We start from the raw sequence: 72089 nt of genomic DNA on the forward strand, positions 1-72089 counted from the left end.
TGCTTAATTATTCTCAATATTTTAACATTGTGTTCTATTTATAATATTTGAGTTTTATTGAGTAATTTATGAATTTTTGGTATTTTTTTATTGCAGGGCAACTATTGGAAGTTAAAACTTACACTACTTCGTAATCTGGGCGTAACTTTCTCATCCGAACTTCGACCGAGGTGATTCAAAATGCAGTCGAAACCGAGAGAGTGCTCTAAAATTTTTGTGTTTTGAGCTTCAAGAGATTCAGGTTGTAGGAAGGTCAAAATCGAGCTTGAAGTTGCTGTACCTGCACAAGTAAGGAAGTATGTGGGCCTAATATATTACATGTGAGCCATGAAATAAAAGCAAATTAAATGAATGGGCTTAAGAAGGGTCACTTGGAGAGGAGTATAAAGGAGTAGCCGTGAATGTTTGTGAAGAAAAGCAAGCCCAAAAGCAAACAAAATAAAAAAAAATGGAGTGTGGGCGTCCTTGATGTGACCCGGCTATGCAACTTAAAAGCAAAAGGGCTTGTGTGTGTGTGTGAAGGGCAGCCTTGTGCGCTGGGCTTGAAGAAAGAAAAGGATGTAGCATAAGGGCAGCCGGGTATGTGGTTTTTCGAGGGCAAGAAAGGAAAAGGAAGGGTTAGCAAAAGAAGGAAAAAAGTCAAAAAGTGGGGCTAGACTTGAAAAGGAGGAGGGCTAGAGTATAGGGTTTTAGCTAGGGTTTGGAGGAGCTCCTTGGGGGGTCGTGTGCTGCTGCAAAGAGAATACACAGTAGTGTAGTTGCTGTGTGAGAGGTCCCCTATGGCCACTCCACTCTACTCATTCTCTCTCTCTCTCTCTCTCTCTCTCTCTCTCTCTCTTCATGTTTAGTTATTTTAAATGTTTATTTTAATGGATTGTGGGAAGAAGTTCATATATTTTAATGGTAGTTTTTAATACTTTATTAAAGTGCTTTAATTCTAAGTTTCTTTATTTTATTGTTTGAGTATGGTCATTAGATTAATTAATTGCTTATATTTTACTTTGTTATTTTTAATGCTTTCAAGGTTGAGTTAATTTGTTGTTTTAGTTTAGTATACATTTAGTCTAATGATTGGAATGATTTTAGGTTAAATTAATTAGTTCTTTAGTTTTAGTATACATCTAGTTTATTGTTCTTTTAAGTTGTTTTTTTTTTTCTATTTTATTATTGCAATGATTTATTGTGGAGTTCGTTTGACCCGAAAATTGCGGATTGCAAGCATTAGTGGCTAGGTTTTATAACTTGGGTTGTGGGTCAATGTCGATTGCTTTCCATGGTTTACTAGTTTTCCTATGATATTATTGTTAAACTTTTATTTGACTAAAACCAAAAATTGAAGGCATTGTTGATAAATCATTGGCTCTTATTTCTTGTTTTGTTGTTGACATTAGGCACATCAAAACCTTGATTTAATCTAGGATTTTCGTCAATAAATTTTTACATGAAATTCGGTTGATGCTTAATGAGAGTAATTATTTTCTTCCGTTTGGATGTGGCCAAATGAAATCAAATTCTTTATCAACTCCAAGTTGTGCCTAACATCACATATCGTCCTCACCACACCATCATACATTTTGATTATGATGCTCCCCATTCCGACAATTTTTCATGAAGCATCATTCCCCATATGAATATAACTAGAATTTACCAATTTGTATGTGGTGAACCAATCTTTGTTGGGCATCATATGATAAAAGCATGCCGAATCTAAGATCCAAGAATCCAAGATACCATTTGAATCGAATGAGACCGAAAGCATATCACCATCACCGCTCCCCGAGTCTTCTTCTTCCACTAAATTTGCCAAGTTTGATGAACCTTCTTTATTTTATGCATTCCCCTTCTTCCTTTTTGGATAATCCGATTTTATGTGCACCTTTTTCATGCACTTAAAATACCATATGCCCTTCCTTTTCCTCGAATTGGACCGAGCCTTATTGTTACTTGGTCCACCCCAGAACTTGCTTGTCCTATGATCTTGATTTCCTTTCACTATAAGCCCTTCACCTTGAGAATTATCATCGCTAGCCTTCTTTCTCTTATGAAAACCCAACAAGGCACTCGTGATATCCTCCAACTCCAGAGTTTCCTTTCCCCATATCAGAGTCATAACTAGATTCTCATACGTAGGATATGTAGGTAGGGAATTCAGCAGTATCAACGCCTTGTCTTCGTCCTCAAACTTCACATCAACCTGCTTCACATCACTAATGATCTGATTGAATACGTTGATGTGTTGATTCAGATTTGAACCCTCTGCCATCTTAAGCCCATATATATTTTTGCTTAAGATACAATTTGCTCATCAATGACTTGGACATATACTGGTTCTCCAATTTCAGCCAAACTACCATCGACGATTCCTCATCCATGACGTGATACATCACATCATTAGCCAGACAAAGCGTGATAGTCGCCACAATCTTCACTTCAAACTCCTTCCAACTCATGTTGTTCATGCCTTCCCATTGCCTCCCATATAGTGTCTTCACCATACCTTGTTACACCAACAAGTCCTTCACCCTCTTTTTCCAAAGTCCTAAATTTCCTGATCCATCGAGCTTGACAATGTCACTTTGGAGAAGAAATCCCAGCCATTGCAACCTAGATTTGATACCAATTTTTTGTGCAAAGTATACACCAATGCGCAACGGAAACACAAATTGAATTGGAACGTACAATGCAGCAATCAACGATGAACAATACGAAACCAATCAATCAAAAAGAGAATAAATGAAAGCAATAAAAACACACGACACAAGAATTTACATGGTTCGGCAATGTGCCTACGTCCATGGGAGCAAGCGGCTGATTTCCATTATCAAAATATCAACAAGGGTTACAAAATATTGTTTTTGTACTAACCCTATGCATACAAAAGATTTAGAATGTATCTAAAGTATCCCTGTAGCAATCCCCAATCTATTGATATTTTTGATTCAAATCCCGTAATCAGCATCAAATAATAACGTCGACGGTTTCAGAAAACCGTCGACAATTTAATACTGAGAATGAATTATGTAGACTGAAACTGTCGATGGTTATCTCATGAGACCAAACCGTCAACCAAACTGTTGACAGTTTCTTCCTGCAGCTTAACTATCTTGTTCTTGCTTCACCATGCTTTTCCCCTGAGCATGTATTCTATTCAATATGAGCCACATACTCCAACACTCTTTTTTTGAAGTTGGGTAGCTTGTGTAAGTGTAATTTCTTTGTTGTTTCAGTTCTCTTGAAACTCGATTTGGTGTTAGTGGATTATGTATTATGCCTCGTCGTTTTTACCTTCGATTTTTTGAGGGTTTTTTCACATTAAATCTTGGTATCATTAATTGTTGTTCTTGATTGCTATTGTTGTAAGCTTGTTGGAGTTGCATTTTTGCTCATTTAAGAGTTGTAGGCTTATTTCTCCTACAACTTATTAGTCAATCATATAATTTTTACGTGTCTATATTTTTATATATGTTGCAAAAAGGTAAGAAACCTATATTAAGCACAAGGAAAAAAAAAATACACATAAATGGTTAGAGTAAGCAAATGCAAAACAAAAGGGCAGGAAAAGAAAACACTTATCAAAAATTGCCACACTTGCCTCTAATTAACATCAAAACAAGTTTTTCTTACTTTGGGATGAGTAGAAAAGATAGCTAGCCACGTTAAAAAAGAAATCATTTTTTCACCTTTCTAAATGTGCTTGTGAAAAACAACCAAATAAGCTAGCGAGTTGAGTTGCACATGGGATTTTTTAAAATAATTATTCAATATAGTTGTAAATACTTTCGAGTCATATAAAACGCCAAAAATTTATTTATATTATTACTATTTTTTTTATGAGCATTATAAGTTTAACTATATTTTCCACAAACATATATTTTATACAAAAAAATTTAAATAAATTGTAAACAACACCAAACTGAAGAAATTTCCTATATATAGATATAAACAATGGACAGCATCTTTGGAAATTACTATAAATTTTAATAATATTTTGTTGAAATAAGGCAAGTTGTCTTATGTTATTGATTGTATCTTGGATTTTTCTTGTCATGTTTCTTAACTTAATCGAAAGTTGTTCAAGTTTTGAGCTATCATCCTATTTTCCTTACATAAAGACAACTCTTATGTTCTAATCAAAGCGACGCAGATAACATTGCAAAAGCAGAAACTTTAGACTTCATTATACATTTTCCAAATTAATTACTATTTATGGATATTTTGTAAGCTACCATGTAGTCATAGTAGCTTACATTTTCATTTTTGCTCTTTTGAGGAAAAAATTCAAGTCTCTTGGTTTAAGTTTAGGTTCATGTGAATTTTGTTGAGATTGATCATTTTTTTTTCCTGAAAAAATGGTGAAAGCAAAAAAAAAAAAAAAAAAAGGAATTAAAGATATCATAAGGGCACAAAGAGCTATATTTTATTTTGTTGATCACTTTTTTCTTAAATAATTATGGATTTGAAGTCTAATATCTAAGGTGCTAGCTAGTTGCTACCATAAGGAAAAATTCTTTAATACCCATGTGGAATTTTGAATTATGATTTTATCTATTCGGTGGATATTTTTTAATCTTTTAAAATTTGTTTACGGGAAAACCTTTTTTGAAAACAACTAAGCACGTCAAGAATAAAGGAAGAATAAATGAAAATAAAGTGGGAATAAAGAATTGAAAAGGAAATATAAGAAGAAGAAGAATTATAAGGATGAGAAAGGAAATATGGTTCAACAGAACAAGATTAGGGGAGGGGGGAGAGAGAGAGAGAGAGAGAGAGAGAGAGAGAGAGTTAGAAATCAAGAATAATATTGTTGCAGAATAGAGATGTCAAATGACCTATGATGAATTTTTCGATCTCAACCACCTGAAAAAGGACGAAATAAGAGTGGCTTGGAGGACCCGAGGTGTACTCCGGGGGATCTCTCCAATACCTAAGTAAGGGATTGACTTGAGAGGTTGTAAGCAATAGTAGAATAAGTTAGGATGAGATGGCTTACCTCTTTGTAGTGCTCCCATTTTATATTGGTGAGGTTTGACCCTTAGGAGATTCACCATTTATGAGCATGTTTATGGCGCTTGGTGTGAATCCCTTTGGTTATTACAACACTGGCGTAGATCGCTCTGATCATCATGGTGCTGGTGTCAATTGCTTTGGTTGAGCAATTGACTTGGGTGGTAACTGCCTTCATCAGTGCTGGGCTCTAGTCTTCTCTTGACTTATGGTAGGTGATATATTTGGGGTATATTAGTGGCCCCCCCCCCCCCACCTTTAGTTTCGAATTTTTGGAGCTGGTTTCCTAAAGTTCGAAAGTTTTCATGTATATATATGTATATTTGGCAACTTGTAGGAGCTATCTTCCTATATACAGCTTTCAAGCCGAAGGATTTACGACTTGCCGAGCTGATGTTGGTGGGTAGTTGGCTTATTTGAGCCGGTGTCTTTGTCATTTTGGCTCAATTGAGCCGATCGCTTGCTTGTTACGTGGCTTGCTGAGCCGTTTATTGATGAGTACGCCGCTTCCTGAGCCTAGATTAAAGTAGTGTCAGCTTTAATCGAGTCGATTATTTCCAAGTAGAAGGCTTCCAAGCCGAGACCATTACAATGTTGGCTTATCCGAGCCGGATATTGATGAGTATGTGGCTTCCGATTCGAGATCGTTGCAATGTTGGATTTAACTGAATCGATTATTGATAAGTATGTAGCTTCCAAGCCGACACCATTGCAATGTCGGCTTATTCGAGCTGACTTTTCTGGGTATACGACTTCCCAAACCAAGATTGAAGTAGAGTCGACTTTTCTGAGCCAATTGTTGTTGGGTATTTTGTGTTGAATCATTTTTCGAGGGGGATTTTATACCGAGCAGCTCTTCGAGGGCATTTTGTGCCGACTAGCTTTTTGTGAGATTTTTTGTGTCGAGTAGCTCTTTAAGGGGCAATTTCGTGCCGAGCAACTCTTCAAGGGCATTGTATGCCAAGCAGCTCTTTGCGAGGATTTTTGTGCCGAGTAGCTCTTTAAGGTGCAATTTCGCGTCGTGCAGCTCTTTGAAGGCATTTTGTGTTGAGCAATTCTTTAAAGGGCAACTTCATACCGAGCAGCTCTTTGCGAGGCTTTTTGAGCCAACCAGCTCTTTAAAGGGCAACTTCATGCCAAACAACTCTTCGAGGGCATTTTTTGTCGAGCAATTCTTGAAGAGACATTTTATGCCGAGCAGCTCCTCAAGGGGCATTTCATGCCGAGCAGCTCTTTGCAAGGCTTTTACCTCACCTTCGTGAGTTTTGCTCATCACTTGGGCTATCTTCGAACCTTAGTTGGGTTGGTTCTTCTTGGCCTAATGAGTTATGCTCAACTTTTGGGTTGTCTTCAGGCCTCATGAACGTTGCTCATCAGTTGAGCTGATTTCTTTGCCTAATGAGCTATGCTCATATTTTGGGTTCTCTTCAAGCCTTATGAGCGTTGCTCATCAATTGGGCCGGTTTCTCTTTGCTTAATGAGCTATGCTTATCATTTGGGCTATCTTCGGGCCTCAGTTGTGCCGATTCTTCTTTGCCTAATGAGCAATGCTCATCACCAGGCCTTTTGAGCATTATTCATCAATTGGGCTGGTTTTTCTTTGCTTGATGAGCTGTGCTCATCATTTAGGCTATCTTTGGGCCTCAGTTGGGCCAGTTCTTCTTTGCCTAATGAGCTATGCTAATCTTTTGGACTGTATCTAGACCTCATAAGCGTTGCTCATCAGTTGGGCCGATTTTTCTTTACCGAATGAGCTGTGCTAATCTTTTGGGTTATTTCTGCCTAATTCGGAGATCTTTTTTTTTTTTTTTTTGTAATTTTGCTTTTAGCTCTTTTGTAATTTTCTTTTAAAGCATACAATCCTAATGAAATTGCAATTCATGAATAATACTTCTTTAACATATCAGAGTTCCATGTGTTTTTGATCTCCTTCCCTTCTAATTCTTTCATTGTGTACGCTTTCGGTTTGGTCTCTGATGCTATTTGGTATGGTCCTTCCCAATTGGGCTTCAGCTTGTTTGATTTGGGTTCTGCAAGGTTGTTTCGTACTTTCCTTAGGACCAAATCTCTTAAGTCCAACATTCGTGCCATTACCCGAGCGTTGTAATACCTGGCCACCTTCTACTGGTATGCTGTTGTTTTGATCTGTGCTTGGTCTTGTCTTTCCTCCAAAATATCTAATTCTGCCCTTAATTCTTCATTGTTTTTTTCTTCGTTAAAATACTGCCTTTTCCAGGAAGAGATGCCTACCTCTACAGGGATGACCGTTTTTGCTCCAAAGGCAAGCATGAAGGGGGTTTCCCTCGTAGCTGTCTGCCGTGTTGTATGGTAGACCCATATAATTGATGGGAGATCTTCAACCCAATTGCCATGTGAAGATTCGATATGTGTTCTTAAACTGTGCAAGATTGTCCTATTCATATTTTCTAGTGTCTGTTACTTTACGAGTGCGCAACAGATGAAACGGCAGCTTTTGCCTAGGTCGGCGCAAATTTTTTTGAAGCGGTCGTTATCAAACTGCCTCCCATGATCTGTCACTATGGCCCAGGCGATGCCGAATCTACAAACCATCGATGTCCATACGAACTTGGTGATGTTGTGTTCTGTTATGTGGGCTAAGGCTTCTACTTCTACCTACTTAATGAAGTAATCAATAGCCACCAATAGAAACTTTCGTTGCCCAGCTGCTTGAGGCAGCAGTCCTAGGATGTCAAGTCCCCGTTGGGCAAAGGGACAAGGACTTGTTAGGGGAGATAGCACACTGGCTGGCAAGTGTGGTATGCTAGCGCACCTTTGGCATCTGTCACACTGCTTCACCAGCTTGATTGCGTCCTTCCTCATAGGGGGCCAATAAAACCCTTGGCGTAGAGCCTTGTGAGCAAAGGCCCTACTGGCCAAGTGGTTTCCAAATACCCATTCGTGGATCTCCCTTAGCACATATTTTCCTTTGTTAGTGTCAAAGACCATGTTAGCTTTGGTGCAATCCTAAGAGGGGGGGGGGGTGAATTGGTATTTAAAAATTTTATCCCCTAGGTCAATTCACTAACATTAGTATTACACAAGCCTAGGGTCAATTTATGCAATCAATAAATAAACATACACGTACAGTAATAGAAAAGTGCGGAAAGGAAAATAATACACGTTATATGTTAACGAGGTTCAGCCAAATTGCCTACGTCCCCGCCTTGGCTACGCCAGCACAAGGATTCCACTACGGCTCACTTAAATGAGTGGAGCGGCACCGGTTAAAACCAGGTCAATTCAAGGGGCTGACCTCAACCAACAAGCCTTACCAGGATGACACACTTAGATTTCCTAACCAGGTCTAAGCCAGTCCGGGACTATTCAATAGGGCTAGTCTCTCTCTTCAGGCCCGCGCTTGGAATACAATAGATATGAAATTTTATGCACAAACAAATGCTTCTTCACAAGTAAATATGTACACTAGTATAGCTCAAGCAATATTGCAAGCATGTATGATATGTAAATATGCTCAATGCTCTAATGTGTGCTAAACACTCAATCAAGTATAGATTATTAGTCTAGATCTAGAATGTATATCAAAGCAAGATTTGAAACACAATATGTGAATAACGCAAGATTAGATCAGGGTTTCAAATATGCTAAGCAAGTTGATTCAAACAAACTTAATAAGATATTTCAATATATAAAGCACAATGGAGTGGTTGAAAACTAGCTTTTGAAAAAGATTTTATACACAAAAATATAGGCTTGGGTATTTTGCAATGACAATGCAAGAACCACAACTCTCCAAGTCTTCCCACACAAGATTTATCAAATGAAATCGGTGGAAGAACTTTAATGCTAACCTCCCAAAGAAAATCAATCAAGCAATAATGCAAGTGAGAGTTCTAGCTAGTAAGATTAAGCACAATAGCCTTAGAGACACTCATAACACTTAAAAAATCAAAGAGAGTGGAGTATGTGAGTGTTTGGAAGTAGTATTGGCTAATATAGGGTTTTGGATGTTGAGATAATTTTTCCCTCATCAAGTTTGCTAATCCTTACTAATTATGACAAATGAACAAGTGTTTATAGGCAAGGAGGATTTTTTGACCGTTGCTGACCTAATGAGAATAATTAGATTTGTTTTAAAAGCCATTAAGAAAATTAACCCAGTTTACCCCATTTTAAAATCAGTAAAAAATATTTTAACCTGAGAGGTTCGGGTGCCTGAACAAACTCAATCACAAAATTATTTTAAAAGGGTTCGAGTGCCTGAAATTATGTTCAAGTGGCTGAATCAAAGTCAGTAGCCAAATGTTCGTAGGTTTGGGTGCCCGGTTTCAAGTTCGGTTAACCGAACCAGCCAATTCAGTCGCATGAGCCCATTTTGAACGTGATCGTTCAGGCGCCCGAGTAGTTGAAAAGGAACTTGACATAGGTTCAGGTGCCCGAACACAAAGTCAACATGTTGACTTGTTCGGTTGCTCGAACCCTCTCAATTTTTTCAATTTGAGTCCATTTTTGCCTGAATTGATTCCCCTGATATAATAAGTGATGTTGGGGACTAGAAACACAATGTGTAGGTACCTAGGGTCTTTTCAAAAACGCCCAAAAACCTTGCATCAGTCGACCGAGTGCCCTAAGGTCATTCGGTCCCTAAGGTCAATCTACGACATTTTTGAGCATGCCTACGTATCATGCATGATGCAAATTATTACAAGCCATAGGAGTGTACAGTTTTTAATAATTACATCCCATAATGAAAAATGAAAGATAAATACAAATATAACACAAAGAACTTCATTCTTTGGCACAAATACTGCACACAGTCATAGTATGTCTTTTAGTCCGAATACATATGCATAGTGAACCTACATGCAAGCCTTAGTACAACCATCAGTACCAAGAATATTTGTCATGATCAAAACTAGTCGTGACCAATCAGGTCAATAGACCACTTGAAAAAGGACGAAATAAGAGTGGCTTGGAGGACCCGGGGTGTACTCCGGGGGATCTGTCCGATGCCTAAGTAAGGGATTGGCTTGAGAGGTTATAAGCAACAGTAGAATTAGTTAGGATGAGATGTCTTACCTATTTGCAGTGCTCCCCTTTTATATTGGCGAGGTTTGACCCTTAGGAGATTCGCCATTTATGAGTATGTTTATGGTGCTTGGTGTGAATCCCTATGATTATTACAATGCTGGCGTAGATCGCTCTAGTCATTATGGCACTAGTGTTAATTGCTCTAGTCGAGCAATTGACTTGGGTGGTAACTTCCTGAATCAATTCTAGGCTCTAATCTTCTCTTAACTTATGGTAGGTGATATATTTGAGGTATATCAAATATTAAGATTACTAAAAAAATAATTAAACATATAGAATAAGTTTGATAAAAGGTTTTTATGATTTTGCAGGTAGTTTATGTGTATAGACATCTATAATAGATTTCTACCTTAATAATACAACCTTTATAAATCTGTAGTTACTATAAATCACATTCATGCTATCTTGTATTGTCATACACTTAAAACCCTTTGTTTTACGACCTTTAATATTGTAGACAAAGTCTTATTTGATCTTATGCATTTTGGAATCTTTGGTCTTTATAACGTTATGGTGAAATCTATGTAACTTTATTAGATTCATTTGATACATTGACATTGTTAGCCTATATCATGTTATATTACCACTTTATCTAAAAGCTTAAGATGTTAGGTTGTGGACTAACGATGTATATCAAGCTTTAAAACTCCCCCATACGTGCAGCGTGATAGCACATGGAGAGATAGATAAACAAACAATAAATAACACTCATTATAGGTAACATAATAAATTTTCTAAACACCACAGAATAAATATGGGCAACAGGACTATATCTATGGACCACCTAGAAACCGACTCGGATACTATGTTAGATTACAACTTTACCTAAAAGATTAAGTTATCAAGTTGTGGGCTAACAATGTGTATCAAACTTTAACATATCATATTTCATGCCATTCTTGTCCTGTCATTTTGAGCAAGCCTTCATGCTTACCCTTGGTTAAGGACTATAGAATGCAAAGTGACTCCTCTTTGCTAGCTTTTCATGACATGCAACTTTAGTTTAGAATAAACTGTTAGAGTTGCACGGTATTAGAAAAATAAATATAGAAAATTTCTACAATTTTGAAACGTGAATAGTTCGCTATCTTTAGGTGATATTTGCTCCACTTGCATGAGTTTGTTATGATATGATAAACAAAAAATCATCTTAAATCTGTAGGCAGCCAAATTAAATATTTTTTTGTGTTCAATTTCTTTGGAAAATCGTATATTTGACTATGAAAAAAATAAGAGGGGGAAATGAATTTGATTTTGTAATTAAACATGCCATTACAATATCTCCATTCAAACAAGTTGTTTAAGGAGTTATTAATTATATATTTCCATATGATCATCACAATAGTTTTATAACAAAAAGTTATTTTCTAGAAACCATATTTTCAAAACTTAACTATTAAATTCAAAAAAATAATTTTGAATACAAAATCTTAATTGATTCCATATGGAACATGCCAAGTGTCAGTATTTATATTTAACTAATTGACATCACTTAATTTCATTCTAAATTTGATTTTAGCAAGTGGAAAGAAAAAAAAAATGCTTTATCATTTTACAAACCTATTTCAAAATTGTAATGACGAGATGTTGACCCTATGGGTCATGCCCTGTTTTGATTATGACAAATATTCTGGTATTTAATGTCTATCTAGTTTGTGTGCAGGTTTATATTAGCAAACCAATTGATGGCACATGAAAGCAAAGCATAAAGAGCCCGAGGATTCTCTTTCATTTTGTAAATTCAATTAATGTTATATTTGGGTCTGTAATAGTAATTAATATATCGGTCTATAATAATCTCTGCATATCATGCATATAGGTTTTGTAAGCTCAACATTGACCATAGAATGACCATAGGGACTGAATGACCTTAGGGTTTGGTCGACCGATGCTGGATTTTTGGGACTATCTCAAAACGGCCTCAGTAAGACCCTAGTATGGCTCTAGGTCCCAACACTCTCACATATATCATACAAAATACAAGAGTGTTAAAAATGTGCTTAAATTGAATATTTCTAAGGAATTTGAGAGAGTTCGGGTGACCGAACCCCAAGAGTTCAAAACTCTTGGGGCGCCTGAGCTATTAAAAAGTCAACAATTGACTTGGGCTCTTGGGTGATCGAACCATTTTGTGCGTACTGTCCATGGGCGCTCGAACCCTTCAAAAGGGACATTCCACCAACTCGAGCTACTGAGTAATTTAGTTCAAAAAGAGCCCCAGGCGACCAAACACACGAGTTCAGGCCACTGAATATATAACCGGGCACCCGAAGTCACGAAGCAATGCTACTGACTTTGATTTGAGCTGCCAAAGCACGACACGGGCGACCAAACTCATTTAAATAACTTTTAAAGATGTGTCTATTCGGGTGACCGAACCATAGTTCAGCCACCCAAACCTCGGTGGGTCAAAATTAATTTAACTGCGGTAAAAATGGGTTAAGTTGGGTTAATGGTGTTTTAACTGTTTGAAACTTTTTTAATAATACCCAATAGGTCCCAAACGGTTATATTTTTGACCTTGTCTATAAATATGGGTTCATTTGTGAGGATTAGTGTGAGATTAGCCAAAATAATTAGTAAAAATCCTCTCTATCTCAAAATCCCAATTTGCTCAAAATGCTCTCAAATATTTATTCCCTTGATATATCTTGATATTGTGAGAGTTTATTGAGTTGTCTTGTGGTTATTAGATAATGCTAATACTCCCATTTGATTGGTTGATTGTGATATTATTTTTGGAGAGTTTGGCTTAGTTTTATCTCACAAATTTCAATATTATAAACCTTGTGTTGGGATAAACTAGCAAGCTTAGGATATTTGCATTATTATTACAAGTGTCCAATAGCTTGGTTTTTTGTTGTGCAAAGATTTTTCAAACAAGCAAAATATTTTCAAACTAGTATTGTGCTTATTTCATTGAGGAAAATCTTCTTGAACTAGTTTTATTATCATATTTATATCTTTGGAATATTGATTTGCTACTGAATTGTGTTTTTTTTAGAATCCAAGATACTGTTTGTTTTGAACACTTTTGAGCATATCACCGATTATACCATATTGAGTGTTGCTAGCACAGCTATTTGCATCACTGAGCTTACATGACCTACATTGTTGATGTGTATGTGATTGCGTGTATTGGGTACATATCTGATTTACATGAAAACATAATTACTGTACCATTCTTATTGTGAAAAATACTATTGTATTTCCAGGCGTAGCCTGAGGGGGCGATAATCCAGTTCGGTAAGGATTGTGTAAAGGTTGGGGTTAGCGCTGTGAATTTGACCTAGGGTCTTCTCCGCTCCACAAGGTTTGTAAAGGTTGAGATCAACCCTGTGCTAATTGACCTGGTTGTATTAGGTGCTGCTCCACCCATTAAGTAAGCATTAGTAGAATCCTCCGGCTTGCGAGTTAGAGGCGGGGACGTAGGCACAGTTGGCCGAACCTCGATAACATATCGTGTCTATTTATATTTTCGCACTTTATATTTACCGCATGTGTATGTTATTATGTGAATGATGCGCATGATATAAATTTTGCATATTATACTTATCTACGCATTTGGGTAGATAGACCTAGGTTGTGAATGTACTGTGGCTGAACTAGTTTAACCTAGGAAAGAACTTTTAAAATTCCAATTCATCCCCCTCTTGGGAATACACCAAAGCTAACAATTGGTATCAGAGCCTCATTGCACTAGGCTTAACAGCTTTTGTAAAAAGATCGCAATGGCTCAATTTGGTGTATCCCCATTCGGAGAGGGACGATCACCTTCCAGTCCTCCATCATTTTGTGGTGTTGATTACACCGTCTGGAAAACTAGAATGAGCATATTTGTAAAATCTATGAATTGGAAGGCCTGACAGGTGATTGATAAGGGAATTTGTATGCCAGTAGAAAATGATATTAATTTTATGCATGCGAATTCATATGCCATGAACATGTTATATCTTGCATTAAATTCTTATATTTTTGTTGAGTTTGTCGCATGTCAGACTGCAAAGGATATCTGGGATGAACTCAAAAGGAAATATGGAGAGTCCCAGGAGAATGAGGCCACCACTCAGGAAGTGGTGAATAATAGGGTAATTGCTTTATCAGATGTTGAGGTATGTGATTCTATCTCTGCCTCAGTTGATGATTCTAACCTTGCATTCATCATTGAGACCTAAAAATATATCACTAAACAAAGCATGTTAAGATCTACTTGTTTGTTAGCATCAAAACAGGATGTTAAGCCTTGTAAGGCCAACAATCTCCCCTTTTTTAATGATGACAAACAAGAAGCAAAAATTGGAGTGAGCGTTAAAAAGACCCCCCCTTTCAATAAGCATCATCTTAACAATATTCACAAGATCAGTATTAATTTTAAAACTCTTTTACAATCATGCTCATCACTTTATTCAAGTTCAAGTTTATCAATCAATATCAAGTACTTCTCCTTATGTTCATGCTTAATTTTTGTAACACCATGCTCAATTTTTACTTAAAAGTTCTCCCCCTTTTTGACATCAATCAAAAAGAGAAAAAAAATGATTAAGTTCAAATAAGCATATCATCAAACATGCATATCAAACATATGTACACACTCAATTTATTATTTTTCAATACAACATTTGTAGTGTGTTTTAATAGTCATGTATATGAGTTGTAACATCTTTACTAACACCTTTTTTCCCTTTTTGACATTATTCAAGATACCAATTGTTGATTTTATGATACCAAATTGAAATTTAATTCATGATATCAATTTAAAATTTTATTAACTCATGATACCAATTGATTAATAGGGAGACGATCATAATATAAACAATAAGTCATAACACTCCCCCTGAATTCAATACATTCAGTTTTGTTACCAATTATGCTTTTATCATCCTATGTTTCAAAACATTGATTCACATCATGTATCAAATATAAATATTATGCTAATATCATCAATGTCATACCATGCTCATAGATATAATCATACTTGTCATGCTCAAAAACAAATTGAACTTTTAGATTGTGATACCAAGTGAGCTTTTTAAATTGTGATACCAATTAAATTTTTTTTTAAAATGTGATACCAAAAATATTCATGGATACCAAAGTACTTTATAGATACCAAAATCATTATCACATCATGCATAGCTCATGTATACCAATATAAATATTATATCTTTCATAACTCATAGATATCAATATAAAAAGCAGTAAGTTTGTCCATGTGATTCATCAATAGCATGCATGATTAAGAATTAATCTCATATCAAAATTCATGCTTATTGTAACGCCCTGAACCCTTAAACCCAAGTCTGATGCGTTAAACCTGATCATATCCTGATAAATCATAATTCATAACATACGCAGCGAAAAACATAATCATAATCTCCATATAACATAATACCAGAGTTTGCTAATTCTAACTACTAACCATAATAAATTAATCATCCACTAGTATTCAAATATATACATGTCTCCAAAACATTATCCACTAATACCAGTATGTTTCACAACTATCCATATCTTATAAAACTTAAAACATAAATTATAAAACATAAAATATACATATCAAAATTAACATAAAAATATATCATTTTCTCTTTCTATTTACCAAAAATGCTATAAAATCTCAAGCTCTCTAAGCTCGATCTCAAGGAACTCCTGAAAAAGATAATTTCATATTTGGGTGAGATACATCTCAGTAAAAGAAGAAACAATATATTAAAACAGTGTGTGGCCAACATGAGTTTATATATGACATATTATTTAACATTTGAAAATCGTTAACATAGTTTCTGAAATCATTCCCTAAACCTAATCAAACACATGCAAATGTTTAACCAACGAGATTACCTAAGGATAGGGATGATTACCCGCCCATACAAGTAGAATCCATTTACTCTAATATTTAGGCAACCCAAAGGTCGCAACTAAAGCATACCAAGGCACTCACCTTACTCAGTAAGCCCTCAAGTGATAAATTGATCTCGTACTCACACAGTTCATACAAAATTTTACCAGCGAAGGCCCTAAGGATAGGGAAATCTACTCGCCCATACAAGTAGGTTCCCTCTGCCCTAGTACGTTATGCAGCTACTGCCACATCTATAACTACTAGTGCACTCACCTTACTCAACAAGCCCTCAAGCGAAAGGTACGCATTGCCCAATCATAACATGTTCTACGTACATACATACTTCTAATATCATAATACATCATTCTTTCTATCATTATTCAATCATACACATTTGTTCATATTCATGGCTTAACATTGCATTGCATTTCACTTTAAGTGAATCTTTTTCCATTTTACATTGTTCACATTTCACATTTCATTTCCATTTCATTTATTTCCCTTTTCATTTCATTTCATTTCATTTCATACCCAGCATCTTTCAGCTGTTTTACCCAACATTTTTCAGCTGTCATACATTTACCCAGCCACTTTTAGCTGTTTCACATTTACCCAGCCACTTTCAGTTGTAACACATTTACCCAGCCACTTTTAGCTGTGACACGTTTACCCAGCCACTTTCAGCTGTGACAAATTTACCCAGCCACTTTTAGTTATAACACATTTACCCAACCACTTTTAGCTGTGACACATTTATCCAGCCACTTTCAGCTGTGACACATTTACCCAACTACTTTCAGCTGTGACACATTTACCCAATCACTTTCAGCTATGACACATTTACTCAGCCACTTTTAGCTGTGACACTTTTACCCAGCCACTTTCAGCTGTGACACATTTACTCAGCCACTTTCAATTGTGACACATTTACCCAACCACTTTCAGCCGTGACACTTTTACCCAACCACTTTTAGCTGTGACACATTTACCCAGCCACTTTCAGTTGTTACACATTTACCCAGCCACTTTTAGTTGTTTTACCCTGCATATTTTAGCTGTTTACCCAGCATATTTCAGTTGTTTACATGGTTGCATTTAACATACACAGGCAACATTGTCCATATCATATTTTATTTTCATTGCTTTACTTATTTAGCCTGCATCTCATACATTTAACATATAATTTACACAGATTTTCATGCCACACAATTTAATAGTAAAATTCATACATATTTCTCATAAAATAAGTCAACCCACATTTAACATTTATATGCTCAAAATACATTTCATTTCTTATTTAATTCATCAGAAAATTCTTTTCACTTTCATTTATTCACTTTCACATGTACATATCTAATAAACAGTCCTAAACTTAAAAAATTTATAATTTAAACAGTTAGCATTTTACCCATACTGAAAAATTACACATAGATATAACACAATTTATTTTTCCATTAAATTCATAAAAATTTTGATTTAATATATATTTTTCCCCTTACCTGGTTTTTTGAACTACGCTAATAGGGACTCCGAAAAATACCTGCGGCGCTCACCCGGACCCTAAAATTAAATTCCTAGTTCCAATAAATTATTCTTGAATAAAATATTATTTAAATATTTCCTAGGGCCATAATTCCTAAATAAATAATAATATCCTTAAATTTAGCCAAATTGCCAAATTTCTCAAATCTCACTCTCGCTTTGGAGTAGGGCCTAGAAAATCCCAATTAAAAAATTACCTACGCCAAAATGACGACAACGACGATTAGGACCCCGTGGTGGTGCCTGATCGTCGATTCAACAGTAGATTTAAAGCAAAATTGAGAAAATAAAAAAAAATTATTTTTCCTCAGGAGCAGTGCCTAAGCTGTTTTCACAACAAATCTGCTCCAGTAGAAATGTCGGTGGCGGAGTTACGAATCCAACGACATCTTTCGTTTTCCGATCCGCCATAAACTTGTCGAGAAATAAGGGAAGAGAGAGAGGAGACGCAGACGGAGACGAAGACAGTGAGAGAGAGATGAAACCTAAAAGATGAATGTAGAGTCTGCGTAGGAGCTTCAGGCTTCCTTAAGCATTTTTTTTTTCTTTTTTTCTTTTTTAAACTTACTTTTACTTTAACTTAACTTACATATACTTATATAAATATATATATATATATATATATATATATATATATATATATAATCATCATTTTAATTACATTAATTATTTCAAGTTAATAATGTTTAACTAATTAATTACTAATAAATAATTTTAATTAGATATAATTTTTTTTCTATTTTCTTTATTTGTTTATTTAATACATTAATTTAATAATATTTAACTAATTAGCTAATCAATAATTACTTTTAATTTTAATTTTTTATTTTTTGGTTATTATACTTATGCTCAATAATTTTATACTCAAATTTTCAACATAGTGAGCCATAAATTATCAATATAAGTCAAGTCAAGTCAAGTCAAGTCATACATGTAACATTTAGCATATCATATAAGCATGTAAGCATGTAGCATATAGGCTATCATTCTCAAATATTTTTTTCTTAATCAAGGCACTTATGTAATAAACTCAATTTGATATTTCTTAATATTTTCTTAAGTTAAGCCTTGTACGAAAAACATCCTATGATTTTTGGCCACAATGCCATTTTGAATTTTGTTATAATAAGCTCTTAAACTCATCTTTAAGTTTTTCTATTTCAACTAGTTCTTTTGATGATCATGAATTAAGTTACTTTCTCAATTTTTAAAGGGGAATGACTTAATCCATAGAGTTTTTTGTTTAAGAACTAGTCTTTCATATAGGTACCCATACTTTCTTGGGTCCGGTTGGTTTAATAAATGATGTTTCTTTTACTCTTCATACTTGTTTAGTTTTCACACCCTTTCTCTTAAATGGACATTCAAACTTTATATGCCCATTTTTCTTACATTGATAGCATATGGTGTTAATGTAGGCATTAGAAGATGTGCTAACATAATCTTTGGATTCTTTTGAAAAATAACCCAAGTAAAGATTTTTTTTCTCCTTATTTTCAATCCCATTAAATCCAATACCTTCTCTGTTTAAGGTCATCCTTTGTGAGCCTATCATTTTATCAAAGTTTGTTTTTCCTTTTATAAAGTTATAAATGATCTTTTCTTTATCTTCAATTTGATTTTTGAGATCATTTATCTCTATATCTTTCTTGTTATCAATCTTCTTTAGTGATTTCTCTAATTTTTGAGATAATTTTTTTATTTTATCCTCTAATTTAGAAATATATATGTCTTTCTTATATTCCATAGAAGATAGAGATCGTATGTCTTCTATCTTCTTTTCATTATTGTTTTCTAATTCTTTAATTTTCAAGTATTTTTCTTTTTCAACAAGATTTTTATATTCTAACTCCTTTGTCATAACTTCATTCTTACTTTCTATTTTCTTGATTCTTGAATCCTTCTCTTTTAGTAGTTTTAAGGGATTCTAACTCTTTCATCATTCCTTCATTCTTGTTTTTCAATGATGTGTTTTGTTTGATTACTTTGATTAGCATTTTATATACTTTGAATAAGTCACTTTGAAGTTCTTCATAAGATGGCATACACTCATCATTGGATTCATCGCTACAAGAATTATTTGAAGATTTAGATGAGGAGCTTTCCTCATCATCCCAAGCCATAAAGCACGTATAAGCAACCTCTTGGTCACTTGATTCATTTTCCGAACTACTTTTACTCAGGTTGTCCCAAGTAGTGGCTTTCATGACCTTTTTGTTTTTCTTTTTAGACTCTTTCTTTATTAGTGGACATTTCGGTTTAATATGTCCAACTTTGTTGCAATTATAACATGTAGGGGTTTTATTTTTAGATTTCTTTTTGCTGATTTCTTCTTCTTCTTCATCTGATTCAGATTTGGATTTTATTTTGAATTTATTTTTCCTTCTTAGAATTTTTGCTAACTTTTTAGATATGAAGGCTATTTCATCTTCATCTATCTCTTCTTCACTATTAGATTTTTCTTTTGAAACTTTAAAGGCTATAGATTCTTGGGCTTTAATTTTTCCACTTCTATCATTCATTGCCATTTCATATGTAAGGAGGGAACCTATAAGTTCATCTAAGGAAGTAATTTTAGATTTCTTCCTTTCATTATGGCAGTGGCTTTTGGTTCCCATATAGGTAGTAGCCCTCTAAGAATTTTCCTTATCATCTCATAAGTAGTGTAGGTTTTTCCTAGTGCATTTAGGGAATTTATTATGTGAGTGAACCTAGTAAACATATTAGTTATGGATTCATCTAGGTTCATTCTAAAAGCTTCATATTCACTTGTAAGCATAACAATCCTATTATCCCTAACATCTATAGTGCCTTCGTAAGTAACTTCTAGCTTGTCCCATATTTCCTTAGTCGTTTTGCAAGCCATTACTCGATTAAATTCATTAGCATCTAAAGCATAATATAAAACATTCATAGCACTAGAATTAACTTGCAACATCTTATGATCTAAGTCTGTTATATCATTTTTCTCCTTGGGAACTTGTTTTCCTTCTACTAGTTTAAAAGGAATTTGGTCACCATCCATAACAACCTCCCACGCTTTCCAATTCATAGTTTGAAGATATATTTGCATTCTTTTTTTTCCAAAAGGTATAGTTGTGTCCACAAAAGATTGGTGGCCTAGTTGAAGATTGTCCCTCTCCAAAGGGAGCTACGCCTAAGTGAGCCATTTGGATCTTTTTATAGCTACTAATTAAGATTTTCTATAACCCCGCTCTGATGCAAATTGAAAAGTAAGGTGTAGTCCCAAGAGGGGGGTTGAATTGGGTTTTAAAAATTTTCTTTTAAATCTTTTTAGGAATTCTTAACTTATCGTTGATTCTTCAAACTTTCAGCAAAAGCTTATTTCTTAATTCAATCCACAACCACACAATCATTCAATCATCCAAGTAATCAATCAACCAAACCAATCAACCATAATTTGAAAGCAAACAACCAAACCAAGATTAAAATATACAACACTTTGGTAATATAAGAACTTGAGATGGTTTGTTTGTTTATATAAGCCCTGTGGATATGAATTTGAACCAGTCCCTGTAGTGAATGTGAAATCGTTCCTTCAATGCAATCCTCAACTTAATTTCCAAACAATTCAAAATTTAAATAAACTCTTTAGTTAATTTGTCTTTGGGTGTTTAACTAAGTAACGTACTCCCGTATGGTTTTCGCAAAGTATAGTTTAACCAACATACTCCCTTTCAATTTCCGCAATCCTAAATCAAAAATTAAACCTTAAGTTTATTTAACTTTCAAATTACATAGTTTTTATGATTACTAATTAAACCATCTACGCAATTTAAATTTGCTGAAAATAAAGAGTAAGAGAAAGAAAAAATGAGACCGAGATTTTTACAAGGTTTGACTTATATCCAGCCTACGTCCTTGTCTTTGGCAAACCACCAAAGGATTCACTAAACCTGTTCCTTTACCGGGTGGAACAAATCTTTACACACTCCTTCAGTAGGCTAGAGCCCGCCTCTCCAAACAATGTACCCTCGTTCGGTCACTCCTTCAAATAGGCTAGAGCCCGCCTCTCTAAGCAATATCCCTTTGCTTAGCCAATGATCCAAACAATCCTTGGAATCGTCAATCTACAAAATACAAGTCAAGTAGATGTAAAGAATTGTTCCTCAAAGAGCTGATTAGTACAGTTCAAAAACTATATACTTTAATAAAATTCACAATACGAAATTCAGTTTGAAGCTCTAGAAATTTTTCACCGTATGATTCTTTCAATGGATGAAAGAATTGATAGTTGAAGCACAATATTAGTGAGAAAACTAGCAAGACTTCTGTATATTTCATGCAAGATTTGAGCAGTAGAGAGCCTTTACAATTTAAGAATGCTTGAGAGAAATTTGATTGCTGAATTGAATTCTTAGTGTACAAATCAATGTATCTTGAGGGTATTTATAGATGTAGAAAGATATCTAACTTGTTCCCCAAGTTTACTTGGAGTAGGGTCTAAGTTTTATATTGATTTGGGCCTCAAGTAATTGAAATTTCAAAAATATATCCGTTAAGTATTTTAAAATCTACCTTGAGCCAGACGATTGTGCGATCTCTACCAGTCGGCTGTCCAAGTATTTCAAATACAAATTTCACAAACAGTAAGGTGGCAGTCGCCTGTCATTAGGGTAGCAGTCGTCTGTCACTAAACAACTCAGTTTTTTAAAATATTTAGAATGGTGCCAGATGACTGACAAAACACACCCAGTCGTCTCAGTTGTCACTGACAGTCGTCTGTCAAGTACTTGGCGGTCGTCTGTCAAGATTCTGTCTTACTTAGTTTAAGTCCTTTAATATGCCAGATGACTATCCATTGATAGGCAGTCGTCTTTCAATCAGATTATCCTTCTTTAAATAAAATTTTAATCTCTCTCATCTTTGCTTAATTTATCTTGTAATATTAACTTGTTTAACTTTGAAAAATATGTTCAAAGACTTTAAACTAAGCTCTCTAAGTCTCTTTGCCTAATGAGCTTCAAAATGAAAAATCATACTTGAATCATATTTGAAGTACTTACAAAGACTTGTCCTAAGAACTGAGGTGACTCCTTTTTGCTTTAAGTTCTCTTTATTGCTGAGCTTCAGTGATCCTGAATTTGATATGAGCTTTCAATTTTTTATCTCTCTTTATCTTTCATCACTAATTCAAACTTTAAGCTTCATTGATCTTTGAGTTTTTCATGTTGATCACTTGAGCTTTTATTCTTGAAGCTTTTTCTTAAATATCAATGCTCTCATGATCTTCAAGTTTTAATCCATGCCTTAAGTTTGATATAATCCTCCTTATTTGAAGTACAAGCTTTCATGAATTCTTTAACCTAGCATTCGTCATTGAGACTTGAAAAGATATCACTAAACAAAGCATGCTAAGATCTACTTGTTTGTTAGCATCAAAATAGGATGTTAAGCCTTGTAAGGCCAACAGCTACATTTGATGCTCATTAGGGCACTTACCTTACTCAGTATGCTCTCAAGTGGATAGTTTGCCTCGTATGCACACACATTCACACAGTATGCTCTCAAGTGAATTCTTTAACCTAGCATTCGTCATTGAGACTTGAAAAGATATCACTAAACAAAGCATGCTAAGATCTACTTGTTTGTTAGCATCAAAACAGGATGTTAAGCCTTGTAAGGCCAACAGCTACATTTGATACTCATTAGGGCACTTACCTTACTCAGTATGCTCTCAAGTGGATAGTTTGCCTCGTATGCACACACATTCACATATTTATTTATCATTAAAGGTTCCCGATGATAGGGAAGATTACCCGCCTATACAAGTAGCTTCCCTCTGACCTAATGCGTTATGCAGCCTATTATAGCTACATATGATACCTATTAGGGCACTCGCCTTTCTCAGCAAGCCCTCGGGCGGAGAGTTTACCTCGCCCCAAATACATATAATACTACAATACGTAATATAATTATTACCTTATTACTTTACTATGTATGTTGTTATCTTTGTAAAACTTATCTCTTCATAATCTCTGGTTTCACATTTCTCAATATTTTGCTTCACATAATATTTCTCATCACATAATACATTGCATCACATAATATCTCGCATCGCAAAATTTGTTCCCACATTTTACATCACATAATATGCTTTCACATACACAGTTCTTGTAACGTCCTCAAAATTTCTCCATTTTTTTTATTAAATATCTATATAACCATACCTAAGCAGCGGAAACATAAGTCATACAACCACACATACTATACAATACCAGAATTCTGTACATACAGACTATAGCCATAAAACATTTCCCTTTGGTATCATCTACCTAAAAAATACATCTTAGTGCAAAACTTACCCTACAACTAGGGCAACAAAGTAGTCACTTTATCTGCGAGCCTACTTTGTTCGCCTAGCTGGCTCACCTGAAAAATGGTAAAGTGATAGGGTGAGACGACGCTTAGTAAGTAGAAATATACTATTACTAGTGTGTGGTGACCGAGTCATAAAACTATAACATTAATATATAAGACTGCATGATTAGGCAAATCTGTAAAACACATGTATAATAGCTTAAAGCATTTGTATCATCTGAACTTTCTATCATTTATACTACTATATCATACTATATATGACAAAAGCTATAAAATTGTATACATATACATAACTGTACTCTTTCCCTAGGACTCCGTATGTTTTGATTTGACCCCTCATGACAGGGTTGTGCGGCCTATAGGCGGGGCTTAACCTGGTCGGCCCTCCAGGAAAGTCACTATACTCTACACTACCTCAGCCCGGCCAAACTGCATACTCTCCTAGGCGCGGGACTGGCTGCTACCTCGTCAAACTGGCCCCCTCAACCCAGCGAACTGGGGAGCTGCATACTCTCTGAGCACAGTTGACAGTACCCACACACTATCTGAGATATATGGCTGCACTCTATCTGTATTAGCAACGGTATCGTGCTCTATAAACTGTATCTGTCTGTAATCTTTTCACAGGGATATGATACTATATAAATATATATATATATATATATATAAATACATATATATATATATATATATATCTTTACTGTTTTCATCATATTTCCAAAATAACCATAACACCATAATTTTGTACTATAAATACTGTGACATCTGAATAACTGTAACATCTTGATGTTATAACTGTATAATCTGTCTTTATAAACTGTCTGTATAAACTATTTGTATACTCTGAGTGTTATGGCATTTAGGAAAAAACATGGCATTCTGTAAATACTATTCATACTGTTCTGAATAAACATCTTTATACATTTATACATACATTTATCTATGTAATCATCCGACTAAAATTGTGAATATATATATATCCGTGTCATATCTAACTATATCTATATATGTTGTATAACTCTATATTGGAAAACTGCATAAAACTCTATATCAGGTAGTATGTACTCGGGCCACACATACTTTAAAAATACATATTCTGTAAAATTTACATAATAACTGGTATACATGCATGTTTGTAAAATTTCTATCAACATATTCAAATCTCCTAGCATAGTATATTTCCCTTACCTTAAATCTGAAAAGCCTCTCACTAAACTCTAGCCCTACACCGGCAGGGTTCTCCACTTAACACCCTGAAAACAACATCCTCCAGAACAAAACATCAGTATTTTCTTACTTACAACATTTCTTATAACTACAAAGAAGACATAATCTGAATAAAATACCTTACCCTGGATTTGGGATGAATTCCAAACCAACTTCTCCCACGATCAGCTCTAGCATACTTGCAGAGAACTTTGCCAGGAGCGTCAGGATGGCCTCAGATCTTCAATCCGATAAGAAATAGAGAAATCGAAGAGAGAATGGGAGAGGGGCGTTTTAGAGAGAGAGAGAGAGAGAAATAGAGAGAGTTTGCGCTGAATTTTCATCAAAAAATCCAAGTTTCAACAATTTATAGGGCCAGATTCATTGACGAGACACGTCATCTCATCAAAGAGTCCTTAAGTAATTTCATCGACGAACCCTACCTCCTCGTTGACGAAATTTAGACTGTCTAAAAACCACTCTCGGTATCTTCTTGTCGATGAGGCCTACGTATGCGCTCGTCGACGAACTCCCTGTGTTCGTCGACGAGGCCCTAAGTAAAAATCTTCTGGGTTATTACATTCAAAGTGCAATGTCGTCGACGAAGCCTGCTGCCTCATTCTGTTTCTATTTCCATTTCCCTCCCTCTTTATTATTTAAATCCCATTATTCTTCGAGTGGTTATAGTTCTTATGTTATATGTTGGTTAAATTTATAATTATGCATTTAGAACTCTCTGTCAGATGGATAAACACTGTCATGCTTACCCCATGACGGGTTGTGCGGCCCGTAGGCTGGACTTAACACTGGTAAGCCCACCAGAGTTAAATCAATAACGACCTCTTTAGTCTGTAAGTCAGATTGGTTGTTCCCATACTGGTCTAGACTTAAGGGGACTCTACCCTTCTTAGCACAATCGACCATCCCGTCTCCACACTTTCTCTAAGACGTGTGGGTGCACTAGCTCTTCAAAAATCACGCGCAATAGTACTGTGCATACTATGGTCCACCAGAGTTCTCAAACCATAACTTGCAATTTTACATTCACATTTAGCTCTCTTTTAAGCAATCACACACAATGTATATTCTCAATGCATTTTAGTATTTCCAACATCTCATAAATATATCATAATTCAACACAGTATATTCACTTTACTCATGCCACACGATTTGAATAATACGCATACTTATATCATCTGAAATAATAAGCCAACCCATGTTCATCATCTGTTTTACTGAAAAATAAACGTTAAATTATCTCCACAATTTATCCAGAAAATCCATTACTTTAATCATTCCATTTCCACAAATAATAACTAATAACACAACCCTATGCTCGAAATCACAATTTAAACGGTTGGCTTTTCAAAACCCACATGATAATCATACACACACACACACACACACACACACACACATAATTCCCATTTTAACTGGTTGAATTACAAAATTACTGGTTTAATCTATTCCCCTTACCTGGTTTCGAGAAATTACGTCATTAGGGATCTCGAAATTATACCTGCGGCGCTCACCCAAACCTTGAATTCATGAACCCTAGTTTATCAAAACCACCCCAAATAAAATACCATTCTTCTCCACAATTCCTAAACCCATAAACTTCAAACAAATAATTAAATTCCCAAAAACTACAAATTTTCTTAATTTCCTAAATCTTACCCTAACCTTGGATTGGTGTCTAGAAAACTAAGTTCAAAAATCCGCTCTGCTAGACTTTTAGAGAAACGCTCCTAAAACCACGTGGTGGTTTTAGATCGTCAGTTAGGCTGAAGATTTGAGAGAAATTGAGGAGAGAGTGTGGGTTTATCTTACCCTAGAAGTGGTGCCTACAACTCTCTTATGATAAATCTACTCCGGTTAAATTGACGATGGTGCAGAATGGAACCTAACGGTATTTTCCGTTTTTCAATTAGCCGAGTATTTGCCAAAAAAATGAGGAGAAAGAGAAAGAAGACAAGGAGAGAGACGGAGAATGAGAGTTGGCATAGGAACTGCTTCTGTAAATCCAACTTGATTGAAATCAGGAAGTTGAGAAGCTTCCTAATGATTTTCATTCCTTTTTTTTTTTTACTTTATTATATATTATATATTATAATATTACTATATTATATACCTTTATATATATATATATATATATATATATATATATAACCATCATATTACTTAACTTAATTAATTCAATTTAATAATATTTAATTTAAAAATTAATTAATAATTAATCTTAATTATTATTTTTTTTCGAGTTACTACATAATAAGATAGAAATTTAATTTTGAATGCTCCTCCTATTGTTTTGAATCCAGGCTTAGATGACATAAGCTGCTCTTACTAGTTAAAGACTAATTTCAATATGCCTAGGAGTATAAGCCATTCAATTTAAATCCTTTAAACCAACCATATGATGATTTATTCAACTATATTCTTATTAGTATGGTCGTCCCTATTGGCCAAAAATGCATCGGAGAATATACATTAAGGCATTTCAATAGTGCTCATAACCTATAACAATTTATATACATTTATAGATCTTTAAGCACTGGATATGATGTTCAAAGTTTTTCAGAAGAGCCTCAAATATTCAAAAAGCGAAGTGATGCATGTGAGTTCTTTAAGCTTTTTCTATAAGGATGGAGCTGAGCTCCTCTAAATATTCGATGATTATGTTAAGATAAAATTTAATATTTAATTAGTTTTCACTCATCCTTTCAAAATATTAGAACATTTATTTTATTATAATCATCCTTAGTACATGTTTTTATTTTCGGCAGCATGTCGTCTGTAAATAGAACATTTCATATAAAACTTGTACCTGATAGCTAGTTGTTTTCAAGAAAATATTCATATAAATCATGCAACAACCTAAATTATTTACCAACACGCAATTCTCATCATTGCATCCGTCATGTAGGAGGCATTCAACATAAGCATGTATTTCAATAGTTCAATCAACAGTTCATAAAAAATAAACTATCTATCAAGATAATATGAACAATAAATAATAATGGATAGTTATGAGTTCGGTGCAGTTCTCACAAAGGCATATAGGTAAAAACAGAATCATGAGAGCATTAAATTTATAGCCATGAAAGACATATGCTCCCCCTGAATTATGCCCTAATCCATTTTATGCGTTTTCCAATTTTCCAAAATTTTAAGCCAAGTACTCTAAGATTTTTCAGTGATTTAAACTTGGCGTTGTAAACATAGGCTTATTGGACCAAAAAGTCACAATCAATATTTTTTAGGATCATAAGCCTACTTTGACTCTTTTCTTATAAATCTTAATTCGTGAGAGACACAAGTTAAGAATGACTTTGGAGTTTTACTGTTCGTGCATAGGTTTCTATGAATTTTGTTCCATCATCTAGATTGAAACCTGGACAATCATATCAGCCATTTGATACCAATCAAAAGCTCCAATTGATTTGACTTAAAGTTTGAGAGCTAATGAAAGGAATTTTGGATTAATACTCTTGAAAGATATATCATTATAAAGTTCAGAAGAGTATCTATGAGATGCTGAACATTTTCCAAAATATTTTCGTGCTAGTAATCAAGTTCAAGCTTGGGCAAAGAGCATATAGAAGAATATGAATATTGTGAACAATGCTCTTTGGAGAATGGAAAGTATCCTTCAAATATGATCAACAAGTAGAGCAAGGATACGACTCACTGAAAGGATGAAACTCTACTAGATATGATCGTGAAGTGGTAAAGTTTTCTTATGGAGGAGGAAGGTATTAGCATGAATCAAAACCAGAGAATTTTATATTTAAACCATAAGGAATTATTTCGATTGAATAGTAAGGCTTGAATTCCTTAGTTGATGACTCTAATTTTGATTACGAGAAGGATGTCTATTAATAAAAACCTGATGAACAAGGGGTTATGATCAACAATACTTAAGCCTAGAGAGATGACTAAAAATTTATTAGCCTTTTAAGGCTCCAAGATGAGTTTAAGATTAGACAATGCTTAATATATAATTCATTCCCTAAAGCTCAGTCTTACGCAATGGATAGAGTATGCTTAACATTAAATTTTCATATTTAAGTATGAGTTAAGAATTTAAAATTAAATACAAGGCAAACATGCCATGTCCATTTGGAAGTGGATTTTTATTCAAACAACCAATTATTTCATATTTCAACCAATGAGTATATGCATTAAGTTCAAATTGGTTATATACTTGGATTTGCAGATTGGCTTGATTCTCAAATGATCTTAGTATACCAAAGGTGGAATGAATATGCTAAGATTTGACATTTTAGGGACAGACCACTTTGTAGCCTTTTGGTCATCACATTCTCTACACCTAATCCTAAGATCTAAGGAAGAATTTAAATGATTAGGTAATTTCAATTTGAATCCATTTTTCCTTAGATCCTAAGAAATTTTGTGACAACCTGTTTAATTTCCCCATATATATATATATATATATATATATATATATTATATTACAAAATCACAAATCTCAACTCAGCAGATCATAATCCACCTGGACCTGTGGGTACCAGGGATACATCAGAACACATAACGGAAGCCTAAGTAGCAGGAAACATACAATCACAATATTATAAATACGAAAACATCCATCACATTACCATAAATACTAGAGTCACTAAGTCCACTATATTTCAGTATATACATCCCAAAAACAAGATCTAGGGACATTTCCCACAAAATCCAACTATCCCTACTAAAACACACCCTTCAAAGAGGGCAGACAAACAATACTAGATCAACGAGGCTTTTCCCGCTCTCCTATCAGGGGCTCTTGAAAAGTTATATAAAATTTTTGGGGTGAGACACCTCTCAGTAAGAGAAATAAACTAATACCAGTGTGTGGCAACATGAGTATTCCGTGTTATACATATACCATACAAAACATATTCAGTAACTGTTTTGTTAAATCTGGGAAAGCATATATATATATATATCATCAAACATGGCAGAACATACTGCATTATCATAAACATATTTCATCTCATATAATAATAATACAAAAACATTCCTGGTAGGTTAGCTAGCTGTTGTCATGTATTACCCCCACATGACTGGGTTGTGTGGCTCGAAGGCAGGACCTGACAATGGTTGGCTGACCACTACCGAGTAAGTTTGATGGGTCTGCCAGACCTGGTCCATACACCAGGGACGCTCACACACTTCTTAAAAATCACATGAATCATCCAATCTCACACCACTCCGTATAGCGGCGTTAACACAAATATCATGATCATGATGACCATGGACACATAGCAATGGTACCATGCAAGTGCTAGCCTAGACCAAGCTAACCAGGTTCTGATATCATATAACATATACTGAAACTATGATACATTGATATCTCATATCATTAATTATCAGATCAATCATATCATTTTGCATATATACGTATATCATGAAAAATCATCAGCCCATACGTTGGTATTTCACATTTTACCATAGCTCGGCTCGTACGCCGGCAAATCATAGCACAACCCGTACGCTGGCAAATCACATCCATAGCTTGGCCTGTATACCAAAAAATATATCAAAATCTTGGCCCATACACCGGTTTTCCATTATAAAAATCTGTATCATTAACACATTTCTAGAAAACAGTATTTCATAACAATTTCTACTCATGCCACACTAACAAGTTTTTCGCATATTCAACATACCATCATTTTCAACAATATTTTCTCAAATATAAATCATATATAAATAATTTATTTCTTGAAATCAAATGCTATAACAATATACATATTTTCATAAAATACTAACTTAGTTTATCCCTTTATCTGATTCCTGAAAAGGCTCTAAGAAAATGTTTCCCACACCCGCAGGGTTCCCAACTCAACACCCTGGAAACAACATTCCCGATAACTAAAGTTCAGTATTTCTACACGTATAACACTTCCTACAACTATCAAATAACCAAATACTGAGTAGAAAGTCTTACCCTGAATTTGGGATGGTTTCCAACTCAGCCCCATCGACGATCCGCTCCGGTAGACTTGCAGAGAACTTTTCCAAGAGCATCGTGCTGGCTTCAGATCGTTGAACCGGCAGAAATTTAGCCCAAAATCTTAGTAAGAAGGAGGAGGAATCGTATGATGAGAGAGAGAGAGAGAGAGAGAGAGAGAGAGAGAGAGAGAGAGAGAGAAAGAGAGAGAGAGCGAGAGAGAGAGAGAGATTTGGCGTAGGAAAATGAAGTGAAAATCAAGTTTAACCCTATTTATACTACGGGATTCATCGACGAGCCACGTCACCTCGTCGACGAGTCCTGTAGAAAGTTCGTCGATGAGCTTCAACCCTCATCGACGAATTTCAGGCTTCCAAAAATCCTTTCTCGGTATCTTCTCGTCAACGAATCCTAGCCTCGTCAACGAGTCTCCTATATTCGTTGACGAGGATCTGAAAATATTCGAGATTATTCTTCCCAAAATGCAACGTTGTTGACTGCCTCCTTCTGTTTCCGGTTTCTATTTCCCTTTCTTTTTATTATTTAAATACCATTAATCTTCGGGTCATTACAGATTTGCCTTCATAATTACCCACATCATTTCTTTGTCTAAGCCTCTAACACTTCTAGATGGATAACTGTATATGATGTGCCTTTTTCTTTCACCGTATAAACATACTTTATGTGCATGTGAAAAATTTTGCTTACTTACTCTAAATAAGGCATGCAGAAGAATATGAGTTTTAAAAGATGAACCCTTTTTTAAAGAAATAATTCTTTTTACTGCAAAGGGTTTAACAAGATTATTCTTTTCATTTTTAACTTTGGGTGTAACTTTAGAATAATCATCTATTTCTTCTTCTAATCAGATAATTTTCAATATCTTCTTAATATTTCTCTTTTCTAATGTGGCATGATAATCTTTTAAATTTTCTAATTGTGCTGCCAACTTTTTTACTTTTGTTTTTCAGAAAGATTTTCTATTTAGACATCCTAACTGTAATCTTATGAGCATTAAGAAATTTCTTTTTCGGTTTCTCATAAGATGTCATGCTTCCAAAATTAGATGCACATGATTCAACATATGATTTAATACATGAATTATCACCTAAATTAGTGCGTACATTATCATCACAAGAAACATAAGATGATTCATAGCATGATGTATTGCAAGTTATAATACAAGAATTATCAAATACATCATTAACTAAAATAGAAGGTGAATCGTATACCTCTTCATTAATAAACGTTATTGGCGCATGATTTACCTCCTCTTGATCTTTTGAAGTTAAAATGTTAAGAGTAGTAGACTCCTCCTCTTTGCTTTCTCCATATTTCCTGAAATGAAGAATAGCTTCCCAAGAGGGGGGGTGAATTGGATTCTTTTTGATAGTTTAATGATTTTTAGACTTTTGATTTTAACAACCTAGAAAACAAGATATATATGAATGATAACCACACTTAAGAATATTGAAATTTAAATTTACAAGTCAATCAATGAAATCATGATAATTCAATCACTCAATCAAAATGTAAAAGCTTTTGTTGATTTCCCTGTAAACTCTTAGTATACACTTTACTTGATCAAGATTTCCGTAGATTAATCAACGTACTCCCTTCTTGGGTTTCCGCAAACGATTAATCAAAACGTACCTTATAAATATCAAGTACTTTTGTTTCTTTCTCAATTTAGAACTTGCAATCTGCACTTATAAATCATACAACAATAGCAAGTAAAGAATGTAAAGTAAATCAGAGAGAAAGAGACAAGAATTTTTACGAGGTTCGGCTTCAACACAGCCTACGTCCTCGCCTTTGGAAAAACACCAAAGGATTTCACTATATCAGTTCTTTTACCTGGTGGAACAACACCTACTTACAACACACTTCTTCTATTAGACTAGAGCTCGCCTCTCCAAACAATAACCCCTTGTTTGGTCCAACGATTCAACAGCTCTGAATCGTTTAAAAATGATGATAAAGAAATTTGTGTACAAAAGAGAACTCTCACAATAGAGTAAATTAGTACAATGATCAACTCACTAATACTCCAAGGTAATTCAAATATAAGAAATTTAAAGCTAAATTCTTAGTATGAATTACCAAATGATTTTTCAAAGAAAATTAAAGATTCTGGTTTTTGAAAGCTTTGCTTCAAAGTATGAATCAATATTAGATAAAAAATTTAAACTCAAGAAAGTTTTAGATCCTTTGAGAATTTTGAAAACTTGAAGATCGGTTGATCTAGAAACTTTTGAAAACTTTGCTTGATCTAAAAACATTTGAAGGTTGCTTGCTCTAAAACTTTGAAGGTTGCTTGGATCTGAAAACTTTGAAGCTAGCTTGATTTCAAAAACCTTTGAATATTGTTTCAATAATAATAATCAATTTTCTTGTTACAAACCTTTGAAGATTTTGACTATTTATAGATGTTTTTAGAAGCCATCCATTACTCCCAAAGATTCCTATAATTCATTTCCAAATATTTTGAAATAAAAATGTTTAAAAACATGGTTTAAAAAATCTTCCTATGGAGAGAATTAATGCCAAAGTTCGAAGTCGCCTGCCACGACTTGGCAGTCGCCTGTCACAAGGCAACTCTCAACACAGAATGCTGGCAGTCGCCTGTCTTGTTCACGCAGGCGCTTGACTGGTTAGGCAGTCGCCTGTCTAGCTATTGACTTTTTGAAAAATCATTTTCTTAATATGGCAGTCGCTTGCCTCATCATGGCAGTCGCCTGGCCTTTCATAAAAAAAATCTTCTTTTCTTAAGCCCTTTTTATTTAAAAAATATTCTTCAAAAAAAAAATATTTTTGATTTTCTATGAGTTTCAAACCACTTTATATTTGAGTTTGATCTTGAAGTACTTACAATTAGAATATCCTTAATATAACTCTTTTAGTCTTCAAACTTATTCTTCCATCAGCTTTGTGGTTGCAATCTTTCCTTTGAGCTTTTCACAGTATACCTTTGTTCTTCATGCTCTTTATAGTCCATAGGCTTTACTTTGTATTCTTCAAGAATTCTTTGTAATTCATAATCTTCCTTTTGCACTTGTGCTTTACTGTTTTCCTGGAAAACTCTTGCTTGAAACATATTAAACATATCATTTGATTTGTTATCATCAAAATAAGAATTGTAAGCCTTATTAAGCCAACATTTCCTTTTCAGCTCTTCCCAAATTTCTTGTGCACTTTTACATGCCATGATCTCAAGAAAAACATTAGTCTCTAAAGCACAGTATAATAAATCTATGGCATATGAATTCGCATGCAATAACTTTATATCATTTTCGTTAGCTGGCATAAAAATTCCTTTGAAAATCACCTGCCAGACCCTCCAATCAATTGATTTCATAAATACGTTCATTCTAATTTTCTAGTGGGTGTAATTTACACCAAAAAATACAGGAGGCCTAGAAGGGGACTATCCCTCACCACCCAATAGGGGGTGAATTGGGTATTTAAAAAATTTTCTCCTATGTTTAATTCAAATCCACATTCAGTATAACTCAACTTAGGGTCTTTATAATCATTAACCAATTCAACAGAAATCAAACTGAGCAAAAATGTAAAGCAATTGAAGCAATCTCAGTATTTTTGAAACATTCATAGTAATTAAAATAACAACATTCAAGTGCGTAAATTTAAGTGCAAAAATTAAAGTCGATACAAGAAATGTTATCAGGGTTCGGCCAAACTAGCCTACGTGCCCGCTTCAACTCGCAAGCCCAAGGATTCCACTAATGCTCGCTTACTGGGTGGAGAGACATCGTTTATAACACCAGGTCAAATTACCAAGACTAACCTCAACCTTTACAAACTCTCTTTATAGGGCAGAGAATACCCACCTGAGGCCATGCCTGGAATACAACAGATAATCAATGCAATTTCGTGTACAATTTCAATGCTACTAGCAAAAACATATATGTACTACAATTCAGCACAGTAAACAATGCACTCATGTATGATAGAGAATTAAAGCTCAAGTGAGATTTGTTCTAAACAGTGTATCTACTCACAACAAGATATATATCAAAGTACACATATGAGTGAGCAAGGTCGCTGATTCTAGAAATATGTATTCACAATGTAAGCAAACACAGAATCTAAACAACCTTAAGCAAATACCTTAATAATATTTTTCAACAATAAAATCAAGAGGTAGTCAAGATTAGCTTTTCAAAAATATTTTGCAATAAGTACAAAATCTAGCCTTTGAATCTTACAACAAAGATGCAAAGATCCTTAAGCTGAAAAGAGTTATCCCAAGATAATATTTATCAAAGAAATAATTTGGAATTAACTTAAGTTAACTCTCTAAAAATAATTTCAACAATAATGAATGAGAGTATACTAGCTTTAAGATAATGTATGAAGCACACAAATATATTTACTCTTCAAGTTGCAACAATAATGCAAATGAAGAGAATGCAATAAACACTCTCTTATCAAAGATGATTTTTGCAAAAAGAGTTTGAGAGAGTATGAACAATATTTTCTTGAAAAATTATGAAGTATGAGCAAATAGGAATGTAAAAATTTAAGAGAACTTTTTGTTAATCTATTTGCTCATCTATTGCTAATCAAAGCAAATGAATGAATATTTACAGGTACTCCATAAATTATAGCCGTTGGGGATTGGTATTTTCAAAATGTTTAATCAAGTTTTAACCGCAATTATCGCAGTAAAAATGTGGCAACCCAAGAGTTTTGGTCGCCCGATCCTTAGGACCGGTCACCCAAACAGACACACAAAGAAAAGTACTTTTTCAAGTTCGGGTGCCCGAGGGTAAGCTCAGTTGGTTGAAGTCAAGACGATTTTTCAAACGCTTGAGGTTCAGTCGACCGATGAACGGTTCAGTCTGCCGAACTTCACAATTCGGTCGGCTGAGCTTATTTTGATCTAAATGTTCGGTAGGCTAGGGACAGTGGAAAAGTATCTTTTAAACATTTGGTCAATCTGGGACAGTTAGTTCAATTTCAGTTCGGTTGCTTGGGCTTCAGTCAACTATGTTGACTTTTACCTATTCGGTTGATCGAGGTATTATTGACGCCCTAAGTTCGGTCATTCGAAGCCCTTTCAAAAGTAAAGATAGGTTCTATTTTTGATTTAAAATTCACCCCTGATTGCATAGATATGACTTGTGAGTTTAAGGGGATTTTTCAAGTGATGTTTAGGAACCTAAGGTTGTTCTATGGTCATTTAAGCTAACCCACAAAATCCGGCGTCAGTCGACTAAATCCCTAAGGTCAATCTATGGTCTTGAGCATTAAACCCAAATCATGCATGAGATGCAAATATTACAGACCATTATTATAGACCCACAAGATAAAACTTAAATGTATTACAATTGAAAATAAATATGTCTGCTTCCTCTACTCTTTGCTCTTCTTGTCTTTATGGAATGCGTTAGATTATCTAGCTTTAAGCGTCTTGACTTCCATCTTCCCTTTCCCTTATGTGTGTTTTAAAATAGAATCCTTCTCAATCACTTAATGACACACATAAGATGATTGTGCTTTGTCAACATCAAAATAGGGATTGGACTCAAAAAGTCAACAATGTGTTTGGTTCGTGAATGTGGGATGAGATTCTTTGATATATTGATTGCACTAGTGTTATCACATTTGATTGGAACCATGTCATAGTGCAACCCAAAGTCCATAAGTTGTTGCTTCATATAAAGAGTTTGAGCACAACAACTTCCAACTGCAATATATTCAGCTTCGGTTATGGATAAGGCAATAAAATTTTGTTTCTTGGAGAACCAAGAAACTAGAGATTGTCCTATGTAATGACAAGTGCCACTAGTGCTCTTACGATCTACTTTACTACCGGCAAAGTTAGCATCTATATAACTAACAATCTCAAATGAGGTATTCTTAGGGTACCACAAACCTAACTCAATAGTCCCAATAAGGTACCTAAGTATCCTCTTAACTGCTAACAAGTGAGACTCCTTAGGTGCAGCCTAAAATCTAGTACACATACAAACACTAAACATAATGTCAAGCTTGCTAGCAGTAAGATACAAGAGACTACCAATCATACCACGATAAAGTTTGACATCAACAGGGATTTCTTGCTCATCTTTCTCAAGTTTAGTGGAAGTGCTCATAGGAGTTCATAGAATTTTACCGTTTTCCATATTAAATTTCTTGAGCAAGTCCTTAACATATTTTGATTGGCATATGAAAGTCCCATGTTTGGCTTGTTTGATCTAGAGTCCTAGGAAGAAGCTTAATTCACTAATCATGCTTATTTGAAATTCATTTTGCATGCATTTGGCGAACTCATTACACAGTTCATCATCTGTAATTCCAAAGATAATATCTTCAACATATATTTGTACAAGGAGCATATGATCATTTTTAGATTTAATGAAAAGTGAAGTATCAATTTTGCCTCTAGTAAAACCATTTTCTAGAAAAAAATCCATTAAACCTCTCATACCAAGCTCTAGGAGCTTGTTTCAATCCATACAGGGCTTTAGACAACCTATACACATGATTAGGATATTTATGATTTTCAAATCCTGGTGGTTGTTCTACATAGACTTCCTCATTTATATAATCATTCAAAAAGGAGCTTTTGACATCCATTTGATACAATTTAAAATCCTTAAAAGCAGCATATGCAAGTAGCATGCAAATGGCTTCCATCCTAGCCACGAGAGCATAGGTTTCCTTAAAGTCTATTCCTTCCTCCTGATTATACCCCCAGGCTACTAGCCTAACTTTGTTTCTACTCACTACACCATTTTCATCCTTTTTGTTTCTATAAACCCATTTGGTTCCAATAATAGTGTGATCATTAGGTCTAGGAACCAAGGTCCAAACTTTACTTCTTTCAAATTGATTTAACTCTTCCTGCATAGACATTACCCAAGATTTATCCTCTATGGCTTCCTTAATATTTTTGGGTTCTTCCTAAGATAAGAATGTAAAATGACTAACCAGGTTCCTTAAGGAAGCATGCGTGGTAACACGACGTGAGGGTTCACCTATGATTTGATCTAAAGGATGACTCCTAATAAATTTTTAGTCTCTAGGAAGTTCTTGAACCTCATTTTCAATTTTATTATCTTCAGTTGATTTATCATTAATCTCTGAATCTTTATCTACATTATTTTCAATGGAGAGCTTCTCTAATGCTTTTCTAATGTCAATATCATCTTCATCATCTCTTTGAAAAAGGATGGACTCAATAACAGTTAATGTTCTTTTATTAAATACTCTCTAAGTCTTACTGTTAAGTGAATAACCTAGAAAAATTCCTTCATCAGATTTTGAGTCAAACTTTCCTAGGTGCTTATTATCCCTAAGTACAAAGCACTTACAACCAAAGACATGAAAGTAAGATATGTTTGATCTATGGCCATTCCATAATTCATAAGGAGTCTTATTAAGAGAGGGTCAAATTAATACTTTGTTCATTACATAACAAGCAGTGCTCACTACTTCAGTCCAGAAATATTTGGGTAATTTATGTTCATTAAGCATTGTTCTACCCATTTCTTGCAAGGACTTATTCTTTCTTTCTACAACACTATTTTGTTGTAGGGCCCTAGGTGCAGAGAAATTATGAGATATACCCTCTAGGTCACAGTAGTTCTCTATGCCATCATTTTTGAATTCAGTTCCCCTATCACTTCTAATGTGCGTTATTTTGTAGCCTTGTTCATTTTGCATTCTTCTACAAAGTCTAGCAAATTGATCACATGATTCATCTTTATGTGTAAGGAATAGTACCCATGTGAACCTAGAAAAATCATCTACAATTACAAATGCATACAATTTTCCTCCTACACTCTGAACTTGATTAGGACCAAACAAGTCTAAGTGCAACATTTCAAGCGGTCTAGTGGTGGATATGATTTTCTTTTTCTTAAAACTTGATCTTGTTTGCTTACCCATTTGACATGCATCACAAATTTTATTTTTCACAAAAGGTGTTTTTGGTAAGCGTTTAACTAAGTCCCTTTTCACAAGTTTTGACAAAAGATCCATGCTAGCATGCCCTAGATGTCTATGCCACAACCAACTTGCTTTATTTATAGCAAAAAAACATGTTACATTTTGAGAAGTTAAGTTATCAAAACGTGGTGTAAACATTTTTTTGACGATCAGCAGTAAAAAAGATTTTGTTATCAGACTTATTTTCAACAATGCATTTATCATTTTAAAAGGACACCCTATAACCTTTATCGCTCAATTGACTTATACTCAGAAGGTTATGCTTTAAACCTTCAACTAATAAAACATTATCAATAACGAGGGAATGTTCCTTACCAACCTTACCTACTCCAATGATTCTGCCCTTTGCGTTGTCCCTGAATGTCATGAACCCTCCTTCTTTGGGAGTAATGGACAAGAACTTGGCCTTATCACCAGTCATATAACGTGAGCACCCACTATCCATATATCACTTATACTTAGATGAGGACGACCTTAAGCATACCTCATCATTGTGTGCCATCAAGCACAGGTTAGCAACCTCTAAGTCACTGCCATTAGTGTCTAAATCACTGCTATTTTGTTTGTACCACGTTGTGCCGAATTTTATTGTTTTTTTCTTTTTCTTTGATTTCTTTTTCAGCAATGGGTAGTTTGGTTTGATATGCCCAACTTTGTTGCAGTTGTAGCATGTGGGAGCATTTGATTTTTATTTTCTTTTGCTTTAATCTCCCTTTTTAGATACTGAATCTCTAAACCTTCTATATGGCCTGCTATTCTTTCTGAAGAACCTATTGAATTTTCTAGTAAGCATAGCCATGTCATCTCTTGATTTTGGTTCACTACAATCACTGGACATGTTAGAAGATGTTTTCAAAGCAGTCACCTTCTTTATTCTATTTTGCTCATTTACTCTCACATTAATGGCCAATTCGTATGTAATGAGTGACCCTATTAGTTCATCTAAGAACATTGTTTTTAAGTCTCTACTCTTAGCAATAACAGCAGCCTTTGCCTCCCAAATAGGAGGCAAACCCCTAAGAATTTTCCTAATCATCTCATATATGGGATAAGTCTTGCCTAATGCATGTAGTGAGTTAATGATATGAGTGAAACGAGTGTACATGCTCTAAATAGATTCACTAGTGTTCATCCTAAATGCTTCATATTCACTATTCAACATATCAATTCTACTATCCTTCACATCTCTAGTGCCTTCATAAGTAACCTCTAACTTTTCCCAAATTTCCTTGGTAGTAGAGCATGTCATAACCCTGTTAAATTCATTCACGTCAAGTCCATAGTATAAAATATTCATTGCAGTTGCATTTATACTTACAGCTTTCATATCATCATTAGTGTATTCTTCCTCAGTCTTAGGTACTCTAACCTCATCTTCAGTTTTCATGGGAACAAAATTTCCTTTGGAGACAACTCTCCACACCTTCCAATCAACAGTTTGAAGGTAAATATGCATCATTTGTTTCTAGAAGGTGTAATTCACATTGCTGAAAATAGGAGGATGTGTGGATGAGGGTCCCTCAGGAAAAGGGGTTACAGTATTACGAGTCATTTTGATTTTTTGTAGAAAAATGATTAAGTCTAAGCAACTAAACTTTGATACCAATTGTTGACTTTACTGTAATCCCAAGAGGAGGTGAATTGGATTTTTAAAGCTTTTCTTTCCTAGGTCAAATAGCCAACAGCAGTATTTCACAAGCCTAGGGTCAATCTAGAGCATATATAAAATAAACTAATAAATACAATTGAATTAAATTTGCACAAGTAAATCAACCAAGCATGCACAGTGTAGTAAAGCAAGTAAAGTAGAGATAACACTAGATATATTTTCTAGATTCAAAAAATGTGCTTATGTCCCCACCTCGGCTCGCAAGCCTGAAGATTCCACTACGATTCACTTAACTAGTGGAGCGGCGCCGGTTACAATCAGGTCAAATTAGCAGAGCTGACCACAACCTTTACACATAATCCTTCCGTGTAATGACCCAGCCCTTTACACAGACTCAGGTGTCACTCACATACATCAAATACCTATACCTGTTCAAGATATGGAAACAACCCGCCCTAAATAGGGACATACGGGTGTAAATCATACATAATCATGATGTAAATGTTGCGGAAAAACATAAACATCCATTGGGATTACTACTAGCCTTATACTAGAGTTCACTAATACATCCATAATTTACATACATTTGGACTTAGAGTAATTGTCATATTACAACCCTCCAAAAAGGACTTTCATCAAGTTTAGTACAAAATTTATATGCTTACGTAAGCTAACCAAAATAACCTCCCCAATCCCTTCATCTACTAGGACCGACACATGGACGGACCTGAAAACAAAGGTTGTAAGATAGGGTGAGACACCTCTCAGTAAGGAAGAAGGAGTTACAACAGTGTGTGACTGCATACATGCATATTTTCATTCAACATCTAGAATATAAATCAAATATTTTCAATACAGTAATGCATCGGGTATATCATTATTCATATTACAAAATTCCCACATCTGCCTTTCGACCATTTAATGATTTATCAGATGACCAACAGAAAAATATCCCTATAACCAGTTTTACCCCGTGGCTCGGGTTGTGCACTGGTACTCGTCCAATGCCCTGTTCGTGCAGACACTGCCGAGTACCTACATACGATCCTACTGCCCCCATTGGCCCAATATCAGCCAATGGTTTCACCCTGCTAGCCAACCATCTTGGTACCCACATCGTTTAATACGTGTGGTTGCACGTGTACATCTAGCTACAATATCATGCCGTATCATATAACAGTGGTTTCATTCCACCCTGCAAAGAAAGTATTTTTCAACCCTCCCGGGACTCTCAAGCTGTGGTTCTGTGTATCATAAATTCAATTTATACAAATATGATAACCTGCACATTTCCAATATTTTTCACAAATTCACATAATAGCATTGGGTTCAAACCGGTGTCTTTCCACTCAGTTTACCCTTCTTTGGTTACTGATGCCGCTCGGTGCATCACTAGCCTATGTTTATTCACATTATCAGTATAACAAATTTGGAACTTCGTTCCCATATTCTATATCAATAGTATAGAAAATCCATTCATTCCCATATCAACACATATCACACAAGTTTAATACAAAAACCCGCTAAATGATAGAAATTCAATATACATAGTTTAACTGAATAAATAAAGGATTCGAGCCTCTTCTACTATAGTATAAACACAAATAAACGATGTTTGTAAAAATTTTGGAGATTACACGTCGAAAACCTCGTTTTTACGAAAAACTGTAAAATCGTCAAACCGACATCTCTGCTCAGTAGAATTTCACAAATAAGCAGTTAAATCATAGATAATAACATAAACTAGCTTTTTAGCGGTTTAGTTTTCCAAAATAGTAGTTGTAATCAAATTCCCCTTACCTTATACTCGAAATGAAAGATCGTATGAAAACGATCCAAATCGACAACCCGAGATCCCGAAAATCTAAAACCACAGAACATAACCTTACTATGTTTTCTACTGCTATCCAAATATCCAATCAAAATTAGGATCAGATTCCTACCTCGATTCTTGGGAAAACCTGAAACTCTCCGAAACGACGATCCTATCCACTAAAAGTGTAGAGTTTCCTCTTCTGATCCACGCAGTATCCTCCGTTTTTGGAAACGGACGACGAACGACGAAGGATCTTAGCGAGAGAGAGATAGAGAAAATGAGAGAGAGAGAGAGAGAGAGAGAGAGAGAGAGAGAGAGAGAGAGAGAGAGAGAGAGAGAGAGAGAATGAGAGAATAAGAGAGAATAAGAGAATTTATAAAATAAATCCTAACTTAGCCCTTAAGTAATCTAAATAAATATCTCCTCCAAGATATTTATATATAAATATCTCAAAATATCTTCTCCAAAATATCTTTTTATTTATTTATTTATTTATTTATTTTTATTATTTATAATTATTATTATTTTTTCGGGTCGGGTTACTACATTCCAGGCTAGATTATCACCCCTTCAGGCCACGCCTAGAATATAACAAATAATCAATACAAATTTTGTGTACAAAAATAAGTGCTTCTCCAATAAGTAGATTTGTACCAGTATAACCAATGCACTTCAAAATGATAAGATCTATAAGCTCAGTGAAGGCAATATTACATCTCTCAAGATAATATCAATGTGACAATCAAAGTGTGAGAGTATGCTATAATAATATCTTTAAAACAATATATATATAAATATATCAACCACAAATAGGGTTTCAAAGATTTCAAAAGTATAATCAAATATCTCAAAAATATTTCCAAAAAATCAAGCACAAGAAATATTTAGAACACAAGCTTGTCAAAAAATATTTTCTTCAAAGAAAACACAAGACAAGCTCAAGAGTCTTGCAATAAAAATGCAAAAACTCACAAGCTAATAAAAGTTTCCCCACAAAATGAATTTATGAATTAAATCTATAGGGAAAAACTTTTGGGCTTTGACTCTTAACAAAATCAACAAGCAATCACAACAATGAGAGTATAAGCTTGCATAGGAAGTGTAGGTCTCACAATACTCTCACTGAATATGATTTTTCAAGGGAATGAGCAAAGGATGAGTATTTGGGCTCATATGTGAAGGAAAAGCACTAGAAATTTTAGAGAGAAATTTTCTTAATCAAAGCTCTAAATTAATTGTTAATCTTTGCAAAAGGGAGCATATATATAGCTTTCACCCAAAAAGTAGTCGTTTGGACACATAAGGGATAATTAAAATTGTTTTAAAACATTTTAACCTTAATTAACCCGAGTTACTACAGTTAAAAATATGGCAACCCGAGAGTTTCGGTCGCCCGAACCTTAGGGTTGGTCGCCCGAACACTCACAATTGGAAAAGTTGAATTTTCAACTTCGGGTGCTCGAGAACAGGTTCGGGTGGCTAAACCAAGGCGATTTTCCAAACGCTCGAGGTTCGGTCCCCTAGTTCATAGTTCAGTTTGCCGAACTTCTCATTTTGGTCGCCCGAGGTATATTTGAATGTAAGGTTCGGGTGCCCGGGGAAGGTGAAAAAGTCAGTATTTATGGTTCAGTCGACCGTGAACAGTGTGTTCATTTTGGGCTGGTCACCCGAGCCAAGTTAACCTTTTGAATTTTCACCCATTTGGTCGAATGAGGTGTTTTCAATGCACAAAGTTTGGTCGCCCAAAGTCCTTTCAAACTTAACAACCAAGTCCTAATTTTGAGAAAAATTTCCCCCATTTGCATGGTTATGATCTGTAGAATAGAGGAAATTTTTCCAAGTGATTATGTAGGGACCTAGAGTTGATCTAAGGTCTTTGAGCTTATAGTTCCTACCATGCATGTCATGCATTAATTATTACAGAATTTTGATTATTATTACAGACCCGAATGATTAAAAAGATAAAATATAGATGTAAACAATTTTGTCTTCATTTTCCTTGCATCACTATACGCCACCATATGATATAAGACTTTGTCCAATCATGCAAGACTGATCCTCACACAAATTCAGGGCATAGATTAGATACACATATATTTTTCATTATCAAAATGGGATATGACCTATAAGGTCAACAATCCTTACTGAGAAGTGTCTCACCCCAGTGATTTATTAACTTTTCAGGTCCTTCTGGAGATTGAACTTGAAAGCCGGGGCAGAGTTTAGTTTTTGTGACTATGAGTGAATGTAAGATACAAGAACATATAAGTTTTTGTTTTAAATGTTGGTTATGTAATAATGGACAGATGGAAACTCTTTTTGATTGTATGGTACTCTAAGTATTTTATTTAAGGCAGTTTAATAATTTTTTGTTACATGAATGATATTTATGGTATCAGAGATAAGTGAATGGAACATATAACACTCCGGGCCCCACTTGGTGAGTTCAGGGTGTTAAAATAGCCTAGTATTCTACCTCAGTGTTGGATTGTGCGACGGTGATTTGTGTTGACTTTTTAAGTCTGATCCCTATTTTGATGATGACAAAGCACTTGCAACTAATGTGTGTGCTTAGTACTTGAACAGGTTAATAATTCAGAACACACACATGGAAAAGGAAAATGGAAGCCGGAAAGGCCTTAGTGCTCACATTCACTTGGCAGATTCCATAAAGAACAAGAAGAGCAAAAGAAGATTGAAGACATTTTTTGTTTTCTAAATTGTATATGTGTGTAGTTTATGGTTTGTAATAATTGCATGGCATGCATGATGTGAATGACAAGCTCAAAGACCATAGATTGACCTTAGGTCCCCAAACACCTCATGAAAAATTCTCTTAGCTAAAATTTCATACTTATACAAACAGGGATTAACTTATTAGGTCAAAGTTGGGCTTACCTTGATTTTTCAGGGGACTCGGTAGACCGACCTATGGCATTATAAATGTGATGACCTGCTTAATTTACCATTCTTTTTCCTTCCATAACAACAAAACCAATATAATAAACCCAGCAGATCATAATCAACCTGAACCCGTGGGTACCAAGGATATATCAGAGATATAGTACGAAAGCCTAAGCAGCAGGAAACATAAAATCATAAACATCTCATAATACAATATACACAACACCATTCATCACAATACTAGAGTTACTACATTCATCATATACAATGCAAAACAGTCAAAAACTAGTCCTAGGGTCGTCGCCTAAAATCCATCTGACCCTAGAAAATACCTACCCTTCAGATAGGGTAGAACTAACGAACTCTAGCACTGCAGAGCTTTATCCGGGCTCCTATCTGAGGCTCTTGAAATGTTGATATAATTTGGGGTGAGAAACCTCTCAATAAGCGAAAATAAACTAGTACCAGTGTGTGGCAACATGAGTTTTTCCGTGTTATACATAAATCATACATAAACATATTTAGTAACTGTCTGTATCATATTTGGGAAAACATACATAATCATCACATGGTAGAACATACTGGATTTCTACAAACATAATTCATATCATATATCAATAATACAAAAATAACTTAGAAGGTTAGCTGGCTAGTGTCATGTAGTACCCCCACATGACTAGGTTGTGTGGCCCAAAGGTGGGACCTGACAATGGCTGGCCGACCATTGCCAAGTCAAAAGTACATTTTGTAAGTACGATGGGTCTGCTAGACCTGGTCCATACACCAGGGGTGCCAAAACTTCAATAAACCACATTAACTATCCTTCCTCACGCTACCCCGTACGACAACAATAACATAATATCATGTTAATCATGAACACATGGCTACGGTACCGTGCAAGTGCAAGCCTAAACCAAGCCAATTAGGTTTTGATAACATATAACATATTTCAAATTGTGATACATTGCTATTCCATAATAATAATTGTCAGTTCAATATCATCATATCACATTTCATATATAACGTGAAAATCATCGGCCTGTACACCAGCATTTCATATTTTATCAATCACAGCCCGTACGTCGTATCACATATCAATAAGAGGCCCGACCCGTACGCCGACATATCATATAAATGGCTAGGCCCGTACGCCAACATATCATGTAACAAGCTCGGCCCATACGCTGGCTTATCATGTAATAAGCTCGGCCTGCACGCCAACATATCATATAAGAACATTCTCGGCCCGGACGCCGGTATATCATATAAAACTCTCGACTCGTACGCTGATTTTTCATATTAAAACTCTCGGCCCGTACGCTGGTTTATCATTGTAAAACTCTGTATCATTTAGCATTTCTCAGAAAATAGTAATGCATCATAAATTCTCCTCATGCCTCACAGAATGGGTATTATGTATATTCAGAACATATTGTCATTTATAGCAATATTTCCCAACATCATGCATATATATATACATATATTTTCCTGAAATCAAATGCTATAAGATTATACATATATTTTCATAAAACAACCAGCTTAGTTTATCCCCTTACCTGATTCTTGAAAAGCCCCTAAGATAATTTGTCCTGCACCCGTAGGGTTCCCCGTTCAACACCCTGAAAATGATATTTCTCAGAACAAAAATTCAGTATTTCTATGCGTACTACGTTTTATACAACTATAAGAAAGTCAAATACTGAATAAAAGTCTTATCTTGAATTTGGGATGAAATCTAAACTAGCCCCACCGACGATCCACTCCAACAGATTTGTAGAGAACTTCCCCAGGAGTGTCATGGTGGCTTCGGATCATCAATCTGAAAAAGAACGGACCTAGAAATTAAGAAAGATGAGTAGGGAACTAAAGAGGAGAGAAAGAGAGAGAGAGAGAGAGAGAGAGAGAGAGAGAGAGAGAGAGAGAGAGAGAGAGAGAGAGAGAGAGAGAGAGAGAAGGGTTGGTGAGTCGAATTTCAGCTAAAAAATGAAGTTTTGGCTATTTATACACTAGCCTTCATCAACGAGCCACGTCACTTCGTTGACGAGGTCAACAAGGAAATTCGTCGATGAATTCACACCCCTCGTCGACGAATTTCAGGATCGCCTAAAACCCCTTTTGGTATCTTCTCGTCGATGAGACACGTCTCCATCAATGAGCCCCTCCTGTTCCCTCGTCGACGAATCCTCTGTGTTCGTCGACGAGGCTTTATTTCAATATTAAGATACAATTTCCTTCTCTCCTTCTTCTATTATTTAAATACTATAATTCCATTGGGTCACTACATTCTCCCTTCCTTATAAAAATTTCGTCCTCGAAATTTGCTATTCATGTGATTCATCACTCTTTAAAAGCAAAACAATTTACTTATTTTGTTACTTACCCTCACTTATGGTAGAGGAATACCATGGTTACATTTCAAGTCTTAGGAGATTACATATACAAAATAAAATTCTCCCAAAACTAAAATACTACTCACTAACTAAACTATTACATGTACCTGTAAAAGAAACATTACCTACTATTACACTTCCCTCAATAATTGTGGATATCTCTGCCTTATCTGCTCTTCGAGCTCCCAAGAAGCTTCTTCTATTGCGTGATTTCTCCACAAAACTTTTACCAGGGGAATATTCTTATTACGTAACTCTTGTACTTTCCTATCTAGAATCTGTATTGGTACCTCCTCATAAACCAATGAATCGCTAAGCTCTAATTCACCATAACTGATAATATGAGAAGGGTCTGTGACGTATTTCCTCAACATAGAAATGTGAAATACGTCGTACATCTTGGATAGAATAGGTGGTAAAGCTAACCTGTAGGCAACCATCCCCACTTTATCTAGAATCTCAAATGGGCCAATAAACCTAGGGCTAAACTTACCCTTCCTCCCGAACCTCATAACCCCTTTTAACAGAGTTATCTTAGAAAATACATAGTCACCAGCATCAAACTCCAACTTCCTACGGCGGTTATTAGCATAACTTTTTTGTCACCTCTGAGCTGCAATAATCCTATCTCTGATGAGTCGAACTTTATCACACACTTGTTGTACCAGCTCTGGCCCCACAACTCACCGCTCACCCATCTTATCCCATAATAAAGGAGAACAACTTCTCCTACCATATAGTTCTTCAAATGGTGCCATGTCAATGCTGGTCTGATAACTGTTATTATACGACAAATTCCACCAGCGGCATAAATTGAGTCCAATTGCCCCCAAAATCTAGCATGCATGCTTGAAGCATATCTTCTAATATCTGAATCGTCCTCTCATTCCGCTCGTCTGAATGAGGATGGAATGTCGTGCTAAAAGACAACTAAGACCCTAGAGCCTCCTGCAAGCTCCTTCAAAAATGTGACGTGAAGTGCGGGTCTCGATTTGATACAATAGATATTGGCGCCCCGTGAGAACGCACTATCTTCTGAATATAAATCTCCGCTCACAGCTGTTGTCCCACTCAAAATGGACGTTCTTCCTAGTTAGTCATGTTAGAAGCCTCGATAATGCTGAGAATCCTTCAACAAAATAACGGTAATACCCAGCTAGCCCTAAGAAACTCCTAATCTCCTAGACATTCCTCAGTCTAGTCCAATTCACTACCACCTCAATTTTACTAGGATCCACAAATATACCATCTCCTGAAATGACATGCCCTAAAAACACAACTTTCTCAAGCTAAAATTCACATTTACTAAACTTAGCATACAACTTCCTTTCCCGAAGTGTTTGTAGAATCTGCCTCAAATGTGCCTTATGCTCTTTATAACTCCTTGAATAGACCAGTACATCATCAATAAAAACAACAACAAAACTAGTCTAAGTATTGATGAAAAATCCTATTCATTAAATCCACTAATACCGCCGGAGCATTCGTCAGACCAAATGGCATAACGAGGAATTCATAATGCCCGTATCTGGTCCTGAAGGTTGTCTTTGATACATCCTCTGCTTTCATTTTCACCTGATGATAGCCTGATCTGAAGTCAATTTTAGAATACACATGTGTACCCTGAAGCTGGTCAAACAAATCCTCTATACAGGGCAGAGGACGCTTGTTCTTGACTGTCACTTTATTAATTTCCATATAATCTATACACATCCTCATAGTCCCATCTCTCTTCTTCAAAAATAATACTGGATCTCCCCACAGAGATACACTAGATCGTATTAAGCCCTTATCAATAAAATCTTGCAACTGATTTTTCAATTCTGCCAACTCTGCTGGCGTTATTCGGTAAGGTACTTTAGAAATCGGCATTGTACCTAGAAGCAGATCAATAGAAAAATCTACCTCACGAACAGGTGGCAAGCGTGGTAACTCATCTAGAAAAACATCCGTAAACTCCTTTACCACTGGCGTACTAGTGAGCTTCAATTCATTCCCTGACATTTCCTTCACAAATGCCACAAATCCCTAACAACCACTCAACAGTAGTCTCCTCACCTGAATAGCTGAAACTAACTGAGGCAAGGATTGCACTCGCGATCTTAGAAATCTAAATTCCACTTTTCCTAGAGGTCTGAATATCACTTCTCGTGTATGACAATTTATGCTGGCAAAATTAGCTGCTAGCCAATCCATACCAAATATGACGTCAAACCCATGCATGTCTAGCACTACTAAATCAGCTGATGGAATCCTTCCCTGAACATCAACTAGACAGCCATAGAGTACCCTACTACACCTCATTGCTGACCTAGTCAGTGTAGATACCAACAATTTAGTGTCTAACAACTGTGTTTTTGCTCCGCATAATTTAATACACCCCGTAGCTACGAATGAATGTGTGGCTCCTGAATCAAACAATGCAATAATTTTAAAAGAAAACATACTAACCATACATGGCACCATGTCATTAGCTGTCTCAGCATCACCCGACGTCAGAGCGAACACTCTGGATGGAGCCATATTTTTTTGTTGGCCTCCACGTGGCACTTGATAACCTCCTTGGTACGGTCTGGGAGCCGGAGCAGCATCTGGTGGTGTAGGGCAATCTCGCACCAGATGTCCCTGTCTACTACAGTGACAACAAACAACTCTCCCTACTCGACACTCTCCCCAGTGTCTCCCCCCACAAGCCTAACAGACAAGAGGATTCTACACCGTTTGAACCTCACGATCCCCAGTCTCCTCCCTCTGTTTTTTGCCATAGTTTCCTCTCCTCCACTGACCCGGCCTATGACCCTACTGGTAGCCTAAAGATGCAGATCTCTTCTTCTGTCCCTGCTCCTCTGCATCCATACGCTCACCAACCTCTGCCAAGGTTGCTCTGTCGACTAACTCAGCAAAGTCTCGAATCTTTAGTACCACCACCTTCTTGAATATGCCTTTCCTAAATCCTCTTTCAAATTATCTCGCCTTTTTCACTTCATCAGGAACAATATACGGAGCGAAACGAGAGAGCTCTACAAACCGTGCCGCATACTGCTGGATTGATAATTGTCTCTGCTTCAAACTTAGGAAATCCTCCACTTTAGCCTCCCTGACAGTAGATGAAAAATATCTATCGAAAAAAAAAACTATTTAAATCGATCCCATCTCATGGCTATCGACGTCGACCTCTGCTGCTCCAAAAGTATCACAACAGTCCACCACCTCTCGGCCTCCCCCGTTAGTTTAGAAGTGGTGAAGAGAACCCTCTGCTTTTCCGTATACTATAGCACGACTAAGACTTTCTCGATCTCCTGCATCCAATTCTCGAAAGTTGCAGGATCAACCCCTCCTGAAAACGCTAGAGGATTCATCTTAGTGAACTTCTCTATAGTGCACCCATGGCCTGTAGATGGATCTCCCTACTCTCTAGAGCTCCTAGTGACTATGCCATAACCTGCTGAGCCACGTTGCATAGTACTGCATCAGAATCGGTCCCGACTACACTCGAGAGCCCTGCTCCATCACTGCCACTCGCATGGGCACTACTTCCTCCTGGATCCATCCTGAAACACAATAAACTTAACTTAGGAACTCTAAACTTATTGCTTACACACCTAACATAGTTGCCCATCTTAACTTCCTTAACTCATTCCTTACTCTAGTCCTACCTTCTAGGAACACAACCCGACAATAGTTTACTATGATTTTCCTGAAATCGTCACCCCAGCAAAAGCACAGAAACCACCATGAAAGTCCTGCTTCTAGATTGTAGAACAAAACCTTAAATAATTTTCCTATACTCTAGTATCATTTCCGCTGCACTCTAAAGTCTACAGAACCTAGCTACCTAGGCTCTGATACCAAACTGTAACGACTTGCTTAACTTACCATTTTTTTTCCTTCCATAACAACAAAACCAATATAATAAACCCAGCAAATCATAATCAACCTAAACCCGTGGGTACTAGGGATACATCAGAGATATAGTATGGAAGCCTAAGTAGTAGGAAACATAAAATCATAAACATCTCATAATACCATATACACAACACCATTCATAACAATACTAGAGTTACTACACCCATCATATACGACCCAAAACAGTCAAAAACCAGTCCTAGGGTTGTCGCCCAAAATCCTTCTGACCCTAGAATATACTTATGCTTTAGATAGGGTAGAACTAACGAACTCTAGCGCTGCAGAGCTTTATCCGCTCTCCTATCTAAGGCTCTTGAAATGTTCATATAATTTGGGGTGAGACACCTCTCAGTAAGGGAAAATAAACTAATGCCAGTGTGTGACAACATGAGTTTTTCCGTGTTATACATAAATCATACATAAACATATTTAGTAACTATCTGTATCATATTTGGGAAAACATACATAATCATTACATGGTAGAACATACTGGATTTCTACAAACATAATTCATGTCATGTATCAATAATATGAAAATACTCTGGAAGGTTAGCTGGCTAGTGTCATGTATTACCCCCGCATAACTAGGTTGTGGGGCACGAAGGCGAGACCTGACAATGGCTAGCCAACCACTACAAAGTCAAAAGTACAGTCCGTAAATACGATGGGTCTGCCAGACCTGGTCCGTACACCAGGGGCACCAACACTTCAATAAACCACATTGACTATCCATCCTCACGTTGCCCCGTACGACAGCGATAACACAATATCATGATGATCATGAACACATAGTTACGGTACCGTGCAAGTGCAAGCCTAAACCAAGCCAATCAGGTTCTGATAACACATAGCATATTTCAAATTGTGATACATTGCTATTCTATAATAATAATTGTCAGTTCAATATCATCATATCAAATTTCATATATAACGTGAAAATCATCGGCCCATACGCCGACATTTCCTATTTTATCAATCACAACCCGTACGCCGTATCACATATCAATAAGAGGCTCGGCCAGTATGCCGACATATCATATAAATGGCGTGGCCCATACACCGGCAAATCATGTAACAAGCTTGGCCCGTACGTCGGCATATCATGTAACAAGCTCGGCCCATACGCCAACATATCATGTAAGAACATCCTTGGCCCGTACGCCGATTTATCATTGTAAAACTCTGTATCATTTAGCATTTTCTAGAAAACAGTAATGCATCATAAATTCTGCTCATGCCACATAAAATGGGTATTATGTATATTCAGAACATATCGTCATTTATAGCAGTATTTCCCAACATAATGTATATATATATATATATATATATATATATATATATATATATATATATATATATATATATATATATAAATATATTTTCCTAAAATCTAATGCTATAAGATTATACATATATTTTCATAAAACAACCAGCTTAGTTTATCCTCTTACCTGATTCCTAAAAAGCCCCTAAGATAATCTGTCCTACACCCACAGGGTTCCCCGTTCAACACCCTAAAAATGATATTTCCCAAAACAAAAATTTAGTATTTCTACGCATACTACGTTTTCTACAACTGTAGGGAAGACCAAATACTAAATAAAAGTCTTACCTTGAATTTGGGATGAAATCTAAACTAGCCCCACCGACGATCCACTATAGCATATTTGTAGAGAACTTCCCCAGGAGTGTCGTGGTGGCTTCGGATCGTCGATCCGGCAAAGAATGGACCCAAAAATTAAGAAATAAGAGTAGGGAACCGAAGAGGAGATAGAGAGAAGGGTTGGTGCGTCAAATTTCAGCTGAAAAATGAAGTTTGGACTATTCATACACTGGCCTTCATTGACAAGCCACGTCACTTCGTCGACGAGGTCAAGAAGACAATTTGTCGACGAACTCACACCCCTCATTGGCGAAATCCAGGATGGCCCAAAACCCCTCTCGGTATCTTCTCGTTGATGAGACATGTCCCCGTCAACAAGCACCTCCTGTTCCCTCGTCGACGAATCCCCTATGTTCGTCTATGAGACTCTGTTTCAATATTAAGATACAATTTCCTTCTCTCCTTCTTCCATTATTTAAATACTATAATCCCTCTAGATCACTAAAATAAATGCCTTAGTCGACTGACCCAGTCAAAAGTTAATTATTTGACTTGTCTTAGGCGATTGTCCCATTTAACACACATTTTCCTCGGACGCCCGAACCATAATCCCAGGCTGATATATCTCCCTCAGCAAGTTATGGCTGAGATTGCATGGATCTCTAGGGAGCAGGGAGGACCATCAGTAGACCAGGGCTGCAGTATAGAGAAGTTCAACAAAATGAATCCTCCGGCATTTTCAGGAGGAGCTGATTCCACAGTTGCCAAAAATTGGATGCAGAAGATTGAGTAAACATCGTCGGAGCTCTAGGGGGCCGATGTGTTAGTGGGCTTTTCAGGAATCAGGTAAGGGGATTAAATTAAGTCAGTAATTTTATGAAATTTGAATCAATTTAATTGTTATGTTTATATAAATATATTTATTTATTCATTTGGGAATTTAAAGGCTATTTTGAAAAACAACCGTTCGAAATGAATTTTACAAACCTAGGATATATGGTATGATATTTTTGAATAAAATGAACGATGGAAAGCTTATTTGTTTATATGGATATGTTAAAATGTAGAAAATCATTGACAGATGATTTAATTGGTATGAATTATTGTATATCTGGATTTGGGATTTTGAAATACTGAATTGTTTGAGAAATACTAGAAATGCTTGTGAAAATACTAGAACTGTTTATGAAATGCAGGAGTTTGAACTAACGGCCAATGGCCGAGTATTGTCTGATTGGCCAAGGGCCAAGATTATTATTTGACGGTCGAGGGCCAAGTTTTAGTTGATGGCTATATGCCGAATAGTATTTTGTGGCCGGGGGCCAAGTTTTTGGAATAATAAAAAATATATGTGAATTAACGTTTTAAATGGTGATTTCTATTATCTAAATTGCATGATATGCTTTAGGAACCCTAGGGATCAGTGTATTGTGAGCATGGTACCGTTGATAGGGATTTGTTATGTGGCCATGTGCGCCCACACCTGTGCTGAGAGGTGTAGGGTGACCTTGTCCAATTTGCCTACGTGAGGTGAATACACCCTTGGGTGAGGGCAATCGAACCAACAGTTGGATCTGCGTATACCTACGGAGTATGTTAGCGGAGAGTACAGATGACTATTGTTTGGGTGGATCCCCAGGACATTAGTCTAGCCTTCGGGCCGCACAACCCATGCCATGGGGGAAGTGAATGGCGTGTTTGTCACAAGGAGTGTCTTATATGCATATATGTTAATTTATGTGAATATGAATAATTAATAAGATAATTTAGAGGGCTTACCGAGAAAGGTGAGTGCCCTGATAGCAGTAATGGTACTAGAGCAGAGGGAAGTTACTTGTGTGGGCGGGTAATCTTCCCTATCCTCGGTTAATTATGTGTGTGAGTGAAAAGTAGGAATGTTTTCATAAAAGTGTTTATCTACTTAGTGAACTAGTTATTTTCTGTACACTAAATGCATGTTGGCCACACACTAACATTAACTTAGTCTCTCCCTTACTGAGTTATGTCTCACCCCTACTTTACAAACTATCTTTTCAGGAAATCCTAGAGATCGAGTCTAGCGGGCTAGAGGTGTAAATTTATGTAGGTAGTGTATAGATATGAATCTTATTTTTGTTTAGTTTTATGGTATGTAATTATGTGGAAATGGATATATTTGTGTATAAGGATAGATAGAACTCTAGTAATGTAATTTGAGGATTTTGTATTTTATTTTCTCTGCGTATATATGCTTTATATATGATGAATATGGTATTAGGTACACAGATGTCACAAAAGTAGCACTCCGGCCCTACGTGGCGGGACGGAGTCGTTACAGGTGGTATTAGAGCCTAGGTTTGCTAGGTTTTGCCGACTTTGAGGATTGATAATTACCAAAGTATAGGTTAAGATAAGATAGGGATAGGATTGGGTAGGTTAAGATGGGTTTTAGTTTAGAAGCTTAAAGGCACAAATCTATTGACGAACTTCTGTGATTTTCTGAATCAGTCGCGAGTTTTAGAAAACCATGGTAAATCCATCGATGGTTTCATTTCTAAGTTGAGAGACTGGAACTCAGAAAATTTAGGTTGAAATGTTAGGATGAGTGGGTGTGTGTGTGAAGTTAATGTTAGGATGGACATTTTTAGCTCAATGGTTTTGTGATAGAATTTGAGTATGAATTATTAAATTAGAACCCATATATTATATCAATTCCATATTGTCAGATAGTGTCATTGTATTATTTGATTCAGGTGCAACCCACTCGTTTGTGTCTCGGGGATTTGTTAAATTAGGTGGGTTAGAAGCTCAATTGTTAGAGACTGAGTTAGTAGTGGGTACACTGATAGGGTCAGTGTTAATATGTAGCAAGGTGATCAGGGATTATCTAGTAGAGATTCAAAGGAGAGTGCTGCCTGCTAGTTTGATAGTCCTTGATATGCATGGTTTTGACATTATTCTGGGTATGGAATGGCTAGTATCCAGCTACGCGAGCATTAACTGTCGTAGGAAGGAGGTGGTATTCAAACCTCCTGGGGAGCAGGAGTTTGTACTTGTTGGGTTGTGTGTGCGTTCGGCACCACAGATCCTTTCGGCTATCCAGACAAAGAGGTTACTTTTGGGGGAATGCCGGGGTTACCTTGCAGTGGTGAAGGAAACGCCAAAGGAGGAACTCAAGTTGGAAGATATCCCAGTGATAAGGGAGTTCTCTGATGTTTTTCCAAAGGATTTACCAGGATTGCCTCCTGATTAGGAGGTGAAATTTACAATTGATCTGATCCTAGGGATAGCACCAATCTCCAATGCCCTATACAAAATGGCTTCAGCTGAACTAAAGGAGTTAAAGGAGCAACTACATGAGCTTCTGGACAGGGGATTTATCAGACCGAGTGTATTGCCCTGGGGTGCACCGGTGTTGTTTGTGAAGAAGAAAGATGGGTCGATGAGGATGTATATTGACTACCGGGAGATTAATAAAGTAACAGTGAAGAACAAGTATCCATTACTCAAATTGACGATTTGTTCGATCAGCTTCAGGGTACACAGATTTTCTCTAAAATTGATTTGCGATATGGATATCATCAGGTGAAAGTTAGATCAAATGATGTATCAAAGACTTATTTTCAGACACGGTACGGCCATTACGAGTTCTTGGTTATGCCATTTGGGTTGACCAATGCTTCAACGGTATTTATGGATCTGATGAATAGGGCATTCCACGAGTACTTAGACCAGTTTGTTATTGTATTCATAGATGATATTTTGGTCTCTTCGAGGAGCCCTGTGGAGCATGAAGCTCATCTGAGACTAGTACTTCAGGTGCTCAAGGAAAAGAAGTTATTTGCTAAACTTAAGAAATGTGAATTCTAACTAGAGCAAGTTGCATTTGTGGGTCATGTGGTATCCAAGGAAGGGATTTTAGTGGATCCAAGCAAAGTAGAGGCTGTAGTTGATTGGGTAAGGCCGAAGAACGTGCAGGAAGTCAAAAGTTTTCTAAGTCTTGCCGAATACTACCTCTGATTTTTCGAGGGGTTCTCCATATTATCAGTGTCTTTGACATGACTCACGAGGAAGAATGTGAAGTTTGACTAGACCAACGAGTGCGAGCAAAGCTTCTAGGGGTTCAAGAAGCGTCTAGTCACTACCCCAGTGTTGACCCTTCCATCAGGTGATGGTGGATTTGTAATTTATAATGACACATCGTAGAAGGGACTTGGTTGTGTTCTAATGCAGCAGGGGAAAGTCATTGCGTATGCGTCTTACCAGTTGAAAGAGTACGAAAGAACTATCCTACGCACAATTTGGAGTTGGTAGCAATTGTGTTTGCGTTGAAGATCTAGCGACACTACCTTTTTGGTGTAAGGTGCGAGATCTTTACTGACCATAAGAATCTCAAGTACTTCTTCACCCAGAAGGAGTTGAATATGAGGCAGTGCAGATGGCTCGAGTTGATAAAAGATTATGACTGCACCATTAGCTATCACCTAGGAAAGGCGAATGTGGTAGCCGATGCATTGTGCCAAAAATCTAGGGGTACGTTAGGCTCAGCAGTTATGGCTTCACACTAGATCATGATGGACATGGAGAGGTTGGGTGTAGAATTGGTAGAAAGGAATCATCATGCGTTCATTTCTAGTCTAGTGGTTCAATCTAATTTACGGGAGAGAATCAGAACAACTCAATTGAAAGATGCAGAGTTGATGGAGATTGTAGAGAAGATACAGGATGAGCAACACACGGACTTTAATGTTACTGGGGATGGATTTCTCAAATTTCACACTCGATTGTGTGTACCAGATGACATAGAGATAAAGAGGACTATTCTAGGGAAAGCTCACCATTCTCTTTATACTGTTCACCCGGGTAGCACGAAAATGTATAGAGACTTGCGTGAAACATTATGGTGGAGTAACATAAAGAGGAAAATTGCTAAATTTGTGGATCGGTGCTTAACATGTTAGCAGGTGAAGGCAGAACACTAGAGGCCAGCGGGACCACTTCAACCACTGGACATCCCTACGTGGAAGTGGGAGCATATCTCGATGGACTTTGTATCGCGATTGCCTTTAGTGTTGCATGGATAGAATGCCATATGGGTAGTGGTTAACAGATTGACGAAGACTACTTATTTCATTCTGGTTAGAACCAATTATTCCATGGATAAGTTGGCAGAACTCTATGTTTAGGAGATAGTTAGAATACATGGCGTGCCTATGTCCATTGTTTCAGATCGGGATTCACGGTTCACTTCCCATTTCCGGAAGAGTTTGCAGGGAGCGTTGGGTTCTCAACTCACTTTCAGTACTACATTTCACCCTCAGACGGATGGAAAGTCTGAGCGAACCATTCAGATTCTCGAGGATATGTTACGGGCATGTATGTTAGATTTTGGGGGCAGTTGGATCCAATATCTGTCGTTGGTTAAGTTTGCATACAATAACAGTCACCAAGCTAGCATTGGAATGACACCATATGAGGATTTGTACGTTCGACGGTGCCGATCTCCGTTGTACTAGGATGAAGTAGGCGAGCGGCAGATTTTGGGACCAAAACTCGTTCAGCTGGCCTTTGCAAAGATCGAGCTTATCAGGGAAAGGATTAAAGTAGCCAAGAGTAGGCAGAAGAGTTATGCGGATACTCACCGACGAGAGTTAGAATTTGAAGTAGGTGATATGATATTCTTGAGGATTGCTCCGTGGAAAGGGGTGATGAGGTATGGGAAGAAGGGCAAGCTGAGCCCTAGATACATTGAGTCATTCAAGATTCTGGAGAGGATTGGTTCGGTAGCATTCAGGATAGCATTACCCCTAGCGCTGTCTAGGATACACAACGTGTTCCATGTGTCCATGTTGAGGAGGTATGTTCCAGACCCCTCACATGTGATCAACTATGAATAGTTGAAGATCAGGGATACTCTAGCATACGAGGAGGTACCAGGTTAGATTTTGGGTCAAAAAATACAAGAACTGCGTACCAAGGATATACCACTAATAAAGGTTTTGTGGCAGAAATATGCAGTTAAGGAAGCTTCCTAGGAGTTAGAAACGGAAATATGCAAAAAGTACCCGCAATTGTTTAGCGAGGGCTAGTGCCAAACGAGTAAGGGTATGATTGCCATACCCCAAACCCGGTAATAGAACCTAGGGTTGAATAAGTAATCTAACATGTCCCTGTATCATACAAAACATCAATGATACACTATAATGAATAAGGGTCCGACCCTGTGGGGTTCCCATACACCCTATACACATTCACTTATATAACTAATAGGTAGCGGAAACTATTCTTTCTATACATATATTGTACCATACCAGAGTCTATACAAAAGGAGTCTTGCTCCATAATACAAAACATAAACCCGGGTGTCAGCCCACAACCCAAAACGACAACCTAGTAAAGTCCCAATACTTACATAAGTACTATCCGTAGTACACCGCCATTATGCTCCCAACACAAGAATGCTAGTTCCGATTACTCGAAGGACTTGAAAATATGTACGTACGATAGGGGTGAGACACTTCTCAGTATGACAAATCCAGGTAATATCAGTGTGTGGCATATGAGTGTTATCATGATATAAAACATACATAGTTCAATACAGTTCCAGTATTTTCACAAATAAAGCAATACGATCTGGTGTCGTCACACCCTTCGGCCTAAGCCAGACTATATGGTGGTATTTCACACCCTTTGGCAAAAGTTGACTGTTTGGTGGTATTTCACACCCTTCGAAAAAAGTCGGTGCCCCGATAACCTGGCATAGCATAAGCCCACAACGTTGAACTGGTGTAGATCTGGTGTTTTCACATCCTTCAGTAAAAATCGGCCGATCTAGTGGTATTGCGTACTTTTCGGCAAAAGCCAGACATCAAAACCTAGAACAATTCGGAACCTCGTTCCTATTTTATTTCATCAAAACACAACTCATGCATGTTTATATAAAAATTCAATCCACACTCATTTGGTAATCCAAAATCATGATTTTCTAAAAATACAGTTTAAACAAGTCAAGGCACGACCATTCCTGTAACATAACATATATCACAATATATCCACGGTTTTCCACTGAAACCAAAGATGCAACCCAATGCCCCCTTTTTCCCAAAACTGTAATATGCAAAACCCATAATTTTATCCATTAGATTTCTCTAAATGAGTAACCAAAACACACACAGGTCCATGAACCACGGTTCTACCAAGTCCAATTTTGAAAATAACCGACATAAACAGAATCCCCTTACATTTTCCCAAAAATCCAAACTCAAACTCTACGGCCTCTAAACCATGAACTGAGTTTCCAAAACCTATAAACCACAGTACAGAACATACTTACAATTCTATTCCCTACATAACTACCAAAACATAATGGAAAATCGAGCCTTACCTCGATTTTAAGCCAAACCCCGAAAATGCTCAGAATGAAGATCCATTCCACAAATCTTGAAGAGAATCCTTCCCTGATCCTCGTAGTAACGTCGAATCATCGATTCTAGCAATGTACGGTGAAGAAATATATATATATATATATAGAGAGAGAGAGAGAGAGAGAGAGAGAGAGAGAGAGAAGGAGAGAGAGAGAGAGAGAGAGGAGAGAGAGAGAGAGAGAGAGAGAGAATTCTGAGTTCTTAGAGAGAAAGAGAGAGTGAATTTAGCTAACTTAGCTAAGAAGCAACCCAAATGGATATTTATAGCACCTTTGACTCAGCCAACCACGTCGACGAGGTGGTGTCTTTGTCGATGAGTCAACGAAGGGAGTTCATCGACGAAGTGGTGGCCTCGTCGATAAGCCTGAGATTTCTGAATTTCCTAAAACCCCTCGACTTCTCCTTGTCAACGAGGACCTGCATTTCGTCATCGAACAACAGAAAGTCCCTCATCAACGAATTCCAGTTTCGTCGACGAAGCCTACTCAATTACCATTTTACCCTTCTCTTATTTGTTTATTCCATATATCACGATTCAGGTTCTTACAATGATTGTATATAGAGGGATTATAGTAGGTTGTGTGGTTAGTTGTGTATAGTTTTAATTATGGATAGTTTTTGGGAAACTTTGTTATGGTTATTGTAATTTTCCAAAGGCAATATTGTAACTACGGTATTCCTCCACCATAAGTGAGGGTAGTTAATAAACATGGGACGGGGCCACTATGTGGGTGACTACCAACTCTTTTGTAGATAGGGATAGTGAGTTAAGAATGTGATTGGTAATAGTTAACAAATTTCGATGACGAAATTTTTGTAAGGAGGGAAAAATGTAGTGATCTTAAAAAATAATAATAAAAAAATAAAATTAAATTTTAATTTAATTAATTTTTAATTTAAATAATTATTATTAATTAAATAATATGATGTAATAATAATATAATATTGTAATAATATTTTATATATATATAGTACAAGAATTCAATCCTAAGAATTGAAATCTCAAGATAGAATTTGGAGTGAAGCCGCCGCTAGGGGTGTACAAAATTTACCAAAAATCGGACTGAAACCAAACCGAAACACATTCGGTTCGATTTTTTGATTTACGGTTTCGATTTTGGTTTTAAAATATAAAAAATTTTGGTTTTGATTTCGGTTTCGGTTTTGGACCAAAACCAAATTGAAAAAAACCAAAAATCGAATTAATAAATAATAATTGTATAATTTTATATAATAGATGCTACCTGTTGGATCGCAAGTCACTGGCGAGAAACCACCTCCGAATCCACCATGGCTACCAAAGTCGGAATAGTTAAAGTGTGGTCTCTTCATCTTCATCTTCAAGTGCTTATGGTAGTTCTTCTGGGTTTAATCGTCAATCTCCATCTTCGATCTGGAATGGACTCTAACCAATCCCGAAGCTGTTTGTATCCTCGAATCTAGGTAATCAGCATTCAACACCAGATTTTTCTTTCCAAGCTTGATGCCATTTGGGCCTTCAAATCTACTGCCAACATGTTTGATGACTCCAACTCCATGAACTCCGGCGAGATAGCCTCGCCGAACAACGAACTCAAAATTAATTAATATATTTCTACTGAACTTTCATTGTTGTGGCGTTTTAAATTTTAAATAAAGAAAACAAAACATGGAAGAAGAAGGAAGTGAATGTCAAATTCACAGGGACATGAAATCGGTGGGCGGCGACCTTCTTATGCAGAAAACTAGAGAGAAGATATTACGATGCAGGAAGCCAGGAACCACATGTTAGCCATCCCATATCAGTTGGAAATGGGAAGAAAACTAGTATCCCCACCTTATATATTTTATATGGATCCTCCTTTCAACATGGCTCATATTTTTGGCTTTGCAATTAAAGCCTTGGCCCAGGAGTTATACAATAGGTTGTGGCCTGTTGATGCAGCCTAACTTGGGCTCAAGTAATGCTTGTGTTGTTTTGATAGTTCAAAATTCGGTAAAACCAAAAATAACCCAATTGAACCGCAAAGTTCACGGTTTGGTTTGTTCATAAACCGATGGTATACGGTTTGGTTTCAGTTCAGTCATTTTGAAAACTGATTAGTTCGGTTCGATTGGCGGTCTTGGCAAAAACCGAACCGAACCGAACCGTGTACACCCCTAGCCTCCGCCCCTGTAGCTGGCCTAGTTTTCGTCTCCTCATCTCCTCACTCCCACACTCCTTAATCTTGTCTCCGATATTCGGCCGATTGGAAATCTAAAAATACTATTAGGCTCTATTCGCCACCACCGACATTTCTACTGGAGCGGATCTGTCGTGGGAGCGGCATAGGCATATCTCCTGGGGTAAGGCTAATTTTCAAACTTACCTCAATTTCTCTTAAATCATAAGCCCAATTAACGAACAAAAATTGTCAGGAGATTCATGGGGAGATTCTCTACAATCTAACCGGAGCGGGTTTTCGAATTGGGGCTCCGGGATTCTAATCCTAAATCAGGGGTAAGTTTAATAATTTAGGCTTTATTAGGCTATTTAGGGTATTTAGAGCCTAAGGGAATTTTAGGGAAAGTTACTTTAGGGATTGTGATGAGTAATGTAGTGAAATTTGAATTTTAGGGTTTTAGGGATTTGGAACATCGTGGGGCGTAGGCCGAGGTGCTGGCGGCCTTTTCAGAAATCAAGTAAGAGAATTAAGTTAAGTCAGTAATTTTATGAAATTTGAATCAATTTAATTGTTATGTTTATATAAATTTATTTATTTATTTATTTATTTATTTATTCATTTGGGAATTTAAAGGCTATTTTGAAAACCAATCGTTCAAAATAGATTTTACAAACCTAGGATATATGGTAAGATATTTTTAAATAAAATGAACAGTGAAAAACTTGTTTGTTTATATAGATATGTTAAAATGTGGAAAATTGTATGGCAAATAATTTAATTGGTATGAATTATTGTATATCTGGATTGAGGATTTTGAAATACCGAATTGTTTGAGAAATACTGGAAATGCTTGTGAAAATACTAGAACTATTTATGAAATGTAGGAGTTTGAACTAACGGCTAGTGGTCGAGTATTTTATGATTGAACAAGGGTCAGGATTATTATTTGACGGCCGAGGGCCAAGTTTTAATTGATGGCTATATGTCGGATTGTATTTTGTGGCCGGGGGCCAAGTTTTTGGAATAATAGGAAATATATGTGAATTAATGTTTTAAATGGTGATTTCTATTATCTAATTTGCATGATATGCTTTAGGAACCCTGGGGACCAATGTATTGTGAGAACGGTACCGTTGCTAGAGATTTGTTATGCGGCCGTGTGCACCCACACTTGTGCTGAGAGGTGTAGGGTGACCTTATCCGATTTGCCTACGTAAGGTGAATGCACCCCTAGAAGAGGGTAATCAGACCAGCAGTTGGAGCTGCGTATACCCGCAGAGTATGTTAGCGAAGAGTACAGATGACTATTGTCTGGGTGGATCCCTCAAGACATTAGTTCAGCCTTCGGACCGCACAACCCGTGCCATGAGGGAAGTAAATGACATATTTGTCACAAGGAGTGTCTTATATGCATATTTGTTAATTTATGTGAATATGAATAATTAATAAGATAATTTCAAGGGCTTACTGAGAAATGTGAGTGCCCTGGTAGCAGTAATGGTACTAGAGCAGAGGGAAGTTACTTGTGTGGGCGGGTAATCTTCCCTATCCTTGGCTAATTATGTGTGTGAGTGAAAATTAGGAATGTTTTCATAAAAGTGTTTATCTACTTAGTGAACTAGTTATTTTCTGTACACTAAATGCATGTTGGCCACACACCAACATTAACTTAGTCTTTCCCTTACTGAGTTATGCCTCACCCCTACTTTACAAACTATCTTTTCAGGAAATCCTAGAGATCGAGTCTAGCGAGCTAAAGGTGTAAATTTATGTAGGTAGTGTATAGATAGAAATCTTATTTTTGTTTAGTTTTATGGTATGTAATTATGTGGAAATGGATATATTTGTGTATAAGGATAGATAGAACTCTAAGTAATGTAATTTGAGGATTTTGTATTTTATTTCCGCTGCGTATATATGCTTTATATATGATGAATATGGTATTAGGTACACAGATTTCACTAAAGTAGCACTCCAAGCCCATGTGGCGGGTCCGGGTCGTTACACAAAGTGAGCAAATTTGGTCAACCTGTCCACGATTACCCATATGACATTCTGCCCATGTAGTGCTGGTGGTAACCCGGTGACAAAGTCCATAGAAATATGTTCCTATTTCCACTTCAGGATACTCAATAACTGTACTGCCGGCCTCTAATGTTCAGCTTTTACCTGCTGATACGTCAGACATTGCTCCACAAACCGAGCAATCTCCCGTTTCATACCACTCCACTAGAAGGACTCGTGTAAATCTTGATACATCTTCATACTACCCGGATGTACCATATACAAAGAACGATATGCTTCCTCCAGGATCTTCCTCTTTATCCTCTCGTCGTTTGGAACACACAACCTAGTCCCAAGCCTCAGCACACCTCCCTCAGAAATGTTAAAACCTTCAGCCAACCCTTACTACACTTTTTCTACAATCTCGACTAATTCCGCATCATTAGCCTGCGAGGCTTTAATCCTCTCAAATAATGTCGGCTGGATCACCAAGCTAGCAATGAAAGCCTGATAATTACCATCCACTAACTCCACGCCAAGACTTTCCAAATCCTATAAGATGTGATGCTGACCTACTACTATAGATACTGACGCATGCTCTGACTTCCGACTCAACGCATCAACTACCACGTTAGCTTTCCCTAGATGATAGCTAATGGTGCAATCGTAGTTCTTGATCAGTTCAAGCCACCTTCTCTGCCTCATGTTCAACTCCTTCTATGTGAAAAAGTATTTGAGGCTCTCGTGGTCCGTGAAGATCTCACACTGTTCATCGTACAAGTAGTATCTCCAGATCTTCAACGTATATATTACTGCTGCCAACTCCAGATCATATGTAGGGTAATTCTTCTCGTACTCCTTGAGTTGACGAGAAGCATAAGTAATTACTTTCCCCTATTGCATCAACACACATCCCAACCCCTTCAGCGATGCGTCGCTGTAAATCATAAAACTACCATCCCCAGATGGGATGGTTGAAACCAAAGTAGTGACCAGTTAGTGTTTCAACTCCTGAAAACTCTGCTCGTACTCATTAGTCCAGTCAAATCTCACACCCTTCCTCGTCAACTGTGTTAGAGGGTTAGATAAGTTAGAGAATCCCTCCACGAACCATCGGTAATATCCAGCCAGTTCTAGGAAACTCTGAACATCTCGTATGCTCTTCGGTTTCACCCTGTCAACCACTGTCTCTATCTTACCAAGATCAACTTAGATACCACCCTTTGACATGACATGTCTTAGAAACATGACCTGATTCAGTTAGAACTCACATTTCTTCAACTTAGCATATAGCTTCTTCTCCCGTAGAACCTGAAGTACCAACCTCAGATGGTTTCCATGCTCTTCCAAACTTTTAGAATATACTAGAATATCGTCGATGAACGCTACTAAAAACTGATCCAAGTACTCATTGAAAACCCTGTTCATTAGGTCTATAAATACTACTAGAGCGTTAGTCAACCTGAAAGGCATGACCAGAAACTCATAGTGACCGTATCTAGTTCGAAAAGCAGTTTTCGCAACATCCTCTGTCCTAACTTTCACCTGATGGTACCCTAACCGTAGATCGATCTTTGAAAAGACCTGTGTTCCCTGCAGCTGGTCAAAAAGATCATCTATACGAGGCAACGAGTATCGGTTCTTCATTGTTACCTTATTAATCTCACGGTAATTAATGCATATTCGCATCGACCTGTCGTTCTTCTTCTCGAATAACATTGGAGCTCCCTAGGGCGAAACACTAGATCGAATAAAGCCCTTGTCCAGTAGTTCCTGCAACTACTTCTTCGACTCTCTAAGTTCAACTGGAGCTATCTAGTATAGAGCTTTAGAAATGGCCACCTTGCCTGGCAGCAACTCAATAGTGAACTCCACCTCCCGATCAAGACGTAAACCAGGTAAGTCTTCCGGGAATACATCTGAAAATTCATTAACCACTCTAATATCTTCAAGTTTCAGATCATCCTGAGGTGTTTCCTTCCACAAGCTAGGTACCCTTGACATCCGCCCAAGAGTAATCCCCTCACCTGCATAGCTGATAGAATCTATGGCGTCGAATGCACACACGACCCCACAAACTCATACTCCTACTCCCCAGGAGTTTTGAACACTACAACCTTCCTACGACAATTAATCTTTGCATAACTAGATAATAGCCAATTCATCCCCAGTATGACGTCAAATCCACTCATGTCGTACACCACTAGGTTCCCCGGTAGTAGTCTTCCCTGAATAACCACTGGGCAGTTTCCTAACATCTTACTACAAATTGTTACACTCCTGGTTGGTGTAGCCACAGACAACCATTCATCCATCACTTGGGTTTTAACCCCACACCGTCTCACAAAACTAGCAGATATAAATGAATTAGCTGCTCCCGAATCAAATAAAACAACAACTTTATTCGAAAGCAATAACATGGTACCTGTTACCATGTTCCCAGTGTATTCCGCATCTGCTGGAGTAAGAGAGTGCACCCTTGCCAGAGCCATGTTTGCCTGATAGTTCTCCCGAGGCATCTGATTACTTCCACGGTTCTAGCTTTATGCAGGCATATCGCTCCTTTGTGCTTGACAGTTTCGAGATATGTGGACCGATTTGCCACAATTGTAGCAGTTACCCTAGAATGGCTGGCATTCACCGTCGTTCCATTTACGGCACTTGGTGCATGGTGCGGAGGATGGATCCCCCTAAGAGCTCTGTCGCTCAGCATTTTGGCGATAACCCGAACCATAGTTCTTCTTCTTCTTCCACTGTTCCTGTCGAGGACCAGTCTGAGAACCAGAAGATACTGGCCGCTTCCCCTGTTCCTGTACCTCGTCATCCCTTTGGAGGTCAGCCTCGACTATTTTGGCTTTATCTACCAGAACAGAGAACTCTCGAATTTGCAGCATCCCTACAAGTCTGCGAATATCCTTCCTTAGCCCCTTCTCGAACCTCCAAGCCTTCTCATACTCGTTCGAGATTAAATAGCATGAAATGAGATAGCTCAATGTTTCTGGCAGCATATCTCTGCACCATTAGGGTTCCCTGAGTCAGGCTCAAGAACTTATCATCATTCGCGTCATGAGTGGAAGCCAGGAAGTATCTCTCAAAAAATACCTCCTTGAAACGACTCCATGTCATACCAGATGAACCAGCTGTCTGCTTCTCAAGAAGACTCACCGCCGTCCATCATTTTTCTGCTTCTTCTGCTATCTGCTAGCTAAAAAGTAGAATAGAGAACTTTCTGTTAGTCAGTACAATGCAGAACTTCCAATATCTCTTCTCAGTCTTCTGCACCCAATTCTCTGCTACTATCGGATTAGGTCCTCCCATAAACGTCGAAGGGTGCACGTGGGTGAACCTCTCTATAGTACAACCCGTAGCAGTAGGTGAATGTTCAGGTCTCCTAACACTCCGCCCGATCTCCCGCATAACCCACCTTGTCAAACGTCGAGGCACGGAAGGAGACTCATCACTCATAGTCCCCTCGAAACCACTATCCAAATTGTTATCCTTGGGCTCCATTCTGAAAATAATATAGGAATCGATTAGAATTCCTATATCGTACACAATTAACACAATCATTGAAAACTAATCATGTTAACTACAACTCTCACGGGTCCAAGTTTGTACTACCACACCGACACGAATCCATCAGTGTTTTGCCATGGTTTTACTGAAATCGTCATTCTAGGAAAAACACAAAACACTGCCAATGAGTTCCTGTCTAGAAACAAAACAACCCTCGACCTACTTTACCCATTTCCTACATCCTATACTCTGGTATGTACACATAACTACACCTAACCAAGTCTACAATGTGATAACCCGAATAAAAAATGATATTTAAAATAATAAAAAGAAAGGAGAATTATCAGAGGCCTCATCGATGAACACAGGGGATTCTTCGACGAGGGCATAAGAGGGTATCATCGATGAAGCCAAATTTCATCGACGAGGAAATACTAGAGAGAGGTTTTTGAACAGATTGAATTTCGTCGATGAGAAGTGGATTTCGTCGACGAAATTATTAAAGGACTCGTCAACGAATGACGTGGCTTGTTGACGAATCCAGTTTTATAAATATCAAAAATCCGGATTTTAACTTCACAATTAAGTAATCTCTCTCTCTCTCTCTCTCTCTCTCTCTCTCTCTCTCTCTCTCTCTCTTCTCCTCAATTTCAGGCCGAATTCCCGCCGGTTCGACGATCTAAAGCCACCACGACGCTCCTAATGAAGTTCTCTCCAAATCTTCTGCAACGGATCGCTGGTGAAAGGATAACAAGGATAACAATTTGGATAGTGGTTTCGAGGGGACTATGAGTGATGAGTCTCCTTCCGTGCCTCGACGTTTAATACTGGGAGTTTTCATTTTCAGGGTATTGATCACGAAATTCTACGGATGTTAAACCAGGATATTTTAGGGGCTTTCTCTGTAGCCAGATAAGGGAATAAACTAAAGAAGTTATTTTTTTTCCACACGTATTAGTATTATTATCAGCAAAGAAATTTTCAGGGAATATGTATTATATTTGAATATTATTGAGAAAATGTATGTTATTGGGAAAATATTGCTATTATACAGGATGTGATTTTAGAATGAAATGTACGTATTTACTCAGCTTTGTATGGCATGAATATTATTTTTCATGAAATGTATTATGTTATGGCAATTTTACGAATGAGCATGTTTTCAGGAATTACGTAATAATGCAGTATATGATGATTTTGAAATACATGATAATTGATTTATATTCAGAATGTAATATGTGAAATGTTCGGCATGAGGCCGTAATTATGAAATGTTCGGTACAAGGCCGTGATTATAAAATGTTCGGCATGAGGCCGTAATTACGAAATATTCGGTATGAGACCGTAATTATGAAATGTTCGGCATGAGACCGTAATTATGAAATTATGAGAGATGTTATAGTATTATATATTACATGTTATCAGAACCTGGATGTTAGCTTAGTTTAGTTTCAGGAGCTCGGTACCGTAGCTATATAGATCATATATTTATGTTCAGACTTGTGCTAACCACCCCACGAGGGGGTGAGAGATGGATAGTCAGTGTGGCTTTCATTGTAGAGTTATAGACGTCCACCTGGCAATCTGGACCAGGGTGTGGCGGGCCCATCGTACTTACAAATATTTTTGACTCGACAGTGGTCGGCCAGCCATTGTCGGGTCCCGCCTTCGGACTGCACAACCTGTCATTGGGGGTAATACATGACATCAGCTAACTATTCATCTTGGGTATGTTTTTAGTATTATCAGATATAACAAACAATTTATGAATGATATGAGTTACTAGAAAACATGAAAGTATATGATGATTTAGTATGTTATGACGAATGTTTACAGATATATGAAATGTATTGTATATATATAACTGCATTATATATTCATGTTGCCACACAACTACATTTAGTTTATTTTCCCTTATTGAGATGTGTCTCACCCCCGAACTTAATATATTTTTCAAGAGACCCTGAGAGACCAGCGGGTCGTGGCCGTCATTAAGTGAGTTGAGCTTCCCTACTAGAAGGTTAAGCTTTGATCTAGGATCAGGAGATTTTTGTTGTATGATCCTATGTCTATTTTGATGTTTTGGAGACTGTATTCAAATACTGTATTTTGGGAATGTAGTAGACTCTGGATATTATGTAATTAATGGTTGGATGAATGTAATTTTATTTTTACTGCTGCTTAGGTTTCCGCTATTTATGTCAGGTTATCCCCGCTACCCACGGGTTCGGGTTGATATTGTTATTGTTTATGTTTATTATGTGATAAGTTAGGGGGGGGGGGACGTTACATATAAGACCTAATAACCTAGTTAGCTCTGATACCATGCTGTCACGCCCCGAACCCGCAAATGAGTCCCAGGTGTGAATATAGTAACCTAGCTTGTCTCTGTACCAATTAAAACATACATGATACTACACTGAATAAGGGTCTAACCTCGTGGGAGTACACGTACACCCTATGCACATTCACATACATACCCATACTCATCAAATACACAGCGGAAATGTTCTTTCTATACATACATCATACCAATCCAGAGTCTATGCATAACTAGAATATACATTCCCAAAATTAAAATACATACTTTGGGTGTCTACAAAACCCAACAATGACAACCCAGTTACAAAACCTGTACTTACATAGGTACTAAACATAGCTAACCGACACCCACGCTTCTGGATGCTAGGATGCTAGTTTCGGGTACCTAGAGGACCTAAAAAATATTTGTATATTCGGAGTGAGACACCTCTCAGTAAGTAAGAAAACAAGTTATATAAGTGTGTAGCATACAAGTGTTATTTCAGCGTAAAACATAACACAATACAATCTAGTATAATACAGTTCCAGTATTTTTCACAATCCACTTCCAGTACATACGATACCCCAAACATATAGTCAGTGTCGTCACACTAAGCACCCAATTACCCTGCAATAACTGAAGCCTCACAGCGATAATGTTGCCAATACGGTGTCAACTCACACCCATCAGTGACCAACCGAAAAGAACAGGTGATATTTCACACTCTCAGATATAGAGTCGAGACACTCTTACCCACAGTAATTAGCCAAGACATGGCGTCAGCGTACTGTAATTAGTCGCCCCTAGCTGATTCAAGGTACGGTAATTAGCCGCCCCTAACTGATTTACAAAACCTAGAACAAATTTGGAACTCATGTCCCTATACTCATTAGTGTACGGTAATTAGCCGCCCCTAACTGTTTTACAAAACTTTGGAACATTTTACATACAACATTTCATTCCACACTTATTTGGTATACAACAAATCATATCGTTTTCAGTTCAAGAATACAGTTTAATACAAATATGGGTACGGTCATCTCAATACTACAATTTTAATACAATATACGATTTCTCCAACAAAATAAAGATGATACCTGCAACCCCCAAATTTTCCCGAAAACTATAATCCGAAAATCTCGCATTTTTACCTAATAGATTTTCCCAAATAAGTAGCCAAAATATACATACGATCGTAAACTATAGGTTTACCGATCCCGATTTCAAAAATAACTTATATAAACAGAATCCCCTTACCTTTTCCCGAATACCAAAATACGAACTCTATGGCTCCAAAACTACGAACCGAGACACCAAAACCTAATTATCCAAGAACTATACTTCACCATAATTCTTACTACCACATATATACTGAAACGAAACTGAAATCGAACCCTCACCTCAGTTTTGGGTCAAAACCCGAAAATCCTCAAAACGAAGATCTAATCAACTATTCTCGAAGAGATTCCTCCCCTAATCCACGCAGTAACGTCAGATCATTGAATCAACCGACGAACAGTGAAGAATCGAAGAGAGAGAGA

The sequence above is a fragment of the Malania oleifera genome, chromosome 8, assembly GCF_029873635.1.
Source record: "Malania oleifera isolate guangnan ecotype guangnan chromosome 8, ASM2987363v1, whole genome shotgun sequence".
In the NCBI taxonomy this organism is placed as follows: domain Eukaryota; kingdom Viridiplantae; phylum Streptophyta; class Magnoliopsida; order Santalales; family Ximeniaceae; genus Malania; species Malania oleifera.